Source organism: Nomascus leucogenys, chromosome 17 (assembly GCF_006542625.1).
Source record: "Nomascus leucogenys isolate Asia chromosome 17, Asia_NLE_v1, whole genome shotgun sequence".
Lineage (NCBI taxonomy): Eukaryota > Metazoa > Chordata > Mammalia > Primates > Hylobatidae > Nomascus > Nomascus leucogenys.
This window is the reverse complement of record NC_044397.1, coordinates 68,821,331-68,893,419: the sequence shown is the minus strand read 5'-3', so window position 1 is coordinate 68,893,419 and position 72,089 is coordinate 68,821,331. Positions and strand designations below refer to the sequence as shown.

General features: G+C 38.5%; 1 protein-coding gene across 2 annotated transcripts; it reads left to right on the top strand.

The window, feature by feature from the left end:
• The first annotated feature begins 14,910 nt into the window (after positions 1-14,910).
• Positions 14,911-61,139, top strand: ANLN (anillin actin binding protein). Of its 2 annotated transcripts, none has more exons than XM_030795712.1 (21): positions 14,911-15,290; positions 16,453-16,678; positions 19,240-19,430; positions 19,785-19,895; positions 24,478-24,604; positions 25,824-25,934; positions 27,861-28,099; positions 28,802-28,947; positions 29,230-29,377; positions 30,518-30,653; positions 31,289-31,471; positions 32,477-32,603; positions 33,207-33,255; positions 33,348-33,404; positions 34,613-34,651; positions 34,926-34,947; positions 35,828-35,940; positions 47,322-47,408; positions 51,115-51,222; positions 57,005-57,177; positions 59,823-61,139. In XM_030795712.1, the coding sequence occupies exons 1-21, from the start codon at positions 14,937-14,939 to the stop codon at positions 59,944-59,946; spliced, it is 2,871 nt and encodes a 956-aa protein (XP_030651572.1). In that variant the 5' UTR covers positions 14,911-14,936; the 3' UTR covers positions 59,947-61,139. The 2 variants fall into 2 exon arrangements, with proteins under 2 accessions (XP_030651572.1, XP_030651573.1); XM_030795713.1 differs by having other exon boundaries at positions 15,015-15,290; positions 27,861-28,087; positions 59,823-61,022.
• Positions 61,140-72,089: the final 10,950 nt, after the last annotated feature.

The window sequence follows — 72,089 nt, the reverse complement described above, 5'->3', positions numbered from 1 at the left end:
GAATGAACTACTTGAATTGATTCCAACTCTTGGGTGCTTAATTATAGCATTCATAACATTTGCACAGTGAAATGAGCTACTGGTACAGTTCTTTGTCTATCGACTGAAAGTCAGTATAAAATGACTTTCTCAACCAGGGTTTCCTCTCAGAACCATGGTACACAGGAAAATTGAGAGACCATTTTCTCAATTGTCCCCAGGATAATTCAATGCCACCCTACAAACATAGGAAATAAGTCTATTACATTAACGCCAGGGTATTAGGGCTTAATTATTTTGGTAACTCCAGTTGAGAAAGGTTACAATCATGGTAAACTCTCTTTTCCTCAAACAAGACTGTTCTGCATCGGTCTTCCTCCCTGCCGTCGCTGATACTGTTCTGGCACTCTTTTTTTTGTTTTTGTTTTTTAAAACGGAGTCTTGCACTGTTGCCCAGGTGACAAAACCATAAACTCACTACTCATAACATCAAGAGTTTGAAGCTCTACTCACAGGTGATAGTCATCCCAGTATAAGAATACTACAAAGAAACCCAGAGTGAAGTGTACCAATCCAGAACTTTCTTTATAAAAACCTTAAAAGAGAAAGAGCTATAATTAAAATACTTCACAGAAGCATATTTTATTGTAGATACTTTAGATCCTTTAATGTCTGCAGGCTGCATATAAATAAGTAAACAAATAAACATGCCACTACCATTTTTAGTGGAATTTCTCTTATTTTCCAGAATTAAATGAAGGTCCCTGGGGAAGAGCTGCTAGAGCATATTGAAAATAAGAAGTTAATTTATATTGAGTCTACTGTGTTAAAGAAGGCAGGAAATTAGTAAAATCTCCTAGAAAAATTTGTCAGAGTTGACTGGGATGTATGTGGCAAAAGTTGTTCAGGGACTATAAGCTTCAGTTATCTGAGATTCATACATATGGGCTATCTTACTTCTTGAATATGTTATTGCAGTGGTTTTTTTTTTTTTTAATGCCTACACTGTTTGAGAAAGGTGTGATATTTCAAGGAATATACCTTGTATTTAAAAGAGTTTTAAAATTCCTGATATACTATTATAAGGAACGGCTACTTACGTTTATTGAGCTATTGAGTTTATATATTTCAGATATATAATTTCTTTTAAATTAATAACCTTTGGTGTTTATAGCTTTATTTCACAGATTAGGGAACCTTTTTGCATATCTATTTAATTTTTTTTAATCTGGCAATTTTTGAATCTAATGTAAGCAATAGAACATTCATATATGTTCAAATGACAAAATCACATTCTTTTGTTGTGACCTACTGCTCATGGTAACTGAAGCTGTACTGACTCACAAATGTTCTAACTGACGAGAATGGAATGTGGGCATGTCCATGAATGAATATAATTAGGCTAGTGTTGTATCTGGGAAGTGAGAGATATAGCAATTGAAAAATTATAAATTTATTAATTTAGAAAGAAGACATTATTTCTTTTTTCTTTTTTCGTTTTTTTTGAGACAGAGTCTCGTTCTCACCCAGACTGGAGTGCAATGGTGTGATCTTGGCTCAATGTAACTTCCGCTTCCCAGGTTCAAGTGATTCACCTGCCTCAGCCTCCCAAGTAGCTGGGACTACAGGCATGCACCACCACGCCTGGCTAATTTTTGTATTTTTAGTAGAGACGCGGTTTCACTGTGTTTGCCAAGCTGGTCTCAAATTCCTAGCCTCAAGTGATTCGCCTGCCTTGGCCTCCCAAAGTTCACCGTGTTTGCCAAGCTGGTATCAAATTCCTAGCCTCAAGTGATCCGCCTGCCTTGGCCTCCCAAAGTGCTGGAATTACAAGCATGAGCCACTGTGCCCAGCAGAGACTTTCTTATAAAGGCTTACAGCCTACAGTGTGGCCATCCTGACAGGCTGGGAAACATATTTAATAGCTTCGGGCAGGCACTTCAAGAGAGGAGAAGCTGGAACAGGGATTTATGCCTAAAGGGTTAGCCAGGTATACATATTCAACAGGTTATAGGCAGAGCTATGAGTATTTACAAAGGGGTCCTGATGGGTGGGTACTGAACAAATGTGTGGTTACATGCATCCCATGTTCACTTTGGGGTGAAGACTTAACATTGGGCCCTATATGTCAAAAGGTGAGGTGGGGACGTGAAGGCATTCAAGTGAGCAGCCTCTGTAAACTGGCCAGAATCAGTTCATGGTTGGTAGTCTTCTTACTGAGAGAGAGTTATTGAAATCAATCTCTTGTCCAATTAAAGCTGTAGTTGTAGCTTGTGGAGCAGGAGGGTTAATCAGTGTCTGATGGAGGATGAGCTGCAATTGTTTTAATATTTATTGCTTTTCTCAAGGTCAGTGCTTGTTCAGCTACTAGAGTAAAAGAAAAACTTTGGCAGTTAGAAGACAGTTTATTTTTTAAGTGTAGGGAGTTTGTGACTTAACCCTTGCCTGGCATGGCCTTAGGTCCTAGTTATTTGTTTACAGACAGGGTCTCACTGTGTTACCCAGGCTGGAGTGCAGTAGCGATCACAGCTCTCAGCAACCTTGAACTCCTGGGCTCAAGTAATCCTTTTGCTTCAGCCACCCCACCCCCCCGGGTAGCTGGGACTACAGATGTGCCCCACCATGCCTGGCTAACTTTTGTATGTTTTGCAGAGACAGGATCTTGCTTTGTTGCCCAGGCTTGATCCTGTTTATAATTTGATATCTTATTGCTACAAAGAGTCTTCTGTCAGTCTTATGATCTCTATTTAACATTAATGCTCATCAGTTATTGTGTCTAAACAGCAAAAGGAGGGGTATAACAAGGTGCATGCAGCCTCCTGTCCCATCATGGCTGAGAACTCAGTTTTTAAGGTTTCTCTGGGGTCCCCGTCATCAAGAGGGGATCCGTTCAGTTGGTTGGGAGGATTAGTATTTTATTTTTAGTTCTCATATTGTATCATGGGGGGAAATTATCAGACATATATGGATTTGTGAAACAATATGCTTATTCTTGAATTTGTTGAAGGACTTTTATTTAGCGGGTGAAGGTCTTGTATTTTGGAAGCCATTTGGTTCATAAATTATTTTTTCAGTGATTAGAGCATTTCAATTTAGTGTCACTTTTTTCAATGAACTTTAAGTTAGAAATCATTCTTAAGAGTAGAGAGTGTGCCTTCTTTCAAATTTAGCTCATGTTTCTTTTATATACTCAGATTTAAAAAAAATTGTTACTGTATTTTAAGGAATTGAAAAGAGTCAAATGGAATTTAATTTTTCAGCCTGCACTAACTACTGTATCTGAGTATGCAAGGCAGTAAAAATAATCTGCATACCTCCTTTAGTTGTGTGCATTTGAAAGAAAATCAATTGTTTTACAGGGTCTTGTGTTTGAGCTTTACTAAAATTGACTTAAAATAGGAACATCAGTGGATTTGGAGTAGAAAGGAGTATTCATGACTTTATAGAATGGCTAAGATTTCAATTTAAAACCATTTTATTATATGTTAATATTTAATTAAATAAAACATAAGATTATTTTGTTTTTCTTTCCTCTTAGGAAATGTTTTATGTTTTCAAAGGACTAATATGTTATTTATCTCTTGCTGCTTACCACCACCCCAGATTTTAGCAGCTCTATTAGTTTTGCTGCTGTAACAAGTTATCACAAATTTAGTGGCTTAAAATAACATATTCATTATTTTACAGTTCTTTAGAGACAGAGTTTCACTCTGAAATCGGAAATGAATTTTACCACGTTAAAATCAACATGTCAGCGGAATTGTGTTTCTTCTGGAGGCTATAGGGGAGAATCTGTTTCATAACTTTTCTTGTTTCTAAAGGCCATCTGTATTTCTTGGCTTGTCCCATTCCCCCATCTTCAAAGCCAAAAGTCACATTACTCTGACCTCTGCTTCCATGGTCATATTTTCCCTGACTCTGATCTTCCTGCCTCTCTGTTTTCCATTGTAAGGACCTTTGTGATTATGTTGGGCCTGATCAGATAATCCAGGATTATCTCCATCTAAAGATTCTTAATCACATCAGTAAAGTCTCTTTTGCCCTGTAAGGCAACATATTCAGAGGTTTAGGGTATTAGGACAAAAAATCTTTGAGGGACCGTTATTTTGCCTACCATAGTGGCTTAAAACAATACTCTTATTTCTCATGATTCAGTGGGTCAGCAATTTGTATTGTGCTCAGCCGGGCTGTTCTTCTGCTTGTCTCTGCAGTGGTCATGCAGGAATCTTCAGTGATCTGGCAGATTATCTGGAGCCGGATGGTCTAAGATGGCCTTATTCACATGTTTGATAGTTGATACTTACCATCACCTGGGCCATGTGTCTCTGGTAGACTTAACCTGGGCATGTTCACTTAGTGGCAGAGAGAGAGAGAGACCCCAAACTGTAAAATCTCTTGATGCGTAAAAGTCTCACAATATCACTTGTGCCATATTTTATTGGTCAAAGCAGATCACAAGGGCAGCCCAGATTCAAGGGTGAAGAAATAGATTCTGTCTTTTGATGAAAGCAGAAAAAATTTGTGGCCATTAAAAATCTTATATAACTAACTTTACACATTTTATTCCCCCTGTAATATTCCTGTAATAATTATGACATTGGGGTTCTCATTTAGTGAATCTTGACGTAATTGCTTAGGATTTCACTTTTGAAATGTGTTTAACTGTCATCCTATATGGCAATTGGTGATTTTAGAAGATACTGCAATTTTATGAACCTTTGATTAAACTTGTGTTGTAACACTGATATATTTATTTATGTAGAAACTGCTGGAGCGAACCCGTGCCAGGCGAGAGAATCTTCAGAGAAAAATGGCTGAGAGGCCCACAGCAGCTCCAAGGTCTATGACTCATGCTAAGCGAGCCAGACAGCCACTTTCAGAAGCAAGTAATCAGCAGCCCCTCTCTGGTGGTGAAGGTAAAAGATTTGTGGGGAAAAATAACATTTACTTTTTTTTTTTTCTTTTGAAGGAGATAAGCCCCAAACATTTCATTAGCGTATAGAAGAACCAAGCTCTTTGGGAGACAAATGTAACAGCCTCTGGGGGAAATAACAGCCTTCCATTCTATTTCAGAGTTATTATATTAGGCCTAGAACCTATCGGGTTGGAACGGTTTCTTCTAAAAAATATTTCAAATTAATTGATTGAACTTTATTTTCTTCATTCTGAAGTTATCCTTAAAACCTCAAGGGAAGAAAAATAAAGAAGTAGGGTAACATTTATACTTACAGTAGTGTGTAGTTTTTTATCCCAGAGGTGGCAGAACAGCTGGCCACTGAGTTTGGATGGTGTCTCCGGTACCAGCAAGGCAATGGAAGGCACACTGCCCATACTTGACATTTAATGAACCTTTTTCACCCTGTATTTGCTGAACCAACTCTCTAAAGTTTAGGTTGTTAATCTCCAGAAGTGGTGGAATTAAACACAAGCACACACACACATACACAAACTCACCTGTAGTCTTACTCTTTCCTCAGTCCTAGGATTGATTCCCAGCCAGCATCAGCCAGCCTCCTTAGTCTTTTCCTGGAGTATAGAATAGTCTGGAGATAATAATCTTCCTTAGTACGACTGTAAAATACTGTAATGCAACTGTAAAACAAAATGTAGAAAAAAATTACAGAGGACAAAACCAATGTTTTTTTTTTTTTAAAAAAAAAAAAGCAGAGAAGAGTACATGGGGCTAGCTCAGTTATTTTGGAAGCTAACCATAGAACAAGAATTAATTTTCATATGTTTATCCATTTTGAAGGGAGAGTGAAGGAAATACATTAAATATTATATAGTATTCAGCCAGGAAAATAGGGGCCTGACCCTAGCCCAGGATCTTCGTTTTCACTGTGAGATGGGTTTGTACTATTGAATGCTATGTATTTGAAAACCAGTGTTTGGATGCTTAGGTAGAAGTTCAAAACTACATTTTGATATTTAGGTAGAAGTTCACATTAACTGTTTTAGATAATTGTAAACTAGAAGAATTCTGTATTTCCAGATGGTATTGCATGTTAAAGCAGGAACACTTTCAAAAATTATTAGATGTGTTCATAGAAAATAGATCCACAAATGAGTTATAAAACATTAGAAAGTTTCAAAAATAAAAAAAGGAAAAGAAAAGAAACAAGAGCCAGGTGTGGTGGCTCACGCCTGTAATCTCAACACTTTGAGAGACTGAGATGGGCAGATTGCTTGAACTCAGGAGTTGGAGACCAGCCTGGGCAACATAGCAAAACCCTGTCTCTACAAAAAATACAAAAATTAGCTGGGCATGGTGGCACATCTGTAGTCCCAGCTACGCAGGAGGCTGAGGTGAGAGGATCGCTTGAGCCCAGGAAGTTGAGGCTGCAGTGAGCTGAAATTGCACCACTGCACTCCATCCTGGGTGACAGAGTGAGGCCCTATCTCAAAAAAAGAAAAAAGAGACATAAAAGTGGATTGGGGAAAAAATAGATTAGAATGTTTCATGATGTATATTTACTTAGGTTGATGTCAACGAGGGCAATCATGATTTATCCCTGATACTACTTTGGTCACTGCCAGAACATTTGGTTAGGCAATTGAGGAAACTGATCTCATATGAAATATACCTTCTTTTAAAATATTAATTTTCCAGGAGATTATTGAAACTCAGTTGTAGTTAGAAATAATATGCCTTATGGTTCTGATAGATTTTTTTTTTTAATTGTAGGGCTTTTTCAGTTATTTTATAGGTCTTCATAGAAGCTTGAAATATGAAATGTTAAATATTTGTACTGGTGAATTTGTTTGGTATTGACCAGATAATTCAGTCACTTTTTCTGTCTCCTGTTGTAATCCTAAACCTCAAGCCAATTGCCCTTCTAACCATGCTTATTGGTTATTTTCCATGAAAGAATGTTTCAAAAACAGAAAACCTGGTTTCTACACTTGGCTCAGCTGTGTGACTTTAGGCGGGTAACTGAATTTCTCTAGGCTTGATTTTTCTTATCTGAGGATGAGGTGATTAGGCTGTATAATCTTTAAAATCTGTTAGAATGCTTTCTTACTCTGTGTGTATGCACTTTTTATTTACTATTGTCTTAACACTATATAAAGTGTTATGCATATATTTTGAAAATATTATTTAAATATCTTTTATTTATTTTTATTTTTCCATAAGTTATTGGGGTAGAGGTGGTATTTGGTTACATGAGTAAGTTCTTTAGTGGTGATTTGTGAGGTTTTGGTGCACACATCACCCGAGCGGTATACACTATACCATATTTGTAGTCTTTTATCCCTCGCTCCCCTTCCGCTCTACCCCCAAGTCCCCAGAGTCCATTGCATCCTTCTTAAGCCTTTGCGTCCCCATAGCTTAGCTCTAAATATCTCTTCATTAAGGTTTTTATAACATAAATTGTGTTTGCTTGAAAAGATCTTTCATACCAGATTTCTAAGTTGCTGAAAGAGAATGGGGTTTAACATACTTCTGGTTGTAACTAAGATCATTTAAAAGAATAGGGAGGGGTGATGTTTTATTAATTTGTTAAGTATCTACCCTCAAGTTTTTCATGTGAGAAATTACAAATTTGAATGTCTTTTTTCATCTTTTTTAATGTAGAGAAATCTTGTACAAAACCATCGCCATCAAAAAAACGCTGTTCTGACAACACTGAAGTAGAAGTTTCTAACTTGGAAAATAAACAACCAGTTGAGTCAACATCTGCAAAATCTTGTTCTCCAAGTCCTGTGTCTCCTCAGGTGCAGCCACAAGCAGCAGATACTGTCAGTGATTCTGTGGCTGTCCCGGCATCGCTGCTGGGCATGAGGAGAGGGCTGAACGCAAGATTGGAAGCAACTGCCACCTCCTCAGTTAAAACACGTATGCAAAAACTTGCAGAGCAACGGCGCCGTTGGGATAATGATAATATGACAGGTATGAATTCTATAGATGGTATGGCCCATACATCTGTTCCAATAAGATTCAGTTTGGTATGTTGAACATTTTATCAGTTAACTCATGAAAAATGCTTTTGTTTTATCTATATGTTGAGTATCCTTTGCTTGCATATGGTTTGTCTACCAGTAGTATAAGTTGGTTGTGTTTAGACTGAAGTAGATCACAATGAGAGGTTCTTGGACTAGTTCATAGAAACCTGATCTTATAACTGTATTACCTTAATATCTGCAATGAAAAACCGTTGAGAACAAACTATATGTGTTGTTAGCATTGCTGACCCTCAGCTCCATGTTAAAGAAATCCTATTTCATGGATTCAATAATTAAATAAACTTGAGGGACTAAGGTATGCAATGCTTTTCAGTAAGGGAGAAATAAAATATCAAAAAACATAAATTGAGCACCTGCAAAGTATATTATCACGCACAGTGCTGGAAACGAATGAAGTGGCTTGATCCTTGCCTTTCATGAGCCTATAATCAGAAGGGGAACCTGAGAAGTAAAGCAACAGTTATGCAACAGGGTTATTTATGCTATGATCAATTTCACTTATCGCCTGCGTTGTTAAAAAAAAAGCTTTGAGATGACTTATAAAAATATCTGTATTTTGAAACAAGAAAAATAAAGAAGTCAAGGTGAAGAGAAAATACGGGAAGGGAAAACAAAGAAGTGAAAAGTAAAGTCATTAAGTGCAGACTGTAAAGTCTTCCTTTTGCTAGTGGCCTATGCGAAGACATGAAACACTCATCAGTTACACGACTAACAAGCTAAGAGCAGAACCATCTTTGGCACTAAGACTTGAGATTTGGCACTAAGAGCTGAGAGAACTTTCTTTCATGTGTCCTTAAATATGACTTTGTGGGAGCCGATAAACCTATAAGGTTTCTCAAGGTTGGCAGATGTCCTGGCTCCAAGCTCAGTAAAAGCATTTCTTTTTTCTTTTCTTTTCTTTTCTTTTTTTTTTTTTTTTTTGAGACAGAGTCTCACTCTGTTACCCAGTCTTGGCTGACTGCGACTTCCGCCTCTCAGGTTCAAGCGATTCTCTTACCTCAGCCTCCCAAGTAGCTGGGATGACAGGTGCGGGCCACCATCCATGCCCAGCTAATTTTTTGGGTATTTTTTGGTAGAGATGGAGTTGCACCATGTTGGCCAGGCTGGTCTCGAACTCCTGACCTCAAGTGATCGCCCGCCTTGGCCTCCCAAGTGTTAGGATTACAGTAATGAGCCACCGCATCCAGCAGTAGAAGCATTTCTAAAGTGAGCTAGCACAGTGCAGGTAGACCCCACGGTGCTTGCAGACAGCTCAGTGGCTACTGGGCCTCACCCAAGGAAGCATTCCTTAGGTGGTTCTCAGCCTGGCTGATTGTATCAGAATCACATAGACCATAGGATTAGAATTTCAGAAATGTGGTGGAGCTCCAAGGTGTGCTTTTGTCTTATTTTTTTTAAAGCTCTTTAGGTAATTCTGATGCATAGCCAGAATTGAGATCAAGTGATCTGAAGAATGGGGCTGGATGGATGACAGATATTTTAGACTGGATTAAACCAAATGGACTACATATATTTCAGGCAGTCTTCCATACATATCAATTTTTTTAACTGAAATTTTGATAAGAATTAGACAGCAGAGAGTTTATGTTTTCTGGCAGTGATGATAATAATCTCAAGAACAAACAGTATGTAAAATGCTAGGCATTGCAAATTTTTTATTCTAATTTTTTTATTCTAATAGCATTTAATTCTTATAATCTTGAGATATATACCACTTTTATCTTCATTTTATAGAAGAAGGAAACTGGGTTCATATAGGGTAATAAACCTGTCCACGGTTAGCCAGCTCAAATTCAAATCCCAATGGTTTGACTTTAGAGCTCTTAACTCCTGTGACCTGCCTGATGGTTTTTTGTTTTTGTTTTTATTTTTGTTTTTTTGAGACAGAGTCTCACTGTGTTGCCCAGGCTGGAGTACAGTGGTGCAATCTCGGCTCACTGCAACCTCTGCCTCCCGGGTTCAAGTGATTCTCCTGCCTCAGCCTCCCAAGTGGCTGGGATTACAGGCTCATGCCATCACAACGGGCTAATTTTTGTATTTTTAGTAGAGATGAGGTTTCACCATGTTGTCCAAGCTGGTCTTTAACTCCTGACCTCAGGTGATCCGCCCGCCTCTGCCTCCCAAAGTGCTGGGATTATAGACGTGAGCCACCTCGGCAGCCCACCTGATGTTTTTTGGCACGTAGCATAGTCTATGGTGTCAATTAATACCTATTTATTTTAGTAGTGGTGAGGTAAGAGGTAGGACTCGACTCCAGATGCGGGACTTGGGCACTGGACAAGATTGAGAAATAACAACAACAAAGAAATAAGAAATTTAAAAAAAATTGAGGACTAGCTAAAACAGGGCCTAGGGGGAAGCAGCTTTCCAGTAACATGCCCACCAGTGTGCCATGTCAATTCATCATTGCCATGGCAACACCCAGGAGTTACCACCCCTTTCCATGGCAATGACCCAGAAGTTACTATCCCATCCCTCGATATTTCTACATAAGCTGCCCGTTAATGTGCATGCAATTAAGAGTAGGTATAAATATGACTGTAAAACTGCCCTGAACTGCTACTCTCTGCCTATGGGGTAGCCCTGCTCTGCACAGGGAATCAACAGAGTTGTAACATTGCCTCTTCAATAAAGCTGTTTTTTTTTGTTTTTTTTTTTTGAGATGGAGTCTTGCTCTCTTGCCCAGGCTGGAGTGCAGTGGCACAATCTTGGCCCACTGCAACTTCTGCCTCCCAGGTTCAAGCAATTCTCCTGCCTCAGCTCCCCGAGTAGCAAGGATTACAGGTGCATGCCACCACACCCAGCTAATTTTTTGTACTTCTAGTAGAGACAAAAGGTTTCACCATGTTGGCCAGGCCGGTCTCAAACTCCTGACCTCAGGTGATGTGCCTGCCTCGGCCTCCCATAGTGCTGGGATTACAGGTGTGACCCACCGTGTCCTGCCTGCACCTAGATTATAATATTAGCCTTCTCACTGGTCTTCCTGCTTCAAACCTCTGCCCTGTCCAGTCCCTCCTCAATTCTCACACCAGCGTGATTTTTCTAAAACACTTGCCTGCTTCTGCTTTAAACTCTCCCAGGACCTCCCCATCACCTCCTGATTAAATTCCAATCTGGACCTGTTGCTTTTTCAAACGTATCTCTCTATTTTGACACATTCAGAATGGAAAAAAAATGTAACTCTTGGTTTTCTACTGCTTGCTTTAAACACCGGAATAGGATCTACTTATACACACACTCTGCTCGTGTTACTTACGTCTGCTTTCTATGCATTTTTGTTTTTCTGACTAGATTATCTCCATTCTCTGAAGCCAGTTGTCCTTCAGAGTCCGGCTTAAGGAGTCTCTTCCTCCAGAAAAGCCTCCCTGACTACTACCTTCCCTGCAATACCCTTTATATACCTCTGTTATTTTCCCTAGAATAAGCGCTGTCCTATCAGCAGATGACAGTTTTATTGTCATATTTTAGGAATGGGCTTAATAAGATCTCTAGCTCTTGTAACTATACTCTGTGGTGCATACCTGTAATCCCAGCTACTCGGGAGGCTGAGGCAGGAGAATCTCTTGAACCCAGGAGGCGGAGGTTGCAGTGAGCCGAGATTGCGCCATTACATTCCAGCCTGGGCAACAAGAGCGAAACTCTTTCTCAAAAAATAAAATAAAATATAATCTAGTTGCAAAGAGTGAAGGCCTGTGGAAATGAAGAGGAGAAGCTGGATTTGAGAGATATAGGAGACAAACTCTAGGACCTAATGACTGGATGGTAGAGGGAGAAGGGAGGAAGAGGTCAGATTCCTGGCCTCAGTGACTGGATAGTTAGCGATGTCCTTTCCTAAGATGAGGAGGAATATGTTTGGGGCAATTTCAACTTCACATATGTTATTTAGGATATGTGTGGGAGAGCCAAATGGAGGTATTTGGTAGTTGGAAGACTGTGAAGGATAAGCCAGGAAGGATAGTATAGAATGATGTCACAAATAGAAAGGGTGTGATATATTTTAGAGATGTCAAGAAATACAAAGCCTTCAAAGCATGTTCTGGCATCTAGTGACAATGGCAAAACCAACTTCAAGGCAGTGGTATAGGCAGAAGGTCAGTTGAGTGAGTTAAGTGGTGAGTGAATATTGTGCAGGGAAAGAGGGGCAGTAGTTAAAGAGGATGTATATCAATGAGGGGATGTTTATTTTTTTTGAGACAGAGCCTTGCCTCGTCGCTCAGGCTGGAGTGCAGTGGTAATGCTCTCAGCTCGCTGCAACCTCCTTCACCTCCCAGGCTCTAGCGATCCTCCCACCTCAGTGTCCCGAGTAGCTGGGACTACAGGCGCATCACCAAGCCCAGCCAAGTTTTTCATTTTTTTGCAGATTTTGCATTTTTTGTAGGTTTTGCCATGTTGCCCAGACTGGTCTTAAAGTCCTGAACTCAAGCAATCCACCCGCCTGGGCCTCCCAAAGTGGTGGGATTACAGGCATGAGCCCACTGCTCCTTGCCAGGATGTTTGTTTGTTTGTTTGTTTGTTTGTTTGATTTATGAGAGGGAGTCTTGCTCTGTCACCGAGGCTGGAGTGCAGTGGCACGATCTTGGCTCACTGCGACCTCCGCCTCCTGGGTTCAAGCGATTCCCCTGCCTCAGCCTCCCGAATAGCTGAGTTTACAGGTGCCCGTCACTGCGCCCGGCTAATCTTTGTATTTTAGTAGAGACGGGGTTTCACCGTGTCAGTTAGGCTGGTCTCGAACTCCTGACCTCAAATGATCTATCTGCCTCGGCCTCCCAAAGTGCTGGGATTACAGGCGTGGGCCCTTCGCACCTTGCCGGTATGTTTATTTCTAAGGTGAGAGAGGCTTGAGCACCCAGTAGTCTCCCCACTTATCTGCTGGGTATATGTTCCACGACCACCAGTGGATGTCTGAAACCTCAGGCAGTACCGAAGCCGATTGTCATCATTCACACCATCTTTCTGTGCATCTTCCACCTGGAAATGTAATGCCTTTTCCATTTTAACTAAGCACTTACACACACTGTGGCCATAACTTTCATAGCTTGAAGTACGACAGCAAAACTCCATGAATTTCTTTTATCTTCCTCACAATTTCATGGAAGAAGATTCATTTTTACCATAGATCTTAGCAACCTCAGCATATTATTTTCTTTCCTTACTAAGTCGAGAACTTTCACCTTTTGACTTCAAGAAAGCACTTTATGGCTTCTCTTAGGCATATCCGAATTGCCAGCATCACTGCTACTGCTCTTGTGCTTTGGGGACATCATTAGGGCAAATAAAGGCTACTTGAACACAGGCACTGCATACTCCAGTAGTCAATCTGATAACCAAGACGGCTATAAAGTGATTATGGGGCGGGTGGCGTCTACAGTGTAGATATGCTGGACAAAGGATTCATATCCTGGTCAGATGGTGCAAGATTTCATAATGCTACTTAGAACGGTGTGCAGTTTAAAACTTATGAATTGTTTATTTCTGGAATTTTCCATTTAATATTTTTAGACAACAGTTGACCGCTGGTAAGGAAACTGGGAAAGTGAAACTGAAGATAAGGCATGGGCTACTGTATGGTCATACACCACATATTGATGTTTTGATCAGTGGTGGACTGCATATACAATGGTAGTCTCATTATAATGTACTTTTACTGTACTTTTTCTATATTTAGATGTTTGCTTACCATTGTGTTACAGTTGCCTGCAATATTCAGTAGAGTAACATGCTGTACAGGTTTTTAGCCTAGGAGCAATAGGTTTTACCACATATCCTAACTATATAGTAGGCTATACCATTTTTGTGGAAGTGTGCTCTGTGAGGTACACATAACAAAATCACCTCATGATGCATTTCTCAGAATGTATCCCCATTGTTAAACAACTCATGCCTGTGTTTATGTGCAGAGAAGAGTTTGTAGAGAAGGAGAGGGCTTATTTTGAGCAAGATCCCTGAGAAGGTTTTGGAGGGACAGAATTGAAAATTCAGCAGAAGTGGAAGCTTTGGACAGGAGGGATTCCTCTTTCCTTGATTGAATTTGTGGAGTAGGAAATGCTATGAACCTTGGCTTCCCTATATACATGCCCTAGGGAAGGCCTAGAATCTTTGTCAGTTAAATATCACTATTTGGGATTTCTTTCCAAATGAAGTAACTATGCAGAAAAACATTTGGTTGTTTTCGATTTGATCTAACCCTGTGGTATCCAATACAGAAGACACTAGCCATATGTGGATGTTTAAGTTAATTAAAATGAAATAAAATGTAGTTTATCAGCTGCTCTAGCCACATTTCAAGTGTTCATTAGTCACAAGTGGCTAATGGTTACTGTATTGAACAATCAAACATTCTGTTGTACAGCAATGGTCTAATCCATTTTTAAAACAAAAAGTTTCTGTGAGATACATAATCTTAAATTGTGCAATGTTACATATAACACCATGAATTCATTGTAAAAATACAACCTATCTTATTCATGATCCATCGAAAAATGGAAAAAATAGGTCTAATCGTTTTTTTTCAATTTCAGATTTAGTATCATTTGATTTAAAAAGATATTGTCAAATTTAAATAACTTGGAAGTTTCATGCATGCTAGAACTTTTCACTGGTTCTTAAACCTATTAATCTCATTTAAAAATTCTGCATAGAGTGATTCTTGTATTATACGTAAGTATTACTCTTTTTTTTTTATTATACTTTAGGTTTTAGGGTACATGTGCACAATGTGCAGGTTTGTTACATATGTATCCACGTGCCATGTTGTTTTGCTGCACCCATTAACTCGTGGTATATCTCCTAATGCTGTGCCTCCCTCCTCCCCCGACCCTACAACAGTCCCCGGAGTGTGATGTTCCCCTTCCTGTGTCCATGAGTTCTCATTGTTCAATTCCCACCTATGAGTGAGAACATGCGGTGTATGTAAGTATTACTCTTAAACATGGTTTTTAACTTTTCTGAAAACATTTTCAGATGATATTCCTGAAAGCTCACTCTTCTCACCAATGCCTTCAGAGGAAAAGGCTGCTTCCCCTCCCAAACCACCGCTTTCAAATGCCTCGGCAACTCCAGTTGGGAGAAGGGGCCGTCTGGCCAACCTTGCTGCAACTATTTGCTCCTGGGAAGATGATGTAAATCACTCATTTGCAAAACAAAACAGTGTACAAGAACAGCCTGGTACCGCTTGTTTATCCAAATTTTCCTCTGCAAGTGGAGCATCTGCTAGGATCAATAGCAGCAGTGTTAAGCAGGAAGCTACATTCTGTTCCCAAAGGGATTGCGATGCCTCTTTGAATAAAGCCCCATCCTCAAGTGCTGATGATGCATCTTTGGTTAATGCCTCAATTTCCAGCTCTGTGGTAAGTCAATATCATTTTGGTCTTTGGAAGCCTTTTCTTTTATTGTTAGGAGTGGTATAATACATCTGTGTGTATATGCAGCTGGATGGGTGGATAGGTGTTTTACAATAGATGCATAGTGAGTTTATATGTATTTGTAAGATATCAGTTTCTTAGAAAGTGAAAATTGTTAAGTTGGGTACCCATCCTAAGATCAATTAGCAGTTGACAGCTGAAGTTATACTAATTTGATGCAAATCCAGAGTCTATAATGGAATGATAGAGCCTCTTCTTAGTCATTAAGGAGAGCAGTGAAAATGAAGTCCTCTGTTATAATGCTTTAAATATATATATGATAAATTTATATAAATTTATCAAATATTTCTGAAAAGATATATAACAAAATAGTAGCTATAGTTGCCTCCAGGAAGGCAAATTGCCAAACAGGGTATGATACTTTCACTGTATATCCTTTTGAAATGTTTGAAACTTTTACTTTGTGCATGTATTACCTCAACAGCTTTCAAAAAACAATCTTAAATAAAAAGGAAAAATAATTTTGTGTTTCTGACCATTGTCTTTTAGTGTAGAGCTAGGCTTTAGAATTAGACCTGCATTGAATCCCAGCTCTACCACATAGTTAGAAGTGTGGACAAGGTGCTTTGGACAAGGTGCTTAATATTGCAAGGCTTTATTTTTCTATATGTAAAATAGGAAAAAAAGATTATTTGGAGGGCTAAATAAGAGTCATAAATCGCTTAGCATAGTACCTGGCTGTGTATAAGTACTTAATTTATTAACCATCAAGTACATGATACTATTTTGTTAAATTTTTAGACTTAATTAAAATGTAATTTGGTCTAATATAGTTAATTTGATAAAGGTACTAGTGCAATAATATGAATAAAACTTTTTTTTAAATAGAGAGTGATCATACTGCTAATACTTAATTACCCATGAGTATATTATGCAGACTAACCCACATATTATGCTTTAAATCATAGCATTTTTTAAGTTGTTTTTTTCCCAAATCTTTCAAATTTGTTTGATCTATTAGAGAGCAAAATCATTTTCATAAATCTTACATAAAGGCTATCAAGTAAATAGGACTTGAATTGTTTTGTTATAGGACTATTTTTAGATATTGTGAATGTTGTTTACCCTAAGTGTTTTCATGTTTCAGAAAGCTACTTCTTCTCCAGTGAAATCTACTACATCTATCACTGATGCTAAAAGTTGTGAGAGACAAAATCCTGAGCTACTTCCAAAAACTCCTATTAGTCCTCTGAAAACGGGGGTATCGAAACCAATTGTGAAGTCAACTTTATCCCAGACAGTTCCATCCAAGGGAGAATTAAATAGAGAAATTTGTCTGCAATCTCAATCTAAAGACAAATCTACAACACCAGGTTACGTATTTATAAAAAATTTAGTTATTGCTGACTATATTCAGGATATCTATTCTCAGCATTTTAAATATCCAATTGTGAATGGTACAGCAATGGTTTGCCAGGGCCAATGCCTGAATGTTCCAAATGAGACCTCAGCTTTAGTTGATTAAATGAATATTTATTAACATAGACTAGCCTATTTACTGGTCAAAAGACTTAATATGTTACATTTTAACAGTTTAAACATGCTTTTTCCAGGATGATCATGTTAGATATTTTTTTCTATATTTTTTGATTCAGACAAAGCATGTTTAACTGGAAATCACATTTTAGGGGCATAATGGAGAAACACTCTTGTAGCCAAGTGTGCAGAGCAGTGCTTCTCAATCTTGAGTATGAAGGCACCTCTAATAGCAGAGAGAAGTGAATGTGCATACAAATGACCCCACTTCTAATTTTACTTATTTGCTAAATTGATAAATGATAGAAATTTTTGAAAAAATTGCTGTTTATTGATAAATAATAGATGTATATATTTTGGGAGTACATTTGGTAACTTAATACATTCATATAATTCGTAAAGATCAAATCAGTGTAACGAGGATATCCATCACCTTAAATACTTGTCTTTATGCTAGAAACATTTGAATTCTTCTCTTGTAGCTATTTTGAAGTATACAATAGATTATTGTAAACTATAGTCACCCTACTGATCTATCAAACACTGGGTCTTTTTTCTTCTGCCAAACTGTATATTTGTACTCATTAATCAACCTCTCTTCATCCCCCAATTATATTTATCTGTGTGTATATTGTGTGTGAGCATTTACATATAAAACAAAATTTCTTACCATAGTAAACTGATACTCCAGGAAATGCCATATTTATCGTGTGGTGATTTATACCTTCTGGCACACTTCCATTTACTGTTAATTGAGAAACACAGGACTAAAATATATGGTAATCGAGTTTATTCTGAACTGTGTTCATTTCCATTGGAAAGACTTTTAATTCTAAGGTTTAACTTTTTGAAAATACAACCTCTGCAGAAACTATAGTTCATCGTAAAGGGGCAGTAAACAGAAATGAGAGTGGGGAAGCGGTTATGGGGTAGGTAGAAATCGGCAATTTCCAGTTGAGCCAGAATGAGAATTGGAAACAATAGCAAGATCCCCAGATGGAATAGGACTAGTTAGTCCCAATTTTCTAAAGACTTAAGGCTTAGATAAGAAGCATTCTTTTTAATTGTTCTTGGCTACTGGATATACCCAGAATCACATTTCCAGAGTTTCAGAGATATTTATTTTAGATACTTCATTGTATTCTTAATGGACTCTAGTTTGGAATATGGCCTGAAGTAGTAATAAGTGACAGGTGAAGTCCTCAAATTATGGCCATGGCTCAAATTCTGCCCTTTGCTTGTTTTTGCAAATAAAGTTTTATTGGAGCACAGCCACACCCATTTACTTACATATTGTCTGTGGTTGCTTTCATTCTGTAATGCAGAGCAGAATAGTTGTGACAGAGGCCATATGGCCCACAAAGCTCAAAATATTTAGTGCCTGGCCCCTTACAGGAAAATATATGCTAATCTTTGATATAGATAAGCCTATTTTTACATAATACAACCTTAGAATCCTCTTAATGGGAGTGATATAGGCCCCATTTGCCCTACTTTAAATTTACTTCATACTATTTCAATGAGTGCTGTGGGGTTTTTTGTTTTGTTTTGTTTTGCTGTTTTTGTTTTTGAGACAGGGTCTCACTTTGTCACCCAGGATGGACTGCAGTGAGTGGCATGATCTCAGCTCACTGCAGCCTCAACCTCCCAGATTCAAGCGATCCTCCTGCCTCAGCCCACCAAGTAGCTGGGACTATAGGCATGCCACTACAAGTGGCTAATTTTAGTATTTTTTATAGAGATGGGGTTCCTCCATGTTGCCCGGGCTGGTCTCGAACTCCTGAGCTCAAGAGATCCACCCACCTCGGCCACCCAGAGTACTAGGGTTACAGGTGTGAGCCACTGCGCCCAGCTGAATACTATTTTAAGACACTGTAAAGTCAAGGTGTCCTTTTGATAAAACGAATAATCCCTAATTTTTTTTTCTGAAGGAGGAAAAGGAAAAATTCCTTTATTTTCACGTTAGGCTTCCTAAAAGCAGGATAAAATAAACTGACTATAGAAATGTAAGTTGTTGGAAGTTACCATGGCCAGCACACTTGGTGATGAAGGTAGATTTATTAATATACATACAGTCAATTTCTAATTATTTAAATTCTGGTTGTTCAGTTTGAGAGTTTTCTAAGCCCTACTGCCCTCTCCTCATTCTACCTTTTCAAAAAAAATTTTTTTTTAAATAACTAAATTCTATGAGTAGGTTTTAGGGCATGTACTTAAATAGAATAGTAAAGTAAACTTTTTAAAATTTTGAAGTATTTTTATAGTTTACTTTGTGAATGAATATTCCTGATAGAATCAAAGCATTCTGAAGCTGTAATGTAGTTTAGAACTTTTTCCATAGAAATTATAATAATTTTTTATTTTGAATAGCCTCCAAAAATGTGTGTGTTTTCTGTAGGAGGAGCAGGAATTAAGCCTTTCCTGGAACGCTTTGGAGAGCGTTGTCAAGAACATAGCAAAGAAAGTCCAGCTCGTAGCACACCTCACAGAACCCCCATTATTACTCCAAATACAAAGGCCATCCAAGAAAGATTATTCAAGCAAGACACATCTTCATCTACTACCCATTTAGCACAACAGCTCAAGCAGGTATGGTGTACTGCATTTAACATTATTCATCACATGGTCTCTGCATAGAACCTAGAAATCAAAATGGGTTCTGATGCCAGTCTTTTTGACTGAGATAAGTAGCATCTTGATTTTCTGTATCACTAATTTCAGACAAGACTGGGCACATTCAGGGTGGTATGGCCGTAGACAGTATCACTCATCTCAAATTAGAAATATTGTCCTGAATTCCATGTGTATTATGAACTTTTTAAACTGCAAACTGTTTAAACTTTTTAAACAGTTTAAAACTGAAAACAAGGAAAATTTTAGTAGTGTTTGGATGTTAAACATGCTACCGGCTCCTGTGTAAAATACAGCTTTTGATGGGTTTAGGAACGTCAAAAAGAACTAGCATGTCTTCGTGGCCGATTTGACAAGGGCAGCAATATATGGAGTGCAGAAAAAGGCGGAAACTCAAAAAGCAAACAACTAGAAACCAAACAGGTAATGTAAACAAGAAATATAAAAGCAAACTTGGTCCCCAAATAGTTGGGATCTAATTTGTAGTTCTGTATTGGCAAATAATTCTTTACACATTTTTCTTTTCCAATTAACTGTCACTTTTCGTTTATAAATCCCTTAAATGTGTGTACCAACTCTGCTTTTCTTGTGATATTTTTCCATTTCAGTGGAACTCTTCACCATATTCATTGATGACCTTAAAATCAAATTTTACAAAAATTATTTTCATCATTCATTTGATTTCAGAGTCTACTTAATATTCCACTTAGATGCTGGTTCTAAAATATTTCAAGAATCTACTTTTCTCATTGATGACTGTATACCTTTCGCCACACACCATGTCTTTAGACTATCTGGGATCCTTTCAGTCACCACATACCTCCCAGATTGCTCTTTATTCCTATCAAAGTTCATTAATCAGCCTTCAACAAAATCTCTACAATGTAAGCTGTGTTCTGTTTCATTTACATGTCTACAAAGTACTGTGTTAGGATATGTTTTTAAGCTAATAGAATTATATTTACAGTGGGGACTAATAGAAAGTAAAATAACAGTAAATTTAACTAGTATTCTTTGAGAAAGATCTACCTGATTGATTTGTTTTTTATCAGTTCACTTGCTTAACAAATCACATTTCCCAGAGTTCTGATCTCAACCTTTTTTTCTCAGTTGCTCTGGAACATCCCTTCCCTGTCCACATACCTAGATTCTGATAAGCACTGAAATGCTGATGATGCTCAGCTCCGTTGTGCTGATCTCTCTCCTGAGCTCTAGGTGTGGTTGGCTAGCAAAGCCTGCTATGCTTTGCTGTAGTATCTTCCCCTTGTAGTCTCTGTCTTCTCTTGTTGGTTTACTCTATACCTCGTCATCTAAAACAATCTGGAAGTTCTTCCTTGACTTCTTCCTCTTGTTACTGTGTCTTCCCATCTGCTTGCCCCTAGCACACATACGCATAAACACACACGTGCAGTGATAAGTTTTCTAAATCTGTCACCCACCTGCCTCGTCTTCCATATTTTCCTCTGCTATTACCGAAGTTACTGCCGTAGCTCTGTACTGAACATCCTGCTTCTAGTCTCGCTACTCTCCAATCCACCTTACCAGTTGCTGCCGGAGAAATATATATATATATATATATATGTATGTATATATATTTTGACATGGAGTTTCACTCTTATTGCCCAGCCTGGAGTGCAATGGCACGATCTTGGCTCACCGCAACTTCCGCCTTCCGGGTTCAAGCGATTCTCCTGCCTCAGCCTCCTGAGTAGCTGGGATTATAGGCATGTGCCACCACGCCTGGCTAATTTTGTATTTTTAGTAGAGATGGAGTTTCTCCATGTTGGTCAGGCTGGTCTCGAACTCCTGACCTCAGGTGATCCGCCTGCCTCAGCCTCTTAAAGTGCTGGGATTACAGATGTGAGCCACCGCACCCGGCCGAGAAATATTTTTAAAAGACGCATATTCATGTATTCACTTGCTTAAAATCTTGCAGTGCTCCCCATAGTCATCATCAGAAAAAATGCATAAACTGCTTGGCTTGACATATAGAATGATTCCTCACCTGGCTCCTCCCCACTGCTCCTCCACAGGTATGCTTCAGTCCTGCCATGCAGGCTATTTGCAGTTTCTCAAATATACCCATGTTTTTATATCTCTCTGCTTTTGCCTTCTGTTCTCTGCCAGGAATATTTCCCTGGTGAGCTCCTAATTCATTAAGAATAGGTCAAACTTTAATCCCCTCTAGGAATTCTTCCTTTTCTCAAAGGGTCCCACTTTTTTTTCACCCATGACATCCTGTATATACCTCAACTAGAATATTTATCTTCCTGTGAATGTTTTAAGTTTGCATTCCACCACTGCCTATGGGAGTCTTCTCCACCTCTGTGTTCTTAGTGCCTGGCTCAGACTAGGGGCTCAACAAACTTGTATTTGAAGGAAGGAAGAAATGCGCTTGCTGATCCTTCCCATCAGCATATAACAAGCTGTTATCTGCCATCTGAAAAAAAAAAAAAACAACTCTCGCGACTGTTCCCCTCCTTTTCTTTGCCTCCTTGTCATGCAGACTCTTCTACAAGTTATTCCTACTTGCTGCTTTCAGGTTCCCCCTTCTCTTTAGAACTCTCTCTGCTTAAGCTTTGCCACCACTCCTTCCACAGACTCAGTATCCTTATCACATTTGTCAGTGATCTTCGCCTACTAATCAATTTTCAGTTGATTAGTAGCATTTGACATTGTCGATCACTCTTCTGTTGGGAGCGCCTTCTTTACTTGGTTGCCAGTGTATCATATTCCCACGGCTTTCCGCCGGTGTCTCTAGAAAGTATAGAGCAGGGTTCTTAAACTATTTTGTACTAAATAATTCCCCATAAACCGTGAAATTCCTCCCAGAAAGTTGCACATATGCATGTAAACAAAATTCTGAACACAATAACAGTGCAGAGCACTCATCTGTGGTCTCCACAGACTAAGCAGCCAAAGAGCTAGGAGGAAAATGCAGTTGAAGGAAGTGTCTTTAAAGTCAAGGGGCTCGGCGTGGTGGCTCCCGCCTGTAATCCCAGCCCTTTAGGAGGCTGAGGCAGGTGGATCACTTGAAGTCAGGAGTTTGAGACCAGCCTGGCCACCATGGTGAAACCCCATCTCTACTAAAAATACAAAAAAAATTAGCCAGGCCTGGTGGCGGGTGCCTGTAATCTCAGCTACTCAGGAGGCTGAGGCGGGAGAATCCCTTGAACCTGGGAGTCAGAGGTTGCAGTGAGCCGAGATCGCACCACTGCACTCCAGCCTGGGCAACGGAGTGAGACTCCGTCTCAAAAAAAAAAAAAAAGGAAATAAAGTCAAGGGAAGAAAGAAAACTTTTGAGAAGGAAGGCATGGTTGGTATTGTCACGTTTCAAATGTGGGTTGAGCTAAATCTACTGGGTTTTGAAGTAAGAAGTTTGCTGTAACGTGGCAAGAGCAGTGTTAGTGAAGAGGTGAAGGTGGCATGCAGGTGGTGCTGGGTTGAGGAGGGAATGGGCATGAGGAGCAGAGCCAGTGAGTGCAGGCGTTTCTTAAAAGTTTGGTCCTAATGGAGGTGATAAAGGAGGTAGTGGCTGGAGGAGATGAAGAAAAGTATGGTTTCTATGTGTTTTGTCCTTTCTGATACCTAAGTCAATTTGTGTGATGGGATAAGGGGTGATAATTGATGGCATGAGGTGAGAATGGATTAACTCAGCACAGTGAAGGGAACAGAACTGATGAGGACAATCTCCTGTGTGACAAAAAGGAAGGAGGAAAGTAGCATGTAGGGGTGATGGTAGTCTTAGAGTTAGGATAGCAAAAACTGATGGACTTTCTGCTGAAAGCTCCTGTTTTACTCATCCTTAGGAAAGGGAAGGTGACAGGGAAAATACTGTCTGGATGAAAGAGAGAGCTGACTCAGACACAGGAAGAATAGGGGGTAGTATTGAGGCTTAGATGAGATATGAGACCATAGATTTTATAGTGGAACCATTTGATCGTTTACTTTGTTTTTAAAAAATTTTTATGTATTTTTTAATCCACTCATCTGCATGGTAATTACATTGTTTTTACACATCCAAAGCTGCTTCTAACTTGAGAGACAATAAAGTCTGGAACTAGACCTGGAACAAGAGTACCTGGGTTTGTATACTGGCTCTGCCAGTCACTAACTGTGTGCAAGATACATAACTTTTTTGTGTCTCAGTTCTCTCATCTGTAAAATGGAGATACTAGTACCTAACATAGAGGGTTATTGAGAAGATTAGGTGAGACAATAGATATAAGGTGCTTAGAAAGGTGGCTGGCACATATTGAGCTCTGTATAAGTATTAGCTGCCTTTATTTTGCTGTTATTTGATTATTTCTACTATGACTTCATTCATAAAGTCTTCTTTTATTTCTTTGCTGAAATAATCTGTACAACAATATAAAGTCTTTAAACATACAAAATAGTGAATGTTCTTCTTGAATAACCTTGCTAATGAATAAAAAGACTCAGATGAGGGAATGTTTTCTTTTCTTCTTTCCTTACCTTCTGATCTGTTTTTGTTCTTGTTTTCTCTTGCTCTTGCCCTCTGGGTAACTGATAATTAAATGGAATCCTGATGTGTAGGAGCTGTCACCAGATGTTATAGGTATGGGTTGAGATAAGTGACATAGGGGTGGGTGTTTTTCCCTTTGTGTGGCATTCACTTTTTTTTAATTGTTGTTTTATTTTATTTTATTTTATTTTATTTTACCAAATACCCAGACTTCAAGGAGAGGCTTTCACTTTGACTGGCTTATCTAAAACTGAGCCCTGACATGAATTTTCATTCTTTCTTGCCACCTCATCTCTAAAAAAATTTTTACATACTGAGAACTACCAAGAATGTGAACTAGCACTGAGGGTTTGTTGTGTTCTAAACAAGGCTGGGCCTATTCACATACACTGTCTCTTTGGTTCTAAGGAAACTTATACAGAATAATATTTAATAATAATCTTGTTTCATTTAATAACATAGAAAGATAAAATATATACTTTTGAGAAATAAAATTTACTTTTCATTTGCTTTTTGCAGGAAACTCACTGTCAGAGCACTCCCCTCAAAAAACACCAAGGTGTTTCAAAACCTCAGTCACTTCCAGTAACAGAAAAGGTGACCGAAAACCAGATTCCAGCCAAAAATTCTAGTACAGAACCTACAGGTCAGTGTTTCCAGATTGTTCGTGGTTAGTATGTAGAAACTCAAATGATTTTTGTGTGTCGATTTTTTATTCTATAACTTCGCTGGATTTGTTTTAATGTTTTTTGGGGGAATCTTTAGGGTTTTCTTTCTTTTTTATTTTTCTTTGAGACGGAGTCTCGCCCTGTCGCCCACGCTGGAGTGCAATGGTGCGATCTCTTGGCTCACTGCAACCCCTACCTCCTGGGTTCAAACAATTCTCCTGCCTCAGCCTCCCGAGTAGCTGGGATTACAGGCGCCTGCCACCACGCCCAGCTAATTTTTGTATTTTTAGTAGAGACGGGGTTTCACCATGTTGGCCAGGCTGGTCTCAAACTCCTGACCTCGTGATCTGCTTGCCTTGGCCTCCCAAAGTACTGGGATTACAGGGGTCAGCCACTGCGCCCAACCCAGGGTTTTCTACATATAAGATCCTGTGATCTGTGAATAGAGATACTTTTACTCCTTCTTTTCTAATTCAGGTGACTTTTATTTTCTTGCATAATTGCTCTGGCTAGGACTTTCAATGCTGTGTTGAATAGAAGTTGACAGGCATCTTTCAATGCTGTGTTGAATAGAAAGAACAGGCATCTTTGTCTTGTTCCTCATCTTAGAGGAAAAGCTTTTAATCCTTCACAGTTGAGTGTAATGTTAGCTGAGGGCTTTTCATATATGGCCTTTGTTACGTTGTGTACCTTCCTTCTATTCCTAGTTTTTGAGTAATTTTATTGGCACTTTGTTTTTAAAGTAAAAAACAAATAGCAGAGTAGTGGTATATATGGTATGATCACAAAACAAAACAAAATGATATGTAAATATGCACACCTTGGGGGAAACTGGAAAAACAAACAATAACCTGGTAATATTGCTGTCCCATTTCTCTCTCGGTGAGGGAAAAGTTAACACATTTGTGCCTAGTGTTCCATTACTGGAACGCTAAGCTTATAGGAGTTACTTATATCCTCCTGCTCAAGGTTGTCGCCAAGGTCTGATTTTTCACACAAGAAATTTGCAACCTCCGGCATAAATGGGTTAAGAGAGGACAGGTGTTCAGGGAGGGATATTTCTATACATTTCTGGGTTTGGATATTTTAAAACAAATACATAGTTTTATAATCAGAAAAAAAAAAAAACAAGATTCTATAATTAGAAAATTCTAGGTTCTTATATATATTAATATGGTCTTTCTTAAACATTTTTAGGTTTCACTGAATGCGAAATGACGAAATCTAGCCCTTTGAAAATAACATTGTTTTTAGAAGAGGACAAATCCTTAAAAGTAACATCAGACCCAAAGGTTGAGCAGAAAATTGGTTGGTTTTTATTCTTCATTTATTATTAACTTTGTACATACTATAGGAAATAATATATTGATAGAAGCACATATTCAGATTGAGAGTATCTCTGTTTTTTAAATTAAATCTGAATACACTCTAGCTTCTACCAAGATGTGGTACTGTGAACAGTTACTGCTACCACACAGGCACCTGTGAAAGTGTGGTTAAGACCCTCACTGACATTCACAGGGGTAGGAAAGTTGCTGTCCTCCCACGCTCTGTACTGTTAGAGGAGTGTTTTCCTCTGTTTTCATACCACCACAACAATCATCAACACAGAAGACTTTTGTGACCAGTTCAATTCAATTCAATTCTGACACTAGCTACATGGAGGTAGTGTCAGATCCCACAGGTTGGGGACTCGCCCCACCAGTTGCAAGTCCAGGCCTCTCAAACTTCCTTTTTTTTTTTTTTTTTGAGACAGTCTCGCTCCGTCGCCCAGACTGGTTCAAGCAATTCTTCTGCCTCAGCCTCCTGAGTAGCTGGGACTACAGGCGTGCACCCCCACACCCGGCTAATTTTTGTATTTTTAGTAGAGAGGGGATGTCACCATATTGGCCAGGCTGGTCTCGAACTCCTGACCTTGTGATCCGCCCGCCTCGGCCTCCCAAAGTGCTGGGATTACAGGTGTGAGCCACTGCACCTGGCCCAGGCCTCTCAAACTTCTAACCGACCAGCTTCAAGCTGAGGTTTCTGTGACCCCCTCTTTAGCTTTGATTAATTGGCTCACAGAACTGTGGGAAATACTTATGTTTACTGCTTTATTATAAAGGATATGGGTGAGGTATAGGGAAAGGGGCATGGAGCTTCCATTGCCTTCCCCGGGGCGCCACCCTCCAGGAACCTCCACTTGTTCAGTTATCCAGAAGCTCCCTGAACCCAGTTCTCTTGGGTTTCAGTGGAAGCTTCATAAAGTCAGCATTCCCTCCCCCAGGGTATGAGGCTGGATCCTCTCTGGTGAGGGGTGCGGTGGGTCGGGGGTCGTCTTAAGAACCACAATGAGAAAGATGGGAGAAGATTAGAGTCCTGCCTTGGGGCAGGTGAAAGGAGGGCAGGAGAGTTCTGTCTCCTGTGAGGCCTAACACACCCAACATTATAACGAAAGACGGTAACTAGGGATACAGCAGTTATGAGCTAGGAACTGTGGATGAAAACCAGTATATATCATAATACCACAAGGTGTTAGCAGCCCCTGAAGGTTATTATCGAACCCTGCCCTAAATGACATTAATATTTTCCTATTATTGACTGCTGTGTGAAAGGGTAGCTCTCAACAATAGAAAAAGTAATTTGAGAGAATATTTTTTGAAAGTCTGAAGTCTTTGGCTGTTCTACATTTGAGTTCTTAATGCTCTTACTTAAACCCAAGGTATTGAATCAGTTTTGATAGATCCAATATTCATTTCTTTTTCTTTTTCTTTTTTTTTTTGTCTGAGACAGTTTCGCTCTTGTCCCCCAGGCTAGAGTGCAGTGGCACAATCTGGGCTCACTGCAACCTCTGCCTCCAGGGTTCAAGTGATTCTCCTGCCTCAGTCTCCTGAGTAGCTGGGATTACAGGCACCTATCACCACGCCTGGCTAAATTTTTTTGTATTTTTAGTAGAGACTGGGTTTCGCCATGTTGGCCAGACTTGTCTCAAACTCCTGACCTCAGTTGATCTGCCCGCCTTGGCCTCCTAAAATGCTGAGATTACCAATATTCATTTCTTAGAAAGTGTTACTGAAACTGAAGATTATCTTGGTTTCATTTATTAGTATTATTTTCTTATTTTTCTTTTTAGGAGGTGCCTTTTTTAGTGCATTTTTCCTATTTAGTAAGAATATGAATATTAAATTTTCTTTATTATGCCTTTAATTCTTAAATGTCTGAGTCACAGTATCCACCTATTGAAATATTTTTCAGAAGTGATACGTGAAATTGAGATGAGTGTGGATAATGATGATGATATCAATAGTTCGAAAGTAATTAATGACCTCTTCAGTGATGTCCTAGAGGAAGGTGAACTAGATATGGAGAAGAGCCAAGAGGAGATGGATCAAGCATTAGCAGAAAGCAGCGAAGAACAGGAAGATGCACTGAATATCTCCTCAATGTCTTTACTTGCACCATTGGCACAAACAGTTGGTGTGGTAAGTCCAGAGGTAAGAAAAGGCTAACTAAACAGGCCCAGGACATAAGTAAACTAAGTAGTATTCATATCTTCCCTTTCTTTTGTAAACAGATGGACATTTGGCTCTGTAGCCAAGGGGATTTTGCAGACCTGTTGTCTGTTCTCTTAAAAGAAACCTTAAAACTCTTGAGTGGTTTCCTTTTGACCTTAGATGAAATCCAAACAGTAATATGGTTTAAAAGGCCAGGCATTTTGGCTCAGCTTTTGGCTCTGCCATTTACTGACTGTTTATTGGTCAGGTTATTTAAGCTCTCTATGCCACCATTTCCTCTTCTTTTAAACAAGGTTATTAATAATACCTATATAGTGGAGTTGATGCGAACATTGTTATATCAGTGTTTCGGTAGTTAGCTCCAAACACATATAACTAACATTTATTTACATCTAACTACTGTTATTAGCCTTCACCCTCAATTGAATAACTGCAGCTCTGGGGATTGATTCAACTAGAATTTTTTTTTTAAATGTATAAGTTTCAGCTATCTTTGTAGTTTTATTTATTCTTTTACGTGTTAGGAACTTAGTTTGCTTTGTTTTTATGATGAATCAATCAACTTACTGGATTTCTTAATATTAATGGAGAATTCATTGATTTTCACAGAATAAAATGAATTATCATTTAGGATCAATGTTATCCATAAAATCCACTAATATCTGATGTGTTTTCCCACAGAGTTTAGTGTCCACACCTAGACTGGAATTGAAAGACACCAGCAGAAGTGATGAAAGTCCAAAACCAGGAAAATTCCAAAGAACTCGTGTCCCTCGAGCTGAATCTGGTGATAGCCTTGGTTCTGAAGATCGTGATCTTCTTTACAGGTAAGAACATTTCTGGAAGGCATTCACTCACTAACAGTCATGGTTTAGATTGACATAAGTCGTGTTATAATTTGTAATTATAATGTTATTAATAACTCATCTGTATGAAAGTTTGGAATAACTTTTGTTAGCCTCTCTTTCACCAAATGAGGGTTCCATTCTGTTGTGAAATGTTCTGCTGACATGTTCAATATCAGTGTCAAATTCTGCTGATATGTTCAATAAAGGATAGCGCTCAGTGTGTTGCTGGATTTCTAATAGAGTGTAACTTACCTCCTGAAGCATTGATGCATATAGATCTCAAAGATTCAAAGAAACAGAACGTCCGTCAATAAAGCAGGTGATTGTTCGGAAGGAAGATGTTACTTCAAAACTGGATGAAAAAAATAATGGCTTTCCTTGTCAAGTTAATATCAAACAGAAAATGCAGGTATGTACTTTTGTGGAAAGGGGATTTGGAATGTTTCTTGCACTAGGCTGTGAGCTCTGTGAGGACAAGGGCCCAGCCTTACTCATCTCTGAACCCTGAGTGGCCAGAATAGTGTCTGATGCATAGAAGCTCAGTAAATCACATTTGAATTCAGTTTATTTTTGGAAAGGTACTCTTTTTGAAAAGTTGGAAACTTGTTTGATATTGCTGAAATATTTATTTTTAAACAGGTTTTTCATAAATATCCTTAAAGTATAACTATTAATTGGATAATGATGTAGTGGGAAATTTGTTATGCTCTTCAAGGTTTTTTCATGCTAAGGAAGCATTTTTTTCTTTTCTTTTTTTTTTTTGAGACAGCATTTTGCTCTTTGTTGCCCAAGTTGGATTGTAATGGCGCAATCTTGGCTGACTGCAACCTCTGCCTCCTGGGTTCAAGCAATTCTCCTGCCTCAGCCTCCCAAGTAGCTGGGATTACAGGTGTGCACCACCACACCCGGCTAATTTTTGTATTTTTAGTAGAGATGGGGTTTCACTATGTTGGTCAGGCTAGTCTCAAACTCTTGACCTCAGGTGATCCACCCATCTCAGCCTCCCAAAGTGCTAGGATTACAGGCATAAGCCACCATGCTTACAGGCATGAGCCACCATGCCTGGCTTTTTAAAAAATTTTAATTATAAAAAAAAAAATAGAGATGGAGTCTCACTGTTTTCCAGGCTGATCTCACACTCCTGGGCTCAAGTGATTCTTGTGCCTTGGCCTTCCAAAGTGCTGGGATTACAGGTGTGAGCCACTGTGCCTGGCCCTAAGGAAGCATATTTAAAAAACAGTGTAATTGTAATTTAAATAAAATGAATCAGATACTTTCTAAATTTCTACGTTGTTGGATGTAACCCCAATTTTAACTTTAATAAGTATGAATTGGAAGTTTTTTCATAAGGAATAATATTTATAGCTTAATTATTATGCTAAATGTTTTTGGTGCATAGTCTAGAAACTTGAGCCGTGAAACTAACATTTTGACTTTATCATCTGGAAATTCTAGAAACTATCCAATCAAGTTAGTTATAATTAAAGTTTAAAGTGAAAATGATGATTTAAAATGTGTATATTTTTTCTCCTCTCATTGGTTTTCCTAGGAACTCAATAACGAGATAAATATGCAACAGACAGTGATCTATCAAGCTAGCCAGGCTCTTAACTGCTGTGTTGATGAAGAGCATGGAAAAGGGTCCCTAGAAGAAGCTGAAGCAGAAAGACTTCTTCTAATTGCAAGTAAGTGTGATGCACCTGAAAGAGTTCCAACAAATTTCTAACCCGGGAAAACTCATTTTGATATTTAGAAACCTTTAAGTTTAGAGAAAGGGCTTTTCCTAGTTATCTGTTCCAGTGGATCTATTTTTTTTCCTTGTTTTTATAAGGTTTAAGAACTCTATGTAAAACAAATTGTAGTTTGCATGAAAGGTAAAAGCAACCTAAATGCATTTGAAGAAATGCAGTTGTGCAGATTGAATGAATGAATGGATGAATGAATGAATCTCTATATATACACATGTGCACATACATTCTCTCTCTCTCTCCCTTCCTTCCCTTATTAATAAATAGCTAAAATAACTTCTGTGAATTTTGCTGTGTGTGTATATGTGGTGATGATGGGGCATATTGGGGTGGACAGATGATACCACACATGAAAACTAGCCGAAAGTTGATGTATTAAATTATAAGGACTTGGTAAATAGATGAGCATTCAAGGTTTTCCCCAACCACCTACCATCTGTTTTATAAAGATAGTGTTACTGATTTCATCTTTACTGTTACGTATAGTTTCCATATCAGTACACTTTTTTGAATTTGCTCTCATTAGAAACAGTTACAATTTTAATATTTGGAATGTTGCGTGTTTTACATAGCTGAGAAGAGAACACTTTTGATTGACGAATTGAATAAATTGAAGAGCGAAGGACCTCAGAGGAAGAATAAGGCTAGTCCTGTATCCCAAAGTGAATTTATGCCATCCAAAGGATCAGTTACTTTGTCAGAAATCCGCTTGCCTCTAAAAGCAGATTTTGTCTGCAGTATGGTTCAGAAACCAGGTATGGTGGTGATTTTTCTAGATTGTGTGTTAAATTATGAACCTCACCTAGATTGAATTGTACAGAATAGAAACAAGTAAATCATGCATAACAATGCAAAGTTTGTATCTTTGGCCTTTAGGTCCTTTTGTCAAGATATAATAAAAATAAGAGAAAACTTCAGATATATATAGGGATACCAATCTACACAGTAATGGACATTGCTCTTACTGAAAGTTTGAATATGAAGTTTTATTAAATGTTGGATATGGTTTTTAAAGTTCCTTTTAAAATTTTATTTGTGTGGAACACAAATTTTTTGTGTGTTCTGGAATACCAAAGAAATAAAGGAATACTGAACTGATTTATATACAATTTATTTAAAAAAATTTTTTCTGAGGGGAAGGAGGGCTAGACATAAGGTGAGAAGTAAATTTCAGGCATAGGGAAAGTAAATGGAGATTGTGAAAGGTTTGAGCATTTTTGTAGGAATAAGGTAACTTAGGTTCTAATTCTTGGTGTTATCTGATTTTGATGGGGTGTGGGCAGAAATTTATTGGTAATTTAGTATGCGTCTTGAGGTACGTGGTTATTAATGACAAATGGTGAAGAAATAGTTTATGTTTTTATTATAATTTATCTCTGAGTAACTTTTATAGAAATATAGTATTTTAATCTCAGTTTTGAAATAACAAACCATAATTTACCCTTTTGAGATACATACTATTAGTTAAGAATTAAGGGTCATTAGGTAAAATCAAAATCAGCAGAAATTGAGGAATGTGGAGTGAAATTATTTCAATTTACATAATAGGGAGAAATCTTGATGATGTTTATTTCAGGATTATACTGCCTACTTAAGTCTTACTTAGCTTTTTGTGTCTGGAAAGTTGATTTTAGTAATTTTAAAAATAAATTGTATATAAATCAGTTCAGTATTCCTTTATTTCTTTGGTATTCCAGAATGCTGATTAGCTAAATCTGATTTTGCTTGTGCTTACTATGTAATGTGATTACTTCTTACAGATGCAGCAAATTACTATTACTTAATTATACTAAAAGCAGGAGCTGAAAATATGGTAGCCACACCATTAGCAAGTACTTCAAACTCTCTTAACGGTGATGCTCTGACATTCACTACTACATTTACTCTGTAAGTAAATCAGGCTTTTGATGATTCGAATGCATTTTTCTTTTTGTAGAGTTGATATAGTCTAAAGCATTCAGGTGGCATTTATAATCTTTGAAATGCATTATGCACATTCTTTTTATATTGACAAATAACCCATCTTTCAGTTTGCTGCTTTAACTCATATGTTTCTATCTTTCCTTTTGTTGAGAGCACCTTTTTTCCATGTGACTGTAGGTATTACATATTTTGAAATGATACATATATTAAACCTGGACCATAGATTTTTAACATATGCCTTAAATCTCATAATGTACTTAACATTCAGTCTTAATGAAAATACATTTATATTTAGTGAAACATTTATTTTTAAATAAGAGTCAAAGTGCAGTTTGAAAAATAATTACTACTTTTATTATTGAAGATTGTGAGTTGTAAAATACTGAGGAAAATATTTTGGACTTGCATTACACGGAAAAAAATAGACTTCTTAACAATTTTTATTGACTTTAAAGTCATAGTGGATTCCTTTACTCTCAGAGTCTTGTAAGAGTATTTGTAGCATCATTTTTAATGGTGTGATTGAGGTTTTCTCTCAAGGTTTTACTTAATGCTTTATCTTTCCAGGCAAGATGTATCCAATGACTTTGAAATAAATATTGAAGTTTACAGCTTGGTAAGCTGATAAAGCCTTCTAAAATAATGAAGAGTATATTTTTCTTAACAATATCAGATTATAAATTAATCATGCTTTGGGTTTATGTGTAGGTGCAAAAGAAGGATCCCTCAGGCCTTGATAAGAAGAAAAAAACATCCAAGTCCAAGGTGAGAATTAAAGAAACCTAGTAAAAATATTTGCATCAGAAGTAGTAGATATCATCATACCAGTTTTAATTTATGTACAACTTTTAATGATTATGAAGTTTTTGGATCAGTTTCACGTTCCAGTTTGTAGTTACTATGTTAAATAGGTATGAATACTGAAAATAAACTGAGTGATCATGATTCTCAGTATAAGTTCCTGATACACTCGGGCTAGATAGTTCTGTTTTCTCTACATTTACTTGGCAACTTTTATAACTGCTTAAAACTTTTCTCAAGACTTTTCCCTGAGCTCTCTTCTCTCTATGTTCTCTAAACCAGTAGCACTTTGGGAGGCCGAGGTGGGCGGATCACGAGGTCAAGAGATCGAGACCATCCTGGCTAACATGGTGAAACCCCGTCTCTACTAAAAATACAAAAAGAAGTTAGCCGGGCGTGGTGGTGGGCGCCTGTAGTCCCAGTTACTCGGGAGGCTGAGGCGGGAGAATGGCATGAACCCGGGAGGTGGAGCTTGCAGTGAGCCGAGATGGCGCCACTGCACTCCAGCCTGGGTGACAGAGCGAGACTCCGTCTCAAAAAAAAAAAAAAAAGAATTATGTGGTCACTTTGCAGGCATAAGGTTGCTTTCCAGCCTTCCCAGTCTGTGTTCTTTTCTTAAGTCATCATTTTAAAAACTTTTTTTTTTTTAGCTCTAACAAAAAAGGACTAACAGTATAAGAAAGCCTTTATCAGGGACTCGAGTGTAATGTATTCATATTTAAAATTATTACTCAAGGACTCAAGTGTAATGTATTCATATTTAAGAATCCTTTTTTTTTTTTTTTTTGAGATGGAGTCTCGCTCTGTTGCCCAGGCTGGAGTGCAGTGGCACAATCTCGGCTCACTGCAACCTCCGCCTCCCTCAAGCGATTCTCCTGCCTCAGCCTCCCATAAAGCTGGGACTACAGGTGCGTGCCACCACACCCGGCTAATTTTTTGTATTTTTAGCAGAGAGGGGGTTTCACCATGTTAGCGAGGGTGGTCTCAATCTCTTGACCTCATGATGCGCCCGCCTCAGCCTCCCAAAGTGCTGGGATTACAGGCGTGAGCCACTGCACCTGGCCAAGAATTAATTATTTTCTATGTAGGAATTTCTCAAGGTTGGATAGTTTTACATTCTGAGACATAATGTTTAATAAGAAATATATGTAGTAAGCTATCTTTTCTTTTAGGCTATTACTCCAAAGCGACTCCTCACATCTATAACCACAGTAAGTAGAATTTTTGAGAAATTGAGCTTCCTTGAGAATCTTCATCTTACATGTACAGTTTTACATTGATTAACCATTTCTGAACCTTGAGCACTGTGGAAAATTTTAACATGTACTAATGGGGGGAAATCCCTGTAATTTATGTAGGAAAATTATTTTCTGAAATGTAGTTCTTATTGTGTTAAAAGAGATGAGTGATTCATATTTAAATCTTTGTATCAAATAAGGGAAATAACTTATGTTTCTTCTTCACATCCTTTTTTTTTTTTTTTAGAAAAGCAACATTCATTCTTCAGGTGAGTGTATCTTGAACTATTTGAAACTTTAGAATAAGGTAAGGAATTAAGCACTTGCATATTTACATATATATAGGCCATCTTGATTTATGAATGTTTACCTTGGTCTCCTTTGGAATAATGTTTTCTATGTGAGCTTCTTAGTAACAAGATTACTGGCCAGAGTAGCATGCAGTTTGGTTGCACCTTTGTTAGGTGCCACTACAGAGGCACCAGTCATCATGTTATTCAGCTCTAGCAGCAGGTAGCATTACTCTTTACCTCAACTTCTATTGTTCTATAGATTTGTTTTGTGCTATCCATACTGCAGATTTTACTTCTTTTAGCTTTACTGATCATAACTGGCATTGTATCATGTCAGAAATGCATCTTTCTAGTTCACTGGGAACTGGAATGCCGCTAAGCCAGGAAAGGCCTTCTTTAGAATGACTTTAGGCCTACCTTTTTCCAAAAGGAATTAGGATGGAGCTGGTTTCACTCACTTCCTTTAGGCTATTGGTCTCTTTCTTCTCTGTGGAACAAGAGAGTTACTAAGAGACCTGTGCAGAGATAGTTTCTGCTGCTGATTTTGTCACCCTGCATTATAACTAGCACTGAAGTCTTTTCCATGTTTTTTATCGGGAAGTTGCTTTTTACGCATACATTTTTAGGTCTATATCTTTAAAAACACATCCATCCCAATTATTAAGGAGTGCTTGTACCTCTTTCATTAGGAAATAAGTGATTTTTTCCCCCCACTTTTAAAGATGAAGGAAAATGAGGCAGGTTTTTTTTTCTCTGTGGCAGCTTAATTTTCTTCTACTGGAGTGGGGTGAGGAATTGTTACTTATACTTAACAAAAGTCATTCTGAACTAAACTTAATTTCCTTGTTCTTCACAGTCATGGCCAGTCCAGGAGGTCTCAATGCTGTGCGAACCAGCAACTTTGCCCTTGTCGGATCTTACACATTATCATTGTCTTCAGTAGGAAATACTAAGTTTGTTCTGGACAAGGTAATCCAACTTTATTTGTAAGGGTGTGGTGTTTTGTTTTTTTTAATCTTAGAAAAATTAGCTCAATGGAAATGCCACAGTGCTTTTAGGTATTTGAAATCTTCGACTGAAAACACATGTTCTTAGAATTGCACATTTTTGCTAGGTATGAGTGTACCTAAATGATTTTTTTTTTTGTATTGGAAGTATGTCTCCCTTTTAATAGTTAGAACTTCAGTAAGTGCTTGTTTATTCTAAGTATCACTTCTGACTAAAGAGGTATTACTTCCTGCATTTAGATGTTAAGTTTATAATTTTAAAACATAATATCTTGCCTATTTCCATTTCTGTGGTTTTTTTTTTGTTGTTGTTGTTTTTTGAGACAGGGTCTCATTCTGTCACCCAGGTGGGAGTGCAGTGTCCTGATGATGGCTCACTGAAGCCTCAGCCTCGCGGGCTCCCACCTTAGCCCTCCAAGTAGCTGGGACTACAGGTGCGTGATGCCACGCCCAGCTAATTTTTTCTATTTTTTTATAGAGATGGGGTTTCATCATGTTGGCTAGGCTGGTCTCGAACTCCTGGGCTCTGGCCATCTGTCCACCTTGGCCTCCCAAAGTGCTGGGATTATAGGTGTGAGCCACCTTGCCCAGCCAGCCTATTTGAACCTATATTTTGAAATGAATGATATTTTATGAATTTAGTTTTGACAAGATAGTGAAAGGTAGATTAACCTCTTAGAAAAAGTACTTACGAATCTAAGGGACTTCCTTCTCATACTTCCCTTTCATATCAGAAGCTTCAAAAATCAGATCTGTGTTAACATCACTATTGAGTTCTTTTTCACCAAGACTATTTTAAGGAGTGAGACAACTAGAGGCAAATTTTATTTCTTGGGTTGACTTCTATATAATACAGTGATAATTTATATTATCGTGTGAGATTTCTGTAGTGAGAATATAGAGATGAAGTATAAAAATTAGAAGCCCTGGTTTCTGGTATTTACCCTTAGTGATTTACTCTTTAACATTGAGCAAAGTCACCTCATCTCTCTAGGGTCTTGTTTTCCAGTACAGAAATATTAGGTTAGCCTGAAACAATCTAAAATTCTATGAAATGCTTTCATTTAGTTGATGGACAAAAAGCAGACTGTATTTGAAGTTTTGATGACTATTAATGCATAAATGTATTTTAACAAGTTAATTTAAAAAATTTTTGTAACTTTTTATTTAGTAGTTCAGCTACTTTAACCAGTTGAGTGATCCTGGGTCTTTTTTTCTCTGTCTTTTATTTTGTCTGTTTTAGATAAATTGTGATGTAAGAGAGCGGGAGCTACTGGGCTATTTGTTCCAGGAAAAGGTTGCTATTATTTTCTTTGCTTGAAACTAATGAGCTTAAAAGTCAATCCTTAATTTTTGATATACATGTATTTGTTTTACTATCTTTTTGTTTACTTTGAATAATTAAGGTCATTATGTACATTATTCTATCATGAGACTCTTATAGATGGGCATCTTTTTCTCCACTCTCATAATACTTTAAAGCCTTCTTTGAAAGTTTTCTATTTTTTCAATGCATGTTTGGGTCTTTTTCCATATTCTTTCTTCTCTCTTATAGTTCATTAAAATCCTATATTCACTTCAATAATGATTTTTCTAGGTACAATTAGAATACCAAATTAGTAACTATATTTAAAACTAAAAATTAATCAATGTTTTTGACCTCCTATATACTGGAAAAGCTATTGGTGATGTTTTAAATAAAAGCAGAATTTTTTTTTTTTTTTTTGGAGACAGAGCTTTGCTGTGTCACCCAGGCTGGGGTGCAGTGGCGTGATCTCGGCTCACTGCAACCTCTGCCTCCTGGGTTCAAGCGATTCTCCTGCCTCAACCTCCCAAGTAGCTGGGATTACAGGTGCCCGCCACCACACCTGGCTAATTTTTGTATTTTTAGTAGAGGCAGGGTTTCACCATATTGTCCAGCCTGGTCTCGAACTCCTGACCTCAAGTGATCAGCCCGCCTTGGCCTCCCAAAGTGCTGGGATTACAGGCATGAACACTGTGCCTGGCCAAAAGTAGAAAATTTTTATGGTCTTAATTGGCTAATAGGTATATTGCTATATAGATGACCCTTTGCTTGTTAATTTTGAAATTATAATACATTTAACACTAAAATTATACTGAATATATTTTGGAAGACTTTTTAAAGTTTTTTTTGTTTTGAGACAGAGTCTCACTCTCACCCAAGCAGGAGTGCAGTGGCACGATCTCGGCTCACTACAGCCTCCATCTCCCAGGTTCAAGCAATTCTCGTGCCTCAGCCTCCTGAGTAGCTGGGATTACAGGTGTGCACCACCATGCCCAGATAATTTTTGTATTTTTAGTAGAGACTGGGTTTCACCATGTTACCCAGGCTAGTCTCGAACTCCCAACCTCAGGTGATCTGCCCACCTTGGTCTTGTAAAGTGCTGGGGTTACAGGAGTGAGCCACTGTGCCCAGCTAAAGATTTTTAATATTCTTGTAAAGGTCAGTTACAAACATTCTCTGGGTTAAAGAGATGCTAGTTAACAAAATGCTGGATGGTATTTTTAAATTTATTTTAAATTCTTAAAATAGGATTTGCAAATTAGATAACCATAAGAATTGGGATTTTATGAACTGTATTTTTACTCAGTATTGTCACATAGCCAGTTTCTACATATGTAAGAGATTTCATTAATCTCTAAAATGAAAGAGATTTCAATGACATATCTTAAATATAGACTGTTCTTTTAAAAACTTTTTTGGCTGCCATTTTAAATCAAAATGTCACATTTACAAATTAAAATTAAATTATATTCCCATTCACTTAACTCCTTTGAATTTATAACTTAAATAGCCAACCACATGATTGAGTGCAAAATCAAACCACTCAATTTAATTTGTTGTGTCTTTTACTCTTATGACTCCTTCTCAGTCAGATACAGTACAATTTAGAAGTAAAATCTGGAACTATTTTTGTGCTTTTCTGAGTGAGGAGGGGAAGCAAATATTTGTTCCAATTGCCTGGATTTGATGTAGGAGAATATTTAAAATAGTTAAGTTTAAATGGTTTTGAAGTTGGTGGGAAAAATTTAAGACCTTCTATACTCATGTAATAATCCTGTTTAATTGTCACTGAAAGAGTATACATGTCTTTCCTGTCTTATCAGATACTGTCAGTACAAGGCAGTCTTGGTTTATTTTACTGGTGCCTTGACCAGTAATACAACAATCACAGGGGTTATCTGTGAGGTCCTTTCAGAATGGAATTTCTGTTGAGGTTAATCCAGTTGGTTTGCTGTACGGATTTAGGACACCACTGTCAGTGGATTTCCATCTTATTTGAGGCTATTCAAATCTGATTTAAAGCATGGCATCCTGGAATTTAAATTACAAATCTTAGTGAGTCAGACTTTCAAACCCTTTCTTTGAATAGGGAATCCAAAACAGTCATAGTTTTATTATACTATTGTAGATAAAGGGAGAAGGATGTCCCAAAGTTCCTCTTCTGACTTAAAGGAACCTCATAGGTATTTATACCTTTTATGAAATAGAAATGTCAATTTAAATATTATTAGAGCAAACAATTTTGAAGTAAAACAACCAATTAGGATTATAGAGTTTTGGGATTGAAGAAAATGGTTAGGCATTCTGGTCTGCCATAAACTATCCAGTTTATGCCTGTGGGCCTTGTGTAATTATTAATGGTGCCCCTTTCACCCTCAAAAATATTCCAGCATATAACACATTACACAGTCTCCCTGGTTGTAGATTATGTTTTACAGATCTTAACATAATCTTTGAAGTATAGATGTCTTAAAAGACTCCTTTGTTAAACACAAAACAGAATAGGATCATACATTTTCACATAAGTCTCCCTCCACACTCAACTAGGGAGAGGGGTAATAAACTTGACATTTTTGTGAATATTTTCAATTTACTTCTTTATCAGGACAAGCTTCTAACCAAAAATATTATCTACTTTTCCTCAGCTGTAGAATAAGAGGGCACATTTTCTTCTCATCATTCTGATTTTTGTTATCAGTAGCATGCTCTGTGCTAAACAATGGAATTCTGTTAAATAGCATTGAGAGGAAAGAGCCTAAGGAACTTAAAACTCACTGTAAGGAAAAGCGAAAATGGAAATTTTACAAAATAGGATGATGAGGCATATGATGTTTTGGTTCTACATTGTGGATCGGTTTCAAATTTGGGCAGTTGGCGGTTCGTCTCATGAAATTAGTCTATTGAAATTTATACTTTTTTTTTTTTTTTTTTTTTTTTTGAGACGGAGTCTCGCTCTGTCACCCAGGCTGGAGTGCAGTGGCGCAATCTCGGCTCACTGCAAGCTCCGCCTCCCGGGTTCACGCCATTCTCCCGCCTCAGCCTCTCCGAGTAGCTGGGACTACAGGCGCCCGCCACTACGCCCGGCTAATTTTTTGTATTTTTAGTAGAGACAGGGTTTCACCGTGGTCTCGATCTCCTGACCTCGTGATCCGCCCGCCTCGGCCTCCCAAAGTGCTGGGATTACAAGCGTGAGCCACCGCGCCCGACAAAAAAAATTATACTTTTTGTCTTAGAATTCCCCCCTTTAAGTTATCTTTGCTATGTTAGGGGATCAAATCGTTGGAAACTAATTATAGTAAAAACTCAAATTTAGACTTAGCCAAGATTAATCCAGTTGGGATGCCATTCTTTTTCCCTGGGCAATAGGAATGACAGACACTTCCATCTTCCTTTCTATCCTGACTCAGAAGTCAATATTACTTTAGATATCTATCTAGCTAGCTGTCTGTCAATCAATCATATATATATGTATGTTACCATTTTATTCTGGATTTCAGGGACAAATCATTGATGGAACCAATCCAGGCCTTGTATAACCAAAAGACTAGCAGTTGGCGTTTATGTTTTCCCTTCAAGGCTTGGGTGTTAGCAGCTTTATAGATAAGGGCAGTTCTGATCATAAACCCATTTACATTTACACAAAACAGGAGTTAGCCTCTCCCTTCTGCCTTAAATTCTTGTTCTCACTTTACTTCCTTGCTAATAAATGTCCCTTGTGACTTTTTTTTTTTCTTTTTTTCCCCCCACAATAGTGCACTTTTATCTGAATTAAAAACTTGTTCAGGTTGAGCACTGTGGCCCACACCTACAATCCCAACACTTTGGGAGGCCAAATTGGGAGGATCGTTTAAAGCCAGAAGTTGAATACTAGCTTGAGCAACATAGATGATGAAAAAAGTTTTTTTTTTAATCAAAGAATGAAAAAATATTAGCTGGGTGTGGTGGTACGCACCTGTAGCCCTAGCTATTCAGAAGGCTGAGATGGGGGAATTGCTTGAGCCCAGAAGTTCGGAAGTTCAAGGCTGCAGGGAGCTATGATCACGCCACTGCACTTCAGCCTGAGTGACAGAGTGAGACCTTGTTTTGGAAAACAATAACAAAAAACAAACTTGTTCAGGCAGATATCCTTTTTCTTCATTGATTTTCTTAATGGTGTCTGGGAACTCATCTCCTGTCTCATTTGGTAGAAGCTGCTTCTGTTGTATCTTGACATTTTTAAAGCCTCTTTCTAAAATTATCAAACATCCTTTGCTAGCATTAAATTTTCCAGTTGAAGATCCTTCACCTTCCTTAAACCCTGTATTAGAGTCTATAGGTATGCCTTTCTTATAGCAATCCTGCACTCACATAAAAACTGTATTTTCAATATAAGATCAAAAGGTATTTCACAAAAAGTGCATCTTTATATTTGTTTACATTTCTCTTGAATGGCGCCATGTACAGTCTGTATAAATTACAGAAAACGTTTGTCAACTCCTAGTCTATCATTTTGTTATTTGTTTTCTATTTGTTTCATCTGTTCTTTGCTGCTTTGTTTTTCCTTTCCTGCCTTCTTCTGGATTGAGTATTTTGGTAATCCTTTTTAATTTCCTCTTTTGGATTTTTTAGCTATATTTACCTGTTTTTTTTTTTAAGTCATTGCTAGGAAATAATGTAAGCATCCTTACCTTATTAAAGTCTACTTTGAAATACTGTTACACCACTTCATGTACCTTACAATATGAACCTCACAACAGTATAGTTCATTTTCCCATCCCAATATATTGCTCTCTCCTTTCTGAAACTCCAGTTAATGTCTACTATTGACTATTTTTCTACAGGTCTGTGACATTCTTTTTGGTTTTCATTTAATTCTTTTTTTCTTTGTGCTTCATTTTTGATGGTTTCTATTTATCAGTTCTTCACGTTCACCTGTTTTTTTCTTGATGTGATCTAGTCTTTGAAGCCTAGCCAATGAATTTTTAAATTCAGACTTTTAGTTCTGAAATTTTCATTTGGATCTTTTTTTACGGTTTCAATTTCTCTGCTGAAGTTCTCCATTTTCTCACTAATTTTTCTCTATCTTTTCGTCTAAATATTTTAATGTTGTATAAATGTTTTTGTTTTCGAATTCTAAGATTTAGATCATCTGTGGATCTGCTATTGACAGGATTTTTTTTCCCTTGATAAGCTCCATGTTTTCCTACTTTTTCACGTCTTGTAATTTTTTAATTGTAGGCCACATATTATATTATAAAAGAACAGTAGAGACTGAAATAGGTAATACCTTGCTCTTTTGTCTTTCAGACAGTATGGATTAGGGACTGGTCTCTTATATAATCAGAAACTGAGCTGAAATTAGGCTATGGATAGATTTGGTTCAAGTTTTGTTTTAAATGCTTTGAGAATGGTTTCAGGCCCCACCTTTGAGCAGAACTTTGAGATCTAAGTACTGTACGTCTACAAGATTTCTCTCTGCTTTTTAGACATGTCTTCAACCATCACTTCTCAGCAAAATTCCTTTTGGGGAGAATTGGCAGGTAGGGAGAGGGAGCTCTGCCTCTGCTTCTTGAGATGCCTGTCTACCTCAGCCCATGCTCAACCATTGAAGGCTCAACTGGTTTCTCCTTTTCCCTGCAAAATTTGTTGCTTATGGCAAGGTTGCTCCTCTGCTAAGTTGCTAAGAATATTTTCTTACATGTTTAGGTTCCTTTTCTTTAAAAATACTTCTTTTTGGCCGGGCACGGTGGCTCATGCCTGTAATCCCAGCACTTTGGGAGGCCGAGGCAGGTGAATGGATCACTTGAGGTCAGGAGTTCAAGACCTTCCTAGTCAACATGATGAAACCCCATCTCTATTAAAAAATACAAAAATTAGCTGGGTGTAGTGGTGCATGCCTGTAACCCCAGGATTACAGGAGAGGCTGAGGCATGAGAATTGCTTGAAACTGGGAGGCTGAGGCACGAGAATCGCTTGAACCTGGGAGGCGGAGGTTGCAGTGAGCCAAGATTGTGCCACTGCAGCCTACGTAACAAAAGGAGACTCTGTCTTAAAAACAAAACAAAACACTTGTTCTTGTTGTGTAAATGGACATGCATGAAAAATCACCTATAGCAACAGAAAGTGTATCATTGATTTCCTGGAGGTGGGAATACAGGGAGGCAGGATTATGGGAGGGAGCTTTAGGGGGTGATGGAAATGTTCATTATTATGATTGTGGTCAAGGTTTCATGGGTTATAATATACACATATCAAAATTCATCAAACCCTACACTTTAAATATGTTCAATTTATTGTACTCAATATAGTTGTAAAAAGATTATGTTCAGTTAATTATAGACACCTTAAGCGTAGCATTCAGTGAGTTTTAACAAATGAATACACCTATATATCCAAAACCTAGTCAAGATAAGGGACATTTCCATCACTCCCATCTAGTCAATCCCAACCCCTACAGGCAACCTTCTTCTCATCTCTGTTTTCACCCTAGATTCGTTTTGCTTGTTCTTGAGCTTCATTTATTGTTTTTAATTTTTTTTTTTTTTTATCTTTTAAGAAAGAAAATAGAGATGGGGGTTCTCACTATGTTGCCCAGGCTGGTCTTAAACTCCTGGGCTCAAGCGATCCTCCTGCTTCAGCCTCCCAAAGTTCAGGGATTACACATGTGAGCCACCATACCTGGGCTTGAACTTCATTTAAATGGAATCAAAGAATGTGTACTCTTTTGAATCTAATTTCTTTTGCTCAGCATGATGTTTTTAAGATTTATTCATGCTGCTGTTTATGTTCATTGTTTTCAAAAAATAATGTATTGAAATGAAATTCATGTAACCAAAGTAACAATTTTAAGGTAAACAATTCAGTGGCATTTAGTACATTCACAGTGTTGTTCAAAATATCTCTGTCTAATTCGAAATATTTTTATGTCTCTAAAAGTAAAAAGTCTTACTCATTAAGCAGTCTTTGCCCATCTTCCCTCCTGCCGAGCCCCTGACAACCATCAATCTGCATTTGGTTTCTGTGGATATATCTATTCTGTATATTTCATATAAATGGAATCATCATACAATATGTAACTTTTTATGTTTGGCTTATTTCCCTTAGTGTAATGTTTCAGAAGTACATCCATGATGTAGCATGTATTAGAACTTCATTTCTTTTTATGGCTGAATAATATTCTATTATATGTATATACAGCATTTCATTTATCTGTTCATTCATTGATAGATATTTGGGCTGTTTCCGCATTTTGCCTATTGTGAATAGAGCTGCTTTGAACGTGTGTGTGCATGATTTGAGTGCCTGTTTTCAGTTCTTTTGTATGTATACATAGGATACACATAGGAGCAGAATTGTGGGATCATATGATAATTATTTTTAGGAACCGCTAAACTCTTTTTCAAAGCATCTAGACCATTTGATATTTCTACCATTAATGTGGGTTCCCATTTTCCTACATCTTTGCCATTGTTTATTTTCTGTTTGTTTCATTTTTAAATTATAACCTCCTAGTGGGTGTGAAGTGGTTCCTCATTGTAGGTTTGATTTGAACTTCCCTAATGACTGTTGATGTTAAATGTCTTTTCATGTGCTCATTGGAAGATAAAATGTGTATCTTTGAAGCAATGTCTATTCAAGTCCTTTGCCAAATTTTCAGTTTGGTTTGTTTGAGTTGTTTTAGTTGGGTTGTCTTTTTGTTACTGAGTTGTAAGAGTTTTCTTTGTATATTCTGGATATTATCAGATATATAATTTGCAAATATTTCAAACCATTCCATAGACTGTCTTTTCACTTTCTTGATAAAGTGCTTTGATGTGCAAAAGTCTATAATTTTTTTTATTGTGGTAAATAATACATGGTATTTATCTTTTGAAGAAAATTTTAAGTATACAGTGAAGTATTGTAAACTATAAGCATTATGTTATATAGCAGATCTATAGAATTTTCTTCATTTTGCATGACTGAAATTCTATACTCGTGGAGCTGCAGCTCCTCATATTTTCCTCCCCACTTCCTGGCAGCCAGCACTGTAGTTTCTGCTTCTATGAGGTTGGCTACTTTAAAGATTTCATATGTTGCTTTTCAACCTTTTGGATAAGATCAAATGTAGATACTTCATGATAAGTGGGGTCGTGTAGTGTTTTCTCTTTCTCTGACTAGCTTATTTCATTTAGCATAATGTCCTCAAAGTTTGTTCATGTTGTAGTGTATGATAGGATCTCCTTTTTTTATGCTAAAGAATATTTCATTGTATGTACGTACGGCATTTTTTGGGTCTCTTAATTTATTGATGGGCACTTAGATTATTTCCATCTCTTAGCTATCGTGAATAATGCTGCAATGAACGTGAGAGTGCAGACAGAGCTTCAAGAACCCAGTTTCAATCCTTTTGATAAATACCTGGAAGTGGGATTGCTGAGTTATATGGTAGTTTTCTTTTTTCTTTTTTTTTTTTTTTTTTTTGTGGAACCTCTGTAATGAAAGGTTTTTAATTCTGGTGAAGTCTAATTTGTCTGTTTTTTCCTCATGTTGCTTGTGCCTTTGATATCATATCTGAAAATCTATTGCTAAAACCATGATCACAAAGCTTTACTTACCTCTATGTTTTTTTCTAAGAGTTTTATTTTATTTTTTAAATTTTTTTTCGAGAGTTTCACTCTTGTTGCCCAGGCTGGAGTGCAATGGCACGATCTTGGCTCACTGCAACCTCCGCCTCCGGGTTCAAGTGATTCTCCTGCCTCAGCCTCCTGAGTAGCTGGGATGACAGGCGTGCACCACCACGCCAGCTGATTTTTGTATTTTTAGTAGAGACGGGATTTCACCATGTTGAAGGTGAAATCCCTTCAAGGCCAGGCTGATCTTGAACTCCTAACCTCAGGCGATCCACCTGCCTCAGCCTCCCAAAGTGCTGGGATTACAGTTGTGAGCCACTGTGCCCGGCCTTTCTAAGAGTTTTATAATTTTAGCTCTCATACTTAGGATATTATCCATTTCGGTTTAATTTTTATAAATGGTATGAGGTGGAGGTCCACCATCACTCTTGGTGCGTGTGGATATCTAATTTTCTCTGCACCATTGTTTGAAAAGGCTGCTCTTCCGCTTTAAATGGTCTTGGCATCCTTGTCAAAAATCAGTTGGCCATAAGTTGTGTGGGTTTATGTCTGGTCTCTCAATTCCATTTCTTTTGTCCGTATGTCTGTTCTTATGTCAGCATCACACTGGTTTTTTTAATTTTGTTTCTTTGAGACAAGGTTTTGGTCTTCTGCCCAGGCCACAGTGCAGTGGCATGATTATAGCTCACTGCAACCTTGAACTTTTGGACTCAAGTGATCCTCCTGCCTCAGCCTTCCAAGTAGCTGGGACTACAGACATGTGCCACCATACCTGGCCAATTTTTTCATGTTTAATAGAGACGAGGTCTTGCTATGTTACCCAGGCTGGTCTCGAGCTCCTGGCTTCGAGTGATCCCCCCTCCTTGGCCTTCCAAAGTGCTGGGATTACAGGCATGAACTACCATGTCCAGCCAGCCCACACTGCTTTGATTACCAAAGTTTTGCATTATGTTTTGAAATTGGGAAATATGATTCCTTCAACTTTGTTCTTAATTTTCAAGATTGATTTGGTTGTTTGGGGTCTCTTGCAATTCTATATGAATTCAAGGACTGGCTTTTCCATATCTGCAGTTTATTGTTCTTTATTGCTGGGTAATACTGTATGGTGTGAATTTAAAGCTTGGTTTATCCAACCTCTTATTGAGTATATTCTCCTGTTGATGGAGAATAGATAAACCCAAGTATTATCTTCTGTTTTCTTTCTCACATTAACTTGAGACTTAGGGCTTTTGGTTTTGTCAAGCTTTACCTTGAATGAATTTATTCTTCAAAAGTATTTGTTGGTAAGGAACCAATGGCTGTTTGGCCATGCCTTTTATATTCCAACTTTAGAAAACGCTCTGTTTTCAAGTTGTAATAGTCTCTGTTCATGATTTATACATGATTTATCAAGAAAAATCACACTGTGAACCTGTTTTGCAAATAATTTACCTGTTTTCTTTGCAGGTCCCCTTTTTATCTTCTTTGGAAGGTCATATTTATTTAAAAATAAAATGTCAAGTGAATTCCAGTGTTGAAGAAAGAGGTTTTCTAGTAAGTAACATCACTTAGTCTTTTTTTGTGTGTGTGGAATACGGACTTGTTTCCCATAGGAATGAAATCCTTTGTGATTAAGTAATAAGTTGGTTCAGTAAAGATTTGTTGTATGTCCTTTATATGCCAATCACTGTGCTGCCGTTGGAATGTAAAAGACCACAAAAAATAATTCCTCTACTCATGGGCTTTTAGTTTAGAAGAGAGAAATACAAATGAACAGACAAGCACAATATAATACTCTAATAGGAGAAAACAGGGTGCATTGGTGTCAACTGGTGGGACACCAGGTCTTGACTGTGGGTGGGGTGGGATAAAGGGAACTGCTGAGAGAAGTGATTTCTAAACTGAGTAAGTTAATCAGGGAGAAAGGGGAGAAATGCTCCAGATAGGGGGAGAATGTACAGTGGCTTGAAGGGCCCTTCTTTGTCACTCCTACCCAAAGAAAAGAAGGATGACACATGCAGACAGTGGAAGGTATTTCAGGATAGCTAGAGCTCAGAGTTTGAGTGCATGCATGTGATTGGTGGGTGGGGAAGGAGGAGGAAAGTGTGGTCAGGGGAAATGGGGCAAGAGTTCAAGGGCCTTTTAAAGAATTTGGACTTTATCCTGGAGTCAGTGAGTTACTCTTATAGGATTTTAAGCAGAGGAAATTATCCAACTTGGGATTGAGAAAATTATTCTGACCAATGTGGAAAGCAGATTGGAGAATGACAACCCCGAAGTAAACTAGTCAGTTCCCACCGATGTGGGAAATTTTAATGAGTTAAGTTTTACATGATTTGAATTTTAGATGCCTGGAAACGTGTGAAAGTTCTGGGTTTGGAGCTCAAGACAGACATTTAGTAGAGGTAAAGATGTGGATATCTGCAGCATGGGGAAGCCCAGGGCAAGTGAGGGAAGCAGAGCCAACTCACTGGAGGAGTGCCAGCATTGAAAGGACGGATGGAAGGAGGGAAGCCTCAGAGGAGACTGCAGGGAGAGAAACGGAGAATCTAGCATCATGGTTGTCAATAGAAGAGAACATTGAAAGGAGGGAGTGGTTAAGTTAGATCAGATTCTGTTAGGACTGTTGGACTTATTATTGGGTGATCATTCTGGCGCAGGTAGGGCAGACGCTAGACTACAAATGGGTCCAGAGTGAGTGAGAGATGAGGAATGAGCACAGGAGCCTGGAAACTCTTGGAAACACTTTGGCAGCAGAGTAAGGAGAGAAGAGTGTTATGCTTGCAGAGGTATGTAGGGTGAAAGGAGGATTTTGTCAACATTTTGTTAAGATGGGAGAGATGTAAGCGGCTTTAAATGTAGATGGGTAGCTTCTAATAGGGCCAAAGAGATTGAAGATAGAGGCCATGGAGGACCTGAACTAGGGCTTATGGGGTAATTCATAGAGCAAGGTCATGAGAATGGGAAGAATTAAGCCCAAGCCACAGTTCGCGGGATTTATTTGATACAGAATTACAGTTTTCTCATTATCAGAGGAGGAAAGTATGTGCGTAGAATGCATAGAAGATTGTGAGTATGGTACAAGAAGTAGAGAAAATCCACTTGCTTTGATGTTCTTTGTGAAGCAAGAACTTGAATGATGCAAGGGATGTTACAAATCAGTTTGTAACTGCTGTCACAGGTTCAGAAAGAAGAGCTAGATAGTAAGGAAAGCCTAGTGGTCTAAGTAACTGTAGCCGACTTCCCAAGGATTGGGAATTGCTACTTATAAACAGTATTTTTTCCTTCCTTATTAGGTTTTATCACATGTAAATCCAGCAGGTGGCACTAGATAGTCTTGGAAAAGAGTATAAATTTCTGACTTGAAGGCAGTGTTTGCCTAATGACCTTTTCTTTTCATGTAAACATTTTTATATTTTATTGTTGATTCCTTTAACAATGGATGGGCTCTGTTAAGGTAGCTGGTCCATTTGCATATAATGTCTCACCTAATTTTTTAGCTGGGCTCTTAACAAGCTTGTTAGATCTCTTCAAATTTACTCTGTCTTGAATCCTATGGCCCATTCTTCTCACATCCACACTTACAGAAATGTAGTAAGAAAGAGCTCTGGATTCCCCGATATAACTTCTGTCCTCTGCCTAAACATTGCATTTTAATTGCCTCTACCCCCTATAAAAAATTAGAAGTAGTAATGGAAATGAAAGCTCCTCAGCTCAGCTTCCTTTCCTGATGTGCCAGGGCTGCCCTGGAGGAGGGCGACTCCAACCAGAGAGACAGGTAAGTGGTTCTGACAGGGTGCCGGGCTAGCTCTGCCTCCACTGAGGAGCAGCAAGAGGCAGGCGTTCCGGATTGGCAGCCAGAAGGTTCTAGTTTTGCGGTCTGTGTGATGTCACTTAATTTCCTTGGCCCTCTGTTTCCTCAGCTATAAAAATGAAAAGGCTGTCCTTTTCTTATTCCTCTCTGACTGTAGTAGGATGTCATGGTAGCTGGTGTTAATCTTGTTCATCAAAAGTTACCTTGTCTGTTTATTACCTTTATGATGTAAAAGGTGAACGTTAACACAGGAGGGAGCTGGTGAGTGATTTGTGTTAACTTTCGTGCTTGAGATTGAAATAACAAGATTCCTTTCTTTCTTCCTTGGGGAGCTGTAAGCAGTGTTGCCTAGTGAAAGGCTGCTTTGGGAGGAAAATGGAAGGATTAGGGGAGGAGGAAAAAGGTGAGGCAGGAGAGCATATGGCTGGAGCAAGCTAATTAATCTGAGGTGTCAATCTAGCTTGGTAACATTTGCTCCCACACATCATGGCCAGAAATTAGACTCTTAATTCAAGCCACCTTTTGGGAAATTTATATAAAACTGAATTGAGAAGAGTGTATATCCTACTGTCATAGGGTTGGAGTAAGGAGTAGTTAAGATAATTTAAAAATACTTAGAGGAGTAGTTGAGATAATTTAAAGATATGCTTAGAATGGTTCCTCACAGCAACTACCAAGTAATACTAGTTTATTCTTAGCTTCTCAACAATCAGAGAAGTAAAGTTGGGATATGAAGGTAATCTAAAATCAAACGCAAAGATGCCTTTGGATCATCTGTATCAGAGGGCAGCACAGTGTTTCTAGCCAACACTACTGCCTTGCCTACCTTTAGAATATAACTAGCTTTCCTAAGGACAAACGCCTGACTGCAGGGAGGCACCACTTCAAGTGTGTCTCACGGCCCAGCAGCGGGCTTGGAGTTGTAATGTTTATCATGGTTATTGACCAAGGCTTTTGATCATAAGCTAACTCTTTTCTAATCCTGTTAGAAAACTTGATCTCCTGAATAAAGATTAAATGCCAGCCTTGCATATTAAGATAGGTTTAACTTAATATGTTATCATTAGTTTTTTAAAATATATGAGGTATGGTAATTTTATATCATTAATTCTGCAACACTTGAGGCATTTCTGTTGTTTAAGGAGCATTCGGTTAGGGACACTACACTTTTTAAAAGTCTAAAATTAGGTAGAGGTATTCATTAATTATTAATTTAGGGTTGATATCTGAATGTTTTTAAATGCTTGTAGATGATGTTGAAGTAAATTTCTGATATGAATAATCAGTTATTTTTGTTACTAAGATAAAAGACATAAAAAATCATACAAATAGGTTTTGAGATATGAAATATGTCAACATACTACAGTTAGCCTACAGAATGAGCATTTCATTGTTAGGACATTTTCCTCAACTTTCTAAAGCCAGCATTTCAATTGACTTTTCCAGACCATATTTGAAGATGTTAGTGGTTTTGGTGCCTGGCATCGAAGATGGTGTGTTCTTTCTGGAAACTGTATATCTTATTGGACTTATCCAGATGATGAGAAACGAAAGGTAATTTAAATAGTACTGTTTAGTGGTGAAAGCCCTGATTGACTTTCATGTAGTGTTCATGCAAGTGTTCCCTCTGGCCCCCATCACTCACCCAAATTAATAACCCTTTTTGTGTACTCACTAAGCCATTAAAAATGTTCTTGTCAGCCAGGCGCAGTGGCTCACGCCTATAATCCCAGCACTTTGGGAGGCCAAGGCGGGTGGATCACCTGAGGTCAGGAGTTCAAGCCCAGCCTGGCCAACATGGCGAAATCCTGTCTCTGCTAAAAATACAAAAATTAGCCAGGTGTGGTGGCAGGCGCCTGTAATCCCAGCTACTCAGGAGGCTGAGGCAGGAGAATCGCTTGGATCCAGGAGGCCAAGGTTGCAGTGAGCCAAAATCACGCCACGGCACTCCAGCCTGGGCGACAGAGCAAGACTCTGTCTCAAAAAAAAAAAAAAAGTTTTTGTTGTAGGGGTGTGTGTGTGTGTGATAATCCTTTAAAATTTTTATATCCTATCCATTCCCTATCATTTGACCACTCTTAAAATACCTTAACATGTATATTTTTCCTTCTTTTCTACTGGATGTTTAATTATGTTTTTTGTTGACATTTGAAGTTGGAAATGTTTTAAATTTAATTTTTTATCTTGTTAGTTAGGGTAAAACAGTAATGGAAACCCATCCACAGGAACAGTGGCTTGTATTTTGTTTCTAAAATTTAATAATAGGATTTTGTGTAATAAATTATATATGTTTTTAAAGAAGTTAATATCGTTGCCCAAGTAAGATTATTTATTATCCCCAAACTGGAAAATAGAAATAAGCAGAATTAAAAAGGAAAATCATCCATAACAGACATAGCTATTGCTCATATTTTGGTTAGATATCTTTTCAAACTTTTAAAATGTATAATATATAATAATTATTCATGTATGAATCTTTTTAAAAGGAAAAGCATGCTTTTTATAATCTGATTTTTTACTTGATAAAATATTCTAACATCTTTCAGCATCAGTAAAGATAAGTCTAATGCTGTGTTGGATAACTACGTGTGTTACACTGTAGTCATTACAATTATTAATGTTTTAAAAATTTATTGTGAAATGTTTGAGACATCCAAAAGGGCGTAAAATACTTTCATCAACCTCTCTTATTATTCCAGTTGAAGCTCCCCATGTAATTCTGTCTCCCGCAGAGATAACTTCTACCCTAAAATTGTTTATTATTCCCATGCACTTATTTAAATTTTTATTATACAGATTGAATATCCCTTATTCATAATCCTTGGGATTTAGAGGTGTTTCAGATTTGGGATTTTTTTTTTCAGATTTTGGAATATTTGCATTATACTTGCCAATTAATTATCTCCTAATCCAAAAATTCAAAATATGAAATGCTCCAATGAGCATTTCCTTTGAGCATCATGTTTACTCTCAAAAAGTTTTGGATTTTGGAGCATTTCAGATTTCAAGATTTTCAGATTTTGGATGTTTAACCTGTACCTGTATATAAGCAATATATTTTGCTGCAATTGCATGTTTTTTAACATTATACAGATAATAACATACTGTATGTATTACTCTGCAGCTTGCCTTTTTTGGGTCAGTATGGTTTGTGAAATTTGCCTGGGGTGGTATGTGTAGCTTTAGTTTGTCCCCTTTTCTCTGTATAGTATACTTTTGTAAGAACACATTACAATTTATCCATTCTCCTGTTTAGAGACCCTTAGATTATTTCTAAATTGTCGTATACAGACAATGCTGCTGTGATTCACTTTCTTTTCATTTTGTTTTGGTTTGTACCTTTTACAGCCCACATGCAGGAAGATTTAGTTTCTTGTACACAGGGATGAGATTTCTTTTTGAATGTTATCTAGTAGCAGAATTGCTGGGCTGTAGGGTTTGCACATCTACAACTTGATTTTGTCAAGTGAGTCTCAAAAGTGGTTGTACAATTTTCCATTCCCACCAGGAGTATTTGAAAGTTCTCAGCTTTTCATATTCCCACCAACACATCATATGTCAGCCTTTTAAACTTCCATCAGTATGATAGATGTGAAATGTACTCTCATTTAAAAAAATTTTGTATCTTCTTGATTACTAGACAAGTATCTTTTCGAAGCGTAAGAGTGTGTATGGCCATTTATATTTTCTTTCCTATGAACTGATTGTCTATATATTATTAATTTTAATATTTTTTGATGCATTGCAATTATATTTCCCTAGTCTTAGGCCTGGCATATCTTTTAATTTATCTTTATAGCGTCTTTTCGTGCACATACTTTTCTAATGTTAAGGTAATCAGACCTGCTAGTCTATTGCTTTGTGCTTTTTAGGTCTAATTTAAGAAACTATCCTTACCCTGGAGTCAAAGATTTCTTTTATACCTCTTTCTAAAGTTATAGAGTTTTATACTTCACATTTAATTTCCCTAGAATTGATTTTTTTTTCACCTGGATAGCCAATTGGGCCAGCATCATTGAATGGTTGGTTCTTTCCCCACTGTGTTAGGCCATTCTTGCATTGCTATGAAGAAATACCCAAGACTGGGTAATTTTTAAATTGGCTCCTGATTCTGTAGGCTGTACTGGAAGCATGACTCTGGCATCTGCTCAGCTTCTGGGGAGGCCTCAGGGAGCTTTTACTCACAGCAAAAGGTGAAGTGGGAGCAGGTACATCACATGGTAAAAGCAGAAGCGAGCGAGTGAGCAAGTGAGCAAGGGGAGGTGCCAGACATGTAAATAGTCAGTTCATGTGAGAACTCATTCACTGTTGTGAGGACAGCACCAAAGGGATTTCTTGAGAAATCCGCCCCCATGATCCAGTCATCTCCCACTAGGCCCCACCTCCAACACTGGGGATTACAATTCAACATGAGATCTGGGTGAAGACAAATATCCAAACTATCATTCACTGATCCACAGTGCCATTTCTCATGTGTATCAAGATGTCATTATATGTGTAGGTTTATTTTTAGGCTCACTGTTCTGTTTCCTTTGGTCTTTTTCCCTATCCCAATCTCAATGACCATAGCTTTAAAATAAATCTTAATGTCTGCTAAGGCCGGTCTCCTAACTTATGCAGTAATGTGTAATAGTTCCCCCTTATCCTCAGTGGACATGTTCCAAGACCACCAGTGAATGTATGAAACCATGGATAAGTACCAGACCCAGTTGCCATCAGTTATAACACGTTTCCGTTGAGTCTTACACCCACAAATTTAATGCCTTTTGTATTTTAATTAAGCACTTAACCATGTACTGTGGTGGTAACTTTTGCAGTTGGAGATGTGACAACGAAACTAGCATGAATTTCTTTTTCCTTCCTCACAATTTCATGGATAGAAGATTTGTTCTTACTGTGTATATCTTGACAACCTCAGCATATGATTTTTTTTCTTTCCTTATTAAGATGAAGACTTTCACCTTTTCACTTAAAGGAAGCACTTTATGGTTTGTCTTTGCATATCTACTCTTGCACTTTGGGGACCTTATTAAGTCAGATAGGGGCTACTTGAACACAAGCACACAAGCACTGCATACTACAGCAGTTGATTTTTTTTTTTTTTTTTTTTTTTTCTGAGACGGAGTCTCACTCTGTCGCCCAGGCTGGAGTGCAGTCGCGCGATCTCGGCTCACTGCAAGCTCCGCCTCCCGGGTTCACGCCATTCTCCTGCCTTAGCCTCCCGAGTAGCTGGGACTACAGGCGCCCGCCACCATTCCCGGCTAATTTTTTGTATTTTTTTTAATAGAGACGGGGTTTCACCGTGTTAGCCAGGATGGTCTCGATCTCAGCTGATCCTATAACCCAAAACGCTGATAGGTGACTACTGAGCAGGTAGGGGGTATGGCGTGGATACACTGGACAAAGGGAGGATCCACATGCCAGGTGCGATGGCAGGAGATTACATCATGCTGCTTAGAATGGCATGCAGTTTAAAACTTATGAATAGTTTCTAGAATTTTTCTTTTAATATTTTTCAACTATGGTTGACTGTTGGTAATTGAAGCTATGAAAGGTGAAACCATGGATAAGCGGAGGGCTAGCTACTGTATGACTATTCTTTGTCCTTGCTTTTTCCATACACCCTTGCACACACACACCCCCTGCCATCACCTCATGGAAATATATATACATATATGTTTCACTTTTTTCTTTTCTTTTTTTTGAGACAGAGTCTTGCTCTGTTGCCCAGGCTGGAGTGCAGTGGCACAATCTCGGCTCACAGCAACCTTTGCCTCCTGGGCTCAAGGTATTCTCTGCCTCAGCCTCCCGAGTAGCTGGGACTACAGGCAAGCACCACCACGCACGGCTAATTTTTCTATTTTCAGTAGAGATGGGGTTTCACCGTGTTGGCCAGGCTGGTCTCAAACTCCTGAGCTCAAAGCGATCTGCCCGTCTCCACCTCCTGAAGTGTTGGGATTATAGGCATGAGCCACTGCACCCAGCCCTGTTTTGCGTTTTATAATTGAAAATGTTCGAATGTACACAAAGCAAAAATAGTATAATGAACTTCCAGCTTAATTAATTGTTTGTTTTCAGGTTTCGTTTATCTCCCCACAACACACATGCATTTTTATTTTGTTTTGTTGCTTTGTTAGGGTGTTTTAAAGCAAATACCAGAATTTATATTCTGTCATTTTTAGGTTGCAGGTCTTAGTGTTGGCAAATGCCCCAAGGGAAGTCAGGGTTTCAGACTAGCTTACTATTCTTCATTCTCCCTTGCTCATTGATTTTGGCCTTTGAAAGATTTTTCTATTTCTTGTCAATTTAATTATCTAGCATTTGGTGGCTTATATAATGGGAGGACTTTCAGACTATTTAATGTATCATATTTGCTGGAAACAATACCATGATTTATTTAAATAGTCCCCTATTACTGTCATTTAATTTGTTTGGAATTTTTTGCTATTATGAAAAAACAGTGAGTACACATATTAGAATCTGTGTGTACATATTGATATATTTGCTTCAGATAAATTTGGGTGGAACTGTAGGATCAGAAAATGCTTATTGTTAATGGTTTTTGATTACTGTTATCAAGTTGCCTACAAGTAATAGATCATATTATGCTTTCACCAGTGATGCATAAGAATCTGTATTACTCACTCCCTAACCAATCAACAGAGGTTGTTACTGTTTCTTCCAGACTTAGCCAATCTAAGGTTTTAAAATGGTATATTCTATTTTTATTTTAAAAAATTCTAATAGAGTTGACACATTTATTGGCTGTTGGCTCGTGTGTCTATATGTGTTTCTTTTCCCATTTTCAGGACCATTTGGTCTCGTGAATGTTTTCCTCCACTTTGACTCGTGTCATAGAAATTCATGGCTGCCAACAATCCAGGCAATTGTCTGCCCTTATGTTATCTTTTGTAGATATATAAAGAAATATTTACACATGAAATCCAATGTCTAGGTTTCTTTTTATAGAAAGGGGAGAAGTGGGTAAGTTACAGATAAAAGGCAGTTAAGTGTGTTTCTCATTGTTATAGCTGGTTTTGGCACCTGGGGCTCATTATACTGTTGTTTGTATTTTTTATTTGAAGTTCGCCGTAATAAAGAGCTTTATAGGATAGTTGGCAAGAACTACCAGTTGATATTTTTGGGTTTTATTTTTATGTCTAGCTAGGAACAATAATAAATGTTAAATATGTTTCTCTAAGCCCAGTGTAACTCAATTTTAACTTTTAAATGAATAGCTTTTTAATTTTAATTTGTAGCAACTTAAATGCTGCTTAATGCTTACTGACTTAAATGGTCTTATTTTCTACTAATTTCTCTTAATTTGTTTTTAAAGAATCCCATAGGAAGGATAAATCTGGCTAATTGTACCAGTCGTCAGATAGAACCAGCCAACAGAGAATTTTGTGCAAGACGCAACACTTTTGAATTAATTACTGTCCGACCACAAAGAGAAGATGACCGAGAGACTCTTGTCAGCCAATGCAGGGACACACTCTGTGTCACCAAGTATGTATTGGCCTATAAATATTTTCTATCAACTAAGCAATTGATTGCCCACTATGTACTTACCACTATGAGAAATATCAGAGATGGTCCTTGACGTTGAAAAGGGCACAGCATTAGTGAGAAAACAAAACACACACAAAGCAGTAAGTGAACCATCTATAATAACTAAATTAACGTAGTTAAGGAAAGTATAATACTCAAGTTGTGTCTTAGCTAGTGTTTTCCAGTGTGCTCACAGTGGAGGCATTTTCATGGCAGTTAGATAATAATCTTTGGGTTAAGTTTAAAGATTTCATGCGTAGTTGAGGAGTCAAGCATTATTCAAAGAGACTCTACACATCCCTTCCTTCCATTCCCAGAATACCCTCATGTAATCAGATGACTCACAAAAACAATCTCATTCTATTCTGCAAATTTCTGGATGGAGATTAACAGAATAAAACTTTTGGGATTGCCCCTTTTTTAATTAACCCTGAGCTCAGGTGTAAGATGCAAAGGTTTATTGCCAAGATTCTAAGATAGGTTTCTTTGCTTGGATGCCTAAGAGAAGCTTCAAGACCAACTTCAGTGTACAGAGTTGTCATTAGGGACAAAAGTTAGAATTTGATAAGATGTTTAGTAATTAGGCTGTTGCTGGATATTGCAGATTGGGGGAGATTGGTAGGACTAGCTTTATGAGTTTCTAATGTGAAAATAATAGAAAGCTACAGCCAGGAGACACAATACTAAAATAGAACAAAGTTGCCCAGAGACTGCCAATTTGTTTTAAAATAGCTAGATAGAAGACTCGTTTGATGGAAATTTTTGATGTCTAGATTACTTCCAGATTTATTCATTTTAGCTCATTAATTATTTCAGGGGTCTTCTATGCAGTGGTAGAATCAGACAGGGCAGGACAGGTGAAATGGATTTCTAATCATTTTGTTAGATAGTGACGTGTCCATGGCCACGGTCAGTGGAGGAACCAACCAAAGTGCAGTATCCAAATAGTTCCTGATCACAGCGGCCCACTTTGGCCATTTTGAATATCACTTACTTTTTTGTATAACCTTATTTTTTACTGGTTGCATAAACTCTCTTAGACTTCTCCATAGACCTTCCCCTGTGATAAAAATAGCCAGATTACATGTTGCTTTAATTACGCTGTACCTCATTTACTTGTAGTCTTTCTCACTATAAAATTATAACTTGGATGGGTACCCTTCGCCCAAGCATATGAGAGTAGTACATTCTGAATTCAGTCTTGGCTGAGTCTTCAGCTTTGCTTCGTGGCCTAAAATTTATTTTACTTTTTTGATGGTGAGAATATAAACATTCTGCAGTTCTGCATTCTCCTTTGCCTCACTGATCTGTTTCCTTACGGGGCCTTGGGCCTTTTGGACTTAGGCCTTTTACTTGAATTTAATGTACCTCATTTTCATTTCTACTAACTAAGCTTGCTGTCAATGCTAAAGATTTCTCTTCTGATCTCTACTGCATACTTTAAAACAGAGACTACACATTGAAACCAGAATGTTTTATCACATGGGGAGGCAATAGTTACAGTGGAGCTTTGAAGTCAACGGACTTAAGTTTAAATCCTGACTCATCAAATGTAACCATGGCAGGTCACTTAACTTTGCTGGCCCTCTGAAATCTTCTGTGTCAAAAAGGAAAAATAAACTCCACAGTGACTGATATTTTTTTTTTTATTTTTATTAGCCTCTTGAACCAGAATAGGTTCACAGAGACTTCAGACAATAGAGATGAATGAGTAAACACACTTAGCACAGTTTCTAGTAGATGGAATGAGCTTAACAAGTGGTGGCTATTATAAGTGCAGTATTTTCTTCATTGACTACTAGAAGGTGATAAACTCCACTTATTCATGTTTACACCATTTCTAGTACCAATGGGGAGAACTTATAAAGTTGTAGAATGAGTGCAATATAAAAACCTAATGGCTGGCTGTTCTCTAGAAGCATGTTCTGGCTATGAGTTAGGGAATCCCCCCTTCCTTACTCTGGCCTGCCCCATCAACTAGTTATGTATTCAACTTGTAGCTAAATATGGATGCAAGGAAAATATTCCTAATATGGACAGAGAGGTTAGGATAGACAAAGTCTTAGGATCTTTAGATAGTTTATTATAAAACCATGTTCTACTAATATAGTAGGACAAATATAATGGGACACAGTGCAAAATAATATTACCTGTAGAGCCAGGTGAAGGTCCAGGAGTCTGTGATTGCAGCTGTTGGTGAACCTGACTCTGAAGGTTATATTGGGAGTGCCCATATTCAGGGAGAGCCTATATTCAGGCCTTAGGTGCTCTCGCTGAGAAGTTGCCCACATTCCGTGGGTGTCCTATACCATCAGGTTACCCAGGCCGCACACTACCTGTATAAAACACCTGTTGGAAACACCATCCTTTACCAAGTGTAATTAGTGTAAGTTAGCATCAATTAACCAAACTGGGGATAATTTTCCTCTGTTTTATTTGGAGATGCACCTTACTAAGTGGCTCTGGATTAGCATCCATAAAAGGTGGTTAAAGGTAATTCATTTACTGGTTTATTTAGTCATTTTTTTCCCTAGCAAGAGTACATGGGGGTATGGAATGGGGGGGAGAAGAATTCTGACCTCTTTGGTTGTTTGTTCCTGTAGGAACTGGCTGTCTGCAGATACTAAAGAAGAGCGGGATCTCTGGATGCAAAAACTCAATCAAGTTCTTGTTGATATTCGCCTCTGGCAACCTGATGCTTGCTACAAACCTATTGGAAAGCCTTAAACTGGGAAATTTCCAAGTTATCTAGAGGTTTTTGATGTCATCTTAAGAAACACACTTAAAAGCATCAGATTTACTGATTGCATTTTATGCTTTAAGTATGAAAGGGTTTGTGCCAATATTCACTACGTATTATGCAGTATTTATATCTTTGTATGTAAAACTTAACTGATTTCTCTTCTGTCATTCATCAATGAGTAGAAGTAAATACCTTATAGTTGATTTTGCTAAATCTTAATTTAAAAGCCTCATTTTCCTAGAAATCTAATTATTCAGTTATTCATGACAATATTTTTTTAAAAGTAAGAAATTCTGAGTTGTCTTCTTTGAGCTGTAGGTCTTGAAGCAGCAATGTCTTTCAGGGGTTGGAGACAGAAACCCATTCTCCAATCTCAGTAGTTTTTTCGAAAGGCTGTGATCATTTATTGATCGTGATATGACTTGTTACTAGGGTACTGAAAAAAATGTCTAAGGCCTTTACAGAAACATTTTTAGTAATGAGGATGAGAACTTTTTCAAATAGCAAATATATATTGGCTTAAAGCGTGAGGCTGCCTTCATAAAAGAGATGTGGACACAGGAGGCAATGTGTGAGACTTGGGGGTTCAATATTTTATATAGAAGAGTTAATAAGCACAGGGTTTACATTTACTCAGCTACTATATATGCAGTGTGGTGCACATTTTCATAGAATTCTGGCTTCATTAAGATCATTTTTGCTGCATAGCTTACAGACTTAGCATATTAGTTTTTTCTACTCCTACAAGTGTAAATTGAAAAATCTTTATATTAAAAAAGTAAACTGTTATGAAGCTGCTATGGACTAATAATACTTTGCTTGCCAAAGTGTTTGGGTTTTGTTGTTTGTTTGTTTGTTTGTTTGTTTGTTTTTGGTTCATGAACAACAGTGTCTAGAAACCCATTCTGAAATTGGAAAATTATTAAGTCACGTATCACCTTTAAACACCTTTTTTTAAAATTATAAAATATTGTAAAGCAGGGTCTCAACTTTTAAATACACTTTGAACTTCTTCTCTGAATTATTAAAGTTCTTTATGACCTCATTTATAAACACTAAATTCTGTCACCTGTCATTTTATTTTTTATTCATTCAAATGTATTTTTTCTTGTGCATATTATAAAAATATATTTTATGAGCTGTTACTCAAATAAATACCTGTAAATGTCTAAAGGAATCAGTTGTTTAGGAAGCACTGTTTCAATGTGTGGTGTGGTTGCTCTGCATCCCTGGGCTGAGAGCTTCTTGAGGGTACTGTGCTGACAATGTCTCATCCATCTTTTTCTCTCTACCCAGTTTGGCTTATTATGTGTTCTTAGGGCTGCTGTTGAATGCATAAGTGAATGAAGGATCTATTTCTGAGGCATTTCAACTGAATATGGTAATTGGATGTGCATTTGAGGATAGGGAGTATAATTCCCAAGTCTTTAGCAGATACTGAATGGATGAGTGATATCATCAGCCAAACAGGGAATAGGTTTGATGGGACTGATAAGAACGTCCCTTGTACTTATTTATAGACTTGCATTTATTTTTGAGTAGGCATTCAAAGGGCACAAAAGCATGGTACAAAATTCAGAATGCATAAAGAAGGTAAAGTTAAAAAGCAAGTCTTTTCCTACTGTCATAACTACTTTTACCAATGTCTATGTCCTGCCAGAGGACACTACACATATTGCATAGAAATATTTATATTCTTTTGTTCATAAAAATATCCTATACATACCATTTATTGTAAGTTAAACAGAAAGTATAACAGTATTCCTTAGAGATCATCTAAATATATAGATAGTATTTATAAAATTCAACTTTAGAAGAAATTTAGTTTAAGGCGATTGTGGGACCTCAAGCTAGAAATACTCTGTAAACAGTAGAAAATGTCACTCTGAAGATTTTCAGTGTCATCCGCCTAAGGGGGATTGTTGAAACTATTGGAGTGATTAAGATCATCCAGGGAATATGATGTGGGAAGAGAAGAAAGAAAAAAAACAGTGTTCTTTTTTTTTTTTTTTTTGAAACATGGTCTCACTCTTTCCCAGGATGGAGTGCAGTGGCACAGTCTCGGCTCGCTGCAACCTCTGCTTCCTGGGTTCAAGTGATTCTCGTGCCTCAGCCTCCTGAGAAATGGATTACAGGCACGCACCACCACGCCCAGCTAATTTTTGTATTTTTAGTAGAGATGGGGTTTCACTGTGTTGGCCAGGTTGGTCTTGAACTCCTGACCTCAAGTGATCCTCCTGCCTCGGCCTCCCAAAGTGCTGAGATTACAGGTGTGAGCCACCACGACTGGCCTGAACACTGTTCTTTAGGGGAAAAGTAGAAAAGACAAGTCTAATGGTTGTCTTCTATGAAAGAAAAACAAGAATGGTGTCTGGTGAGACCAAAGAAGAAAAGATTTTGGCTGGGTACGGTGGCTCACGCCTGTAATCCCAGCACTTTGGGAGGCTGAGGTGGGCAGATGACCTGAGGTCAGGAGTTTGAGAACAGCCTGGCCAACATAGTGAAACCTTGTCTCTACCAAAAATATAAAAAATTAGCTGGGCAGGGTGGCGTGTGCCTGTAATCCCAGCTACTTGGGAGGCTAAGGCAGGAGAATCACTTGAACCCAGAAGGCAGAGGCTGCAGTGAGCCGAGATTGTGCCGCTGCACTCCAGCCTAGGCAACAGAGCGAGACTCTGTCTCAAAAAAAAAAAAAAAAAAAAAAAAAGATTCTGACCACAAAATCATAAAGCAGAATAAAGAAAATGTGAATTGAAATTTGGAGCAGTCAGTTGAACAAAATGGTTCAGATAAAAAGTGGGGTTACAATAAAATCTGTATGGAAAAAGAATGACAGAATTGATTGCATTAAAAAATCTGATAAGTATCCAAAGTTAAAACACTAAGCAACAGACAAAGGGAGAATATTTACAACATATTTAATAAGGCATTGATATTAAAAAACATAAAGAGCTCCTATGCAAGTGTGGTGGCTCATGCCTGTAATCACAGCACTTTGGTGGCTGAGGTGGGAGAATACTTGAGGCGAGGAGTTCAAGACCAGCCTGGGCAACATAGCAAGACCCTGTCTACAAAAAAAATGAAAAAGTTAGCCGAACATGTTGGCACATGACTGTAGTCTCAGCTACTCGTGAGGCTGAAGTGAGAGGATTGCTAGAGCCCAGGAGGTGAAGACTACAAGTGAGCTGTGATCACTCCACTGCACTCCAGACTGGACAACAGAATGAAACCCTGTCTCTAAAAAAAAAAAAAACCCAAAATTAAAAAAAAGAACCAACAAGTGGTTCACTGTTATCACATTTGAGAATTAAGTAAAAGAAAAAAGAGTTCCTATGACTGGCTATCTGTGAGCATTTACTAGGCGTTATTCTTGGTGTTTTGCATGCAGTATCTCAGATCATCTTCATAAGACCTTATCAAATAAGCGTTGAAGCTAAAGTTTTGATCACTTTTCTGAGGCCCCACGTTGAGCAGGTGGCAGACCAGGATTTGCACTCAGTCTACTCCAGAATCCACATACTTACACTCTGCTATTTCTCAATTAATAAGAAAAAGAAAATTTAACCTAAAGGAGAGGGGCAAATAATATTAGCAGTAATTGCGTACACACAAATCCCAAAGAGCCGGCAAACATGTAAAAATAATACTAATAAAAATACAGATTTAAATGGCAATGGGTTATTGGCCCACAGGTGGTGAAACTGTAACCAACATTACTGAGAAACAAACTTACGCTCTTGGTGGGAATAGAAACTGAAAAGCCTACTTGGATGGCAACTTGGTAACTTCCAGGAATCTACTAACACACAGGATCAGATTGTCAAATCTGACTTCCATGCATCAGAGATCTTACCCATGTCAAGCTTTACTCATAGTTTCAAGGACACAAGGAATCAAAAAGCCCTGGCAAAGCAAGGAGAGGCCTGTGTCCTTCTGCATACCTCCCAGGCTCTCGTTCCCACAGGAGACACCTGCTCTGTGGCCCAGGATAATAGACGAGATCTCAAGCGAGGTTTGCGGTCCTCTCACTCAGCAGGGAGGCTTCAGGTATGGAAACATTGCATTTTATACCCTTTATGGTATAGTTTTTGTGACTTTCTCTTAGGAGTCTTGTCTCACAAATCTATAATTCTAAGTTTATTTACTGTAAGCAACCCTTAACCAGCCATATCCTACTAAGCACATTCCACACATAAAGAGTTCTCTCAGCAAATACCATTTGTCTATTTACTAAGAGGTTCAGTTCTTAGCATGTTTACCAGGAATTTCCTTTACCGAAATCAAAGGCCAGCTGTGCTAACTCCCCACTTCTCAGACAAACATGCATGTGAGCAGAGATGTATATAAAAGGATAATCATTACAATACTGTTTTTATCTATTATCTATCATCTGTCTATCTTCTATCTATCATCTACCTGTTTATTGAGACAGAGTCTCTATCACACAGGCTGGAGTGCAGTGGTGTGATCTCAGCTCACTGCAACCTCTGCCTCCCTGGTTCAAGCGATTCTCCTGCCTCAGCCTCTGGAGTAGCTGGGAATTACAGGTGCCCGCCAACACACCTGGCTAGAGACAGTTATTAAAGGGAAAAAATAGAAACCAATAGGGAAAAAAAATAATCTGCAAGCCCATTAGCAGGAAGTTATGGTACATTTTTCCTACAAGACACCATGTAGTGGTCAAAAAGAATGAAGCAAGTGTATATATTGACTTCTAGAGCAACTTATGGGGGAAAGGGATATACCACGCAACATGGAACCATGTATGTAACATAGATGCACATAACTAGATGAAAGTGTGGAAGGAACCACATGAAGTACATGGGGAAAAGGTTGGGAGCAGTGTGGGGTGGAGGAATGTTTGACCTTTGTCTCTGTTTTTAGAGTATTTGATATGTTTACAATGAGAATATTTTCATATATCACTCATGTATGTGGGCTTGCGAACACTTCAAAAATAAAATCATAATGAAAAATTGAGTGAATGGAAGACTGAATAGAGAACTTCAGGATATTGGATTGTGAAGAGAAATGCCTAACTGGGACAATAGTTTGGTGGGAACACATTCAGGGAAGGATATTGTTGGGACTCAGAAAACAATACTCCAAAAAAGAAGGCCTCAGAAGCAAGAGTTTTCCTCTGATCTTCTCCTGCCCTCCTGTCTCTCAGTCCCATTCTCCTCCAGGGATAGCCATGGAAACTAGAACTCCTCTTCCTCACGGTGAGTCATAGAAACAAGAACCTCTTTTCTCCAAAGCCAGCCACAAAACCTAAACATATTTCTCTAACTTTCCCTTTGCCTTTCTGTGTAAAACTGGCCGTAAAGAAATGATCTGACCTACCTTGTTTGACTGTAGGTCATGAGACCCTTATTCCAGAATGGGTCCTGCTCCACACCCAGAAGGAAGGAATGTGGCTCAGAGATGCCAAGAAGAATCTAGACAAGCCTTGCTGGCTTTCCCTACATAGTATTTGCATTAGATCTACCCTTTCTGTCCAACTTCTACACAGCGGTCAATGCTTTGTTGAACCTAAGCATAAAAATGGCCAATTTCTCTGGTATTTTTATGTCTTCATTCTGAATGCTCCTGTGGATACACATTAAGTAAATGTGTATGCCTTTTCTCCAATGAATCTAACTTTTGTGAGTTGATTTTTCAGTGAGCCTTCAGAGGGCTAAAGAGAACTTTCCCTTTGACCCCAAGTTCCCCTTAAAATTATTTTTAATGATAAACTCAATTATTTTTAGCTGATATAGTAAGCAGGGTACAGACTATGCTACTATAAAAAAAAGAATCATAACAAAAATAGAAGAGGTAAAACAAGATAGAAGTTTCTTTCTCACAGGACAGTCCAAAGAGAGGGGACTGGTTCTGGGCAGAGAAGTGGTTTTGAGCCTTGAGGGTGTCCAGGGTCCAAGGTCCTTGTCCTGGACGTAGCCTGGCATGTGGCCCTTGTCCTCATGGCCAAAGCCAGCTCACCTGTATCACATCCATGGTCCATCTACTAGGAGGGAGGAAAGTGCAGAGCTCATTCCCAGTAATTTTGAGATTAAGACCAAGAAAATGTAGTCTTTAGCTGAGTGACAACAACCCCTGTTGAAATTCACCAGGGTTCTACTATACAAAGGCAAAATATGGTGCATTTAGGGGACTATCAGCAGGCCTTACCACTGCTTCTAAACCCTTCAATTTTGTTGAAAGCAAAGATATGAGAACCACCTGACTTGCAGAGGGATTTGTTATTCTGCCTTTAGGGTCCAGGAAAACCAGTATTTGGACTGTCCCTTTTTTTTTTTAGTATTGGGAGGGTTTTACATCCCAGGAAAGTGACTGTAGAGAGTTAAGCAGAAAGCATGGCTTTCCTGTGTAAAGTGGGAGTAGAGGGGAGCCATTGGGAAGGAAGAGAGGAGGGAAAAAAGAACACCTCAGGCAGTTTGGCTCATTAAACAGGAGGATGGCAAAGTGGCTTCATGCGCATGCGCTCTTTAGCAAGTCTTTGGTGTTCATGGGCGTGTGGCTGCCCAGATCTAGGGCATTAGATTATAACTGGGCAGTTTAACTTCACAATACATTTTAAAACATTTTTTCTTTTTCTTGTGGGTTTCAAGATATACCCTTGAAGCAAACTGCAGGACCCTTTTCCCTAAACCTTAAAACAGACTCCATGTCCCTCCCTTTCTTACCCTATATACTCCCTTCACGTTTATCCAGTGTTCTGCTAGTGTCTAACTGTGTGCCTTCTTAGAAGTTCCAGAGGCTAATCTTGAGACAGACACAGCCTGGAGACTCAGATGCAAAATTCCAGAGATTACTTCAAGGTGGCTAGTTAACAACCTAGTCATTGTTGAGATGACACCAGCCCGAGATCCAAGCAGACTGGGACCCAAGATAACCACCAGACGCAGACATTGTTCTCAGCACAATCCTTGCATGCCTTCCTTATCAAGTTTTCCTTTTTTAAACTCCTGCCTTCCCTCCAAAAAATCAAAGTGGCTGCTTTGGATGGGAATCTGGCCACTTCTCCTTTACTAATTTTGGTTAACAGCATCATTTTCTTTCTACCAGGCCTCACTCTTCATTAGACTCCGCAAGTGGTGAGCATGCAGACCTGCACTGGGTTACATGGTCACAGGGTGCGACGGGAAGGTGTTTACCAAAGGGCAAATCGGGAGTGTCCAGAGTACATGGCAACACCTCCCAAGCACTGAGCTTTCATGGTCATTTCATTGTCAGGACGTCCTTGAGAAGGAGAACCACTGGAGCCACAGTTGGAGGGAGTATTGAGTAGCGATGGTGCCCTTCCTGCAGGCAGCAAGGTGTTCGCTTTCTCATGCTCATGTTTAGCTTACCGTCTCTCCTTCCTTAGAGAAGTCAAGTTTCTCATGTCTTTAGCCATATCTGTATTTATTTACTTGCCAAATTTAAATTGACTGTATTTCCTTCAGTACTTTGTTCCCTCCAGTTTTGTTTTGGAAGATTTGCTACCTATAAGCACTAGTCACCTTACTGAACTCTTTATTAGTTATAATAATTTTTCATGATTCTTTTTGGTGTTCAGAGATACCAACTTCAAATAATAATAATGTCTCCACCTTTCCAACATTTGTATCACACTTTCTATTTTTGTTCTCCCAGAACAGCATAATAGTGGTGATAGCAGGCATTTCTGATTTAATAAGAATGTTCTAGTATTCACTATTAAATATAATGCTAATTGTTCACTTGAGATAGATCTTTATTGATTGTTATATAAAGGAAATTTCCTTACATCCCTCTTTTTCTATGGCCAGCTTCCAAATTTATAATCCAGATACAAAGATATGACATTCCCCCCAAAAGGAAAAATATGAACCACATTACTTCATAAATTGATGCCAGTTTGTGCCTGTGCTCTGGAAAAATTTAGATTTTAGATAGCTTTTTTTTTTTTTCTTCGAGGCAGAGTCTTGCTCTGTTGCCCAGGCTGGAGTGCAGTGGCTTGATCTCGGCTAGCTGCAACCTCTGCCTCCTGGGTTTAAGGGATTCTCCTGCCTCAGCCTCCCGAGTAGCTGGGAATTCAGGCATGCACCACCACGCCCGGCTAATTTTTGTATTTTTTAGTAGAGACAGGGTTTCACCATGTTGGCCAGGCTGGTCTCAAACTCCTGACCTCGTGATCCAACTGCCTCAGCCTCCCAAAGTGTTGGGATTACAGGCATGAGCCACTGCGCCCGGCCTGCTTCTTGAAGATATTAAAGACTTGCCCCTAAAACAACCTAACCTTGGTACGTGTTTTGCAGATGGTTTGTGTATTAGTTATCTATTCCTGGGTAACAAATTACCCTAAAATTGAGTGGCCTAAAATGACAACAACATGCAGCATGTCACAGTCACTATGGGTCAAGAATCTGGACTCTGCTCTGGCTCAGAGTCCATCACAGGGCCACAATCAGGTGTCAGTCCTGGGTCTACAGTCCATCTCAAAGCTCGGCTAGGGAAGGGTCTGCTTCCAGCTACTTGTCTGGTTGTGGAAGGATTCAATTCCTCACAGCATGTTAGAACGAGGACTTCAGTTCCTTGCTGGCTCTTGGTTGGAGGATGCCCTCAGTTCCTTACCACAGGGGCCTCCCCATAGGGCATGTGGTAGCTTCAACAGAGTGGGCCAGTGAGAAGAGCCAAGGGGGTACAAGCAGGATGGAAGTCACGCTTTGCAACCTATTCTTGGAAGTGACATCCCATCACTTTTGCTATATTCTATTTATTAGAATCAAATCACTAGATTAAACCATGCTCAATTGGAGAGAATCACTGGGGGACATTTTAGAAGCTTCCTACCAATTGTATTATAATGTTTAATTTTTTCTGTGTTTCTTGGCTCATATAATATTTCTACTTCATTTCTTTAAAAAAATTTGTTTGAGAGTGCAGTGGCACTATCATAACTCATTGCAGCCTTCCTGGGCTCATGGGATCCTCTCCTCTCAGCTTCCCAAGTAGCTGGGACTGCAGGTACACTCCACTGCACCCAGCTAATGTTTATTTTTTATTTTTTTGTAGAGATGGGGTCTTGCTATGTTGCCTAGGCTGGCCTCAAACTCCTGGCCCCAAGCAATCCTCCCCCTCAACCTCCCAAAGTGCTAGAATTGTAGGCCTGAGCCATCATGCCTGGCCATATTTCTACCTCTTAAAGAGATTTGGTAATTGATCTATCTCTAGACACTCATTCATACTTTAGACTTGTAAATGTAAAACTGTACATTTGGCTGGGCGCAGTGGCTCATGCCTGTAATCCCAGCACTTTGGGAGGCTGAGGCAGGCGGATCACAAGGTCAGGAGATCAAGACCAGCTTGACCAACATGGTGAAACCCCGTCTCGACTGAAAATACATAAATTAGCTGGGCGTGGTGGCACGTGCCTGTAATCCCAGCTACTCAGGAGGCTGAGGCAGGAGAATTGCTTGAACCCGGAAGGCAGAGGTTGCAGTGAGCCGAGATCACGCGACCACACTCCAGCCTGGGCAACAGAACAAGACTCCTTCTCAATAAATAAATAAACACATACCAAAAAACAAAACAAAACAAAAAAAACACCAGAAAAAACACTGTACATTCTATTTTCAAATAATTTAAAAAAATTGTTTTTGTTTTTGAGACAGGGTCTCCCTCTGTCAGCCAGGTTTGAGTGCAGTGGTACAATCATGGCTCGCTGCAGCCTTGACCTCCTGGGCTCAAGGATCCTCCTGCCTCAGGCTCCCGAGTTGCTGGGCCTGCCAGAGTGCATCACCATGTTTGGCTAATTTTTTTGTATTTTTTGTGTTTTCCAGCCTATTTTCTCCCTGTTGTTCAGGTTGGATAATTTCTTTTGTCCTATCTTCCAGTTTACTAATACTTTTTTCTGTTCTCTTTATTCTGCTGAAGTAAAAACATCCATAAAATTTTAAATTCTGATTATTGTATTTTTCAGTTTGACATTTCCACTTGATTCTTCTTTATATCTTCTCTTTGCTGACACTTCCCATTTTTTCATTTATTTCAAGCATGTTTGTGTAATAGTTGCTCACTGAAGCATTTTTAGGATGGCTGCTTTAAAATCCTTCTCAGATAGTTTCAACATTTGTGTGATTTGGCATCTGTCAATTGATTCTTCTTATTCAAGTTGAGATTTTCCCAGTCTTGTATAAGTGATTTAAATATTGTGCAATGGACATTAAGGGTATTATGCTATGAAACTCTGTATTTTATCTAAACCTTGTGATTTAGTAGGTCTCCTCTGACATCATGCTGGTGGGAGGGAGGGGGTCTTGCCTCATTTCTGTCAGGTGGGGGTGAAAGTCCAGGTGCCATTGGCCCTTGAGGAGGCGGGGCTCCTTGTTAGTGTCAGGTGGGTGGGAGTGGGAATCCATGCGCCCACTAAGCCTCTATTGGTAGCACCTGGGCTGGGAGAGCGGCGTCTTGCTAGTGTTCCTCAAGTAATCTTCACTGCCAACAAGGAGGGGAGGGAGCGGACGACAGTGAGACATCCAACTTCCCATTGACTTCCTCTAACACTGGCAGGTAAGGGGAGCTCGTCACCACTGGGTAGGGCTGGAAGTCAGGATCCCAAGTGGCCTCTAGTGACTCAGTATGTGCTTCTGATCCTTGCTGGTTAAGGGTAGAAATCTAGGTACCCCACCTGGCCTTTGCTGACATAAGTTGGGGTAGGAACGTGTATTTTTCTTTGGTGTTTGGCTGGGCTATGGTGATTACTGTTGCAAAGTTTTCTGTCTTGCTAGGCTGCTTCTTTTCTGCTCCTTTGGCTAGATAGTGCAGGCTTCCCTTGGGGGCTTTTCTTTGTCTGCTGCCACTGACATTTCTGGGTTGTCGGCTTCGCTAGCATCCAATTCAAGATAAAGCATACAATAAGAACACCCAGAGAAATCACCTATAGGATGCTACATACGCGGCATATAGGCTTGAGTATAGGTTCCTTGGGTCTCAAGGTTTCTAGAGGGCTTTCCTCTTTCTTTTCACCTTTCAGTCTTCTAATGTTTGTTTTATATATAATGCCCAGGATTTCAGCTGTACTTAGCAGGGGGGAATTGGGAGAAGTTTTTCTACTCTATCTGGGACTTGTTGATTGAAGTTTAACAGTTCGTAATTTCATGGGTTCTCAAGCACATCTTGTGGGGTTTACTTATGTTACTTTAAATGACCCTTTCTGTTATGGAGTAAATTGTTTTCTTTTCTTTTCTTTTTTTGAGACAGAGTCTGTTGCCTAGGCTAGAGTGCAGTGGTGCGATCTCGGCTCACTGCAACTTCTGCCTCCTGGGCTCAGGCAGTCCTACCATCTCAGCCTCCTGAGCAGCTGGGGCTACAGGTGCACACTGCCACACCCAGCTAATTTTTGTATTTTTTTGTAGAGACAGGGTTTCGCCATGTTACCCAGGCTGGTCTTGAACTCCTGAGCTCAAGCAATCTGCCCACCTCAGCCTCCCAGCGTGTTGGGATTACAGGCTTCCCTGGCTGTAAGTTGTTTTCTTTAACCAATTCTATCAAGAAGTGTTCAAAAAGCTGTGAGTTGTTTTTAACTGCCTAGGCAGCTTTGGTAGATTACTAGTAAGGCTGAGTATCTTTCACATGTGTTTATTGGATCTATGTATTGCTTTATTTGTGAATTTTATGTTAGTCAATTTTTATGTTGTCCATTTTTCAATTGTCCTTATTTGACTTATATGTTAGGGATATTGGTATTTGGTTGTATGTGGTTGCAGCTACGCTCATCTCCTTTACAAACTGTGCATTCTTTAGCTACACATTGAATATTTATCACCTACCACATAGATCTGTTGGGAGCATTAAATAAGACTATGAATGTTAACTCCTCAAGACCAGTAAGAAGGCAAAGAGTAAATTCCCAGTAAATGGCAGTGATTATTTATTGTGGAATTAACTGCCCAAGGAGATCTAGAGACAGGCAGAAATAAATCTCTTCAGGCTAGTTGTCTTCCCAAGACCAAGCTTTCTGCCCTTGCACTCTGAAGAGGTTGCTGGGAATATGAAAATGCCTAGAAATTCGCTTGGCAAGGAATAACGCTTTATGGCATTTGCTGAAGTTTTGTCACAGAAAAAATAACAGTAATACTATAATTTTAGAATTGCCTACTCT

Coding starts and splice junctions, on each gene's coding strand:
- ANLN (XM_030795712.1), top strand. CDS start 14,937: ATGCCTTCAGAGGAAAAGGCTGCTTCCCCTCCCAAACCACCGCTTTCA. Junction 29,378..30,517: donor ATATCAAACAGAAAATGCAG/GTATGTACTTTT, acceptor TGGTTTTCCTAG/GAACTCAATAACGAGATAAA. Junction 47,409..51,114: donor TTGAAGAAAGAGGTTTTCTA/GTAAGTAACATC, acceptor TGACTTTTCCAG/ACCATATTTGAAGATGTTAG.